Source organism: Trachemys scripta, chromosome 9 (assembly GCF_013100865.1).
Source record: "Trachemys scripta elegans isolate TJP31775 chromosome 9, CAS_Tse_1.0, whole genome shotgun sequence".
In the NCBI taxonomy this organism is placed as follows: Eukaryota; Metazoa; Chordata; order Testudines; family Emydidae; genus Trachemys; species Trachemys scripta.
The window spans coordinates 101,444,760-101,516,848 of record NC_048306.1 but is presented as its reverse complement, the minus strand read 5'-3'; the positions used below and the strand labels follow the sequence as shown (position 1 = coordinate 101,516,848).

Below are 72,089 nucleotides of genomic sequence, written 5' to 3'. Positions count from 1 at the left end.
CTTAAACCCCTTGCCAACAGATAGCAGCTAAACGGAAAGGAACCACTCATCTACTGGAATAAGGGTGCCCTTATGGGGGGGTATAGTACATGGGCTAAAATTCACACCTTCGCTTATACCAAAACCCCAACCCACTCTCACATAAACAGGGCCTAGCTTCCTTGGGTACCTTATAGGGCCAGATGTCCAATGAGACACAGTAGGGATGTGCCTAGGGACACCGATGTTCTAGGGGCACCTAAAAGTTCAAAGTGGGTTAAAAGTTAATAGACAAGCAGTTAAAAGTGTCCAGCCCACCTGGGGGTGCTGTGAGCCGTGGCCGGGCGGGGCAGCTGCTGAAGCCGCTGGGGGCATCCCAGTCCCTTCCCAATCTCAGCTGCCCTGCTGCCTCCACCCCGTTCCGGGGAGGGGCGGGGAGGGGCGTGCATGGCGCCGCATTCACTTGCATGGGCAGAGCTGGAGCGTGGCTGCCGGGCTGGGCTATGGGAGGGACGGAAGACACCCGGGGCCTGCTCACTGGGAGAAAAGGTACAGTCCCCCTCTTGCGCCTTGCCTGGGGTGGGTGCTAGGAGCGCCATGCATGGCGGAGGGTCTCATACCTTCCCAGGGAGGCTGTGGCCTGGCTGCCCCCACGGCCCACCCCACTCTGTAGGCAGGGTGTGGGGGGTAGCGTGCTGAAGATGCTGTGCCTAGGGGCGTGTAAGTTGTAAATATGGCCCTGGTTCCTTAGGACACCCCTGCCATAATCAGGGTAGCTTTGACTAATTGCAAACAGCAAACAGTTGGCACTCTCGCATGCAGATGAGAGGGAGAGGGGGAAATTGGGTCTTGAAAAAGCACAAGGACTTTGAATGGAGTGTATAAACTATAGCGTTCCTTTCTATGAAGATGTGAGAAGTTGCCCGTAAGATGGAGGGAAAAAATTGCATGACCAAAGAACATCCATATATTATCTTGGAGCTATGAAAAAGACAACTTGCCAAACAAATGAAAAATTGTCTCTTTTCCCCCAACGTTGAACAACTTGCCAAAATGGCCATGCAACCTACAAAACTCCAAAGCATCATAGTACATTTTATTGACTGGCCACACCCTAGAATTTCATGGATTTAACGTAGACCGAGTTCCTCTTTGTAAAAGCAGGTGCTGTGATATAATTCAAGTCTGAATTGATTGTCTTCCCCTAAAGGAACTCACTGGGCATTGTGGAATATTTATCAGCTCTTTGAGATTGCCTGAACCACAGCAGATTCCATGCTGAAAACCTGGATTTCTTTTTTTCAGATGGAGCATTTGCTTGGCAGAAAACGTATCTGTGGGTGCTCGTTGCCTATTGAACCACTATCTAAATTAGATCTGCTAACCTAGCTTTGCCACAGTCAGAATTAAATGCAGTGTTGGCACATGGAGCCAATTACCGGCGGGGATTTGTTGACTCTTTGCTAATGCTGGTCAGACTGCAAAAGCTGCAGAGGTTGGTTCATATTCTTACTGAATTATCTCATATTCATGGGTCTGCAGAAGCGAGTTGGAAATTACAGATGGGACTGAGCCACAACATTCAGATCCAGCCAAGCTTTCCTCAAGAGGGGAAGGGATTTTCATCAGGTTTTGGCACTAGGGCCAGCAATGCAATTTGGATCCTGACCCAAGCTTTCCAAAAGTTCAGGGATGTTAGGAGCTGGGGTTTGGGCCAATCTTTTCTATAACAACTCACAAGACCAGCCTCTCTCCTAAAACTTCATACTGTCTGCATCTGCTCAGACTATAAATGGCAAGAGAATAGCCAATCTTACAACATACAAAGTGCTGTGAGAATAGACTTCCTCAGTCACCAAAAAGAGAAAATATAACAGGTTACTTACTAGACAGAAGGGGTGGGGGGAGAGATGAGGAGCTGCTAGGTGCAAAATGTCTGCTTTAGAGGTATAGCTACTTAGGTCTCAGATTTAAAGGGCCAGCCCCAGAAAAGCATGCTGGAAAAAAAAGTTCCTATAAAAGAGAAATACTGCTAATAAGGGTTTGTTGGAACTAGGAAGTCATCAAGGAAGGGACTTGCTCATGTCGTGGGTGGAAACTAGCGAACAGGAGCAGCCAACAGGGGAGTTTTGCAAGGTAGTTCTCCAGGTGAAGGAGGAGCAACTTTGCATTGGTTTGTCATGCTGGGTGTCTTTGGAAGGCTCATGATGCACTGAGCATTGTTGTTATAGTAATGTTATAGGTTGTAATGTCATGTACACAGTTATGAGGCTGAAAATGTGTCCTCATGGCTTAAAGCAAGCTCAGGCAAAACTCTCCAGGAGCAGAGGGGCAGTTCACACCTCATCAGGGCATGTATGGGACAAACCCAGCCCAGCCTCACAGGAACAAAGGACACTGGCCTAGGCAGCAACAAAGGATCTGTTGGACTCTCAAGTGAGTCACCCAGCCCCCTTCCCTTGGTCAGTTTGGGACTACGACGAGGTAATGCTCACCTGACTCTGAAGGGGGGGGGCAAAGACAAGAGGGAAGAAACATGATAAAAGGGAGAGACGTTTGCCATGCTCTCTCTCTTCCACCTCCATCTACAGACATCACCACCAAGTGACTGAAGCGCTGATCAAAGGGGAGAGCCTGGCTGAAGGGCAACCAGTCAGCCTGTGGTGAGAAGCATCTAAGTTTGTAAGGACATTGAAAGTGTTAAGATCAGCTTAGAATGCGTTTTGCTTTTATTTCATTTGACCAAATCTGACTTGTTCTGCTTTGGCTTATAATCACTTAAAATCTATCTTTTGCAGTTAATAAATTTGTTTGTTTATTCTACCTGGAGCAGTGTGTTTGGTTTGAAGTGTGTAAGAGACTCCCCTTGGGATAACAGCCTGGTACATATCAATTTCTTCGTTAAATTGACAAACTCATATAAGCTGGCAGCGTCCAGCGGGCATAACTGGACACTGCAAGACGGAGGTTCCTAGGGTTGTGTCTGGGACTGGAGATATTGGCTAGTGTCATTCGGTTGCACAATCCAAGCAGCGGCTGGCCAAGAGTGCTCACTCACATAACTGGGAGCAGCTTACATGCCCGAGGCTGTGCGTGACCAGCCCAGGAGTGGGGGTTCTCACAGCAGAGCAAGGTAAGGCTGGCTCCCAGAGGCGAGGATTGGAATGACCTAGCAGATCACTGGTCCAGATAACACCAGGGAAACGTGACAGTTGTCTTGCAAGACAGTGTAACAAAGCCACCTGGTGATGCCTGCCATAACAGGAGAATCCCATTAATAACTCTCCCTATTCTCAAAGTATGGCCAAACCACTGGCATAAACAGTCTATGGTTATTAAGAGACAGATGCAAAATTATACTGGATTACCCTACGTTTCTTCAGACTTCACCGCACTATGGCCCATACAATAGGAAAATGAAAGAATCTTGGCTCAAGTGAGGGTATTTCCACCAGGGAGACCTCTGCTGTACAGTGAATCTTCAAACAAAAGCATGCCTATGTCATTGAAGCATCTCAAAATATTTTACGTATATTAATCAATTAAGCTTCAGCACCTTTATGAGGTAGGTCAATATTATTTTGGTGATGGGAAACACGAAGCACAGAGGAATGAAGTGAGCTCCCCAAAGTCACAGGGAAAAGTATTAGTGAAGCTGGGAAAGGTCCCAGGAGACATGGTCCATTGGTCCCTTGCTCTACTGCTCTAACAGACCTAGGACAGACAGCTCGCACCTTGGCTATCACTGAAGGGACAGAGTCGCACACACTGAAGCCAGGAGAAGCAGCAGGAAGAGTGGACTCAACACTGGCATTTCACTTCCTCTGAGTCTGGCATATTATAAACATGTTCCAGTCCCCTTTTCAAGTCACAGATTTCACAGACTAAACTGCATGTGCCTCATTGCAAACAAATCAAATAGCCAGGGGTGGTCAAAAACATTGCCATTTTTTTTTGTTTTTTTTGTAGACAAAAATTGCATTTTGGATTAAAAAGAGTTTTTTATATTATTATTATTTTACAAAATCTCTGTTTCAACAGAACATTTTCAGGTCTTCCTTGAAACACCTGTCAATTTTAACCACCTAAATGTTTTTTTTTTTTTTTGACAACTGAAAATCAAAACAGTTTTGCTTTTTCTTTGTTGAAAATGGAGCATTTTCTGGTTTCTGGATTGTTCAGTGAAAACCTGAAAAACGTAGTCATTTTTTTTTAAAATGATCTTTGTGGCAAATAAAATACATTTCTTGTGTAGCTTTGTGAACCTGCAATTTAAGTCTTACGCAGTGATTGAGGCAGGAGGGTCTAATGGTTCGGGCACTGAGCTGGGACTCATAAAACTTCAGTTTTGTTCCCTGCTACTAGGTGATGTTGGGCAAGTCACTTCCCCTCTCCAGGCCTCTGTTACTTCACCCACCCTTTGTCTATTTCGACTGGAAGCTCCTTGGGGCAGTGTATTCGTATGCACAGTCCCCAGCACAATGGGGCTCTGACTTCAAAGCCCCCAGATGGTAACTGTATAATAAATACATGGATTGAAATCTACTCAGTTCTGTTTGCTTCATGGACATTAGATTCTATAGTTAATATTTTTCTGCAAATTCTTCAAAAGTCTGTATTAGCAAATTAATTCTTGCTGCTTTGACGATCGTTAAATCCAGATCTTTGCAACTTCACGATTAGGCACATTCTGGCAGGTGAGAAAAAGGCAGAAGAGACGTGTTTAAACCACCATAGAGAGCTAGATTCAGCCAATCTCTGGCAGTGCAACAGGGCCATCACGTCCCCTGCTGGAGAGTTTCCTGGGGTGGGAGTCCCATCAGCCTGGCATAGGAGGTCTGTTTTGACCATGCCCCCTATCTGAATCTTCTTGTGGCTCCCTATCCGCTGTTGCATTCAATTGAAGTGTGATGGATGGCCACCACTTTAGTCATCACCAGGGCTTGAGCCAGGGACCTCCACTGCTAACAGAATGAGGAGTCTCTACAGGTTGGGGTGGACGGCCAGCCCCCAAGCGGGGAGCTGGAACTGGCCCGTAACCTCGGTGGATCAGGCACAGAGGGAGACACAAATCTCACGCTGACCAGAGGGTTACGCAAGCTCCTTCAAATCTCTGTGCCTCATCACTTATTCTCCTTGTCGAACGGCGTGTTACGTCCTCATCCCCTCTGCACTGCCACATTCCCACCTTGGTCACCTCTCTGTCAGCTTCTTGCACAGTCACCTCGGTGCCTTCCCCACGCAGCCCCCTAAGCAGGTTATGACTTCCCATGAGCTCGTCCACCGGGCCTGTAAACCAGCCACGTTCCAGCCTCTGGAAGAGCCCACCCCTGCCATGCTGCTATCAGTGAATTTGGCTGCCTTATAATGATTATTATAACAATACGCATGTTTCCCCTTCCCCTAACCTCTGTCTACTTGTCCTTCTGCCTGTCACTAGCTTCAGGGCTCCTTGATGCAGAGATTCTTCCTTCTTGTCTGCATGACTGTGCCTAGCTAGTCCTGGATTATAACCACAAAGACAGATGGGGTGAGGGATTATATCACACATGCTACTTGGCACTGGCCTATTGGTTTACATTTTCAATGTGCTGGCTATGCCTTAAGGCTGGGATGTTCAGAACAGCCAGATTTGACATTAATTGGGAATGGAGTCCCTAAATTCCATTGGTGCATTTAAAGAATCCCGGCCCAACTTATTAAGATAAGCAGTGCTATATTTTGGGTGCGTCTCCAAATCAATACATTATCCACAGTGTCTATATATTGATCTGTCTTAACACTGGCTCTACAATAATGCAGCAGGCAGATGTCTGTAGTTGTACAGAACAAAACCCACATCAATCATCCCCAAATCACTTTGATCCTATTTATTGATGTTATCTTTGTGAAATATGTTCCTTTTAACATTCAGCTCATAGAAGTTCAGAATAATGAGACCATTAAAATAACTGAGCACTGTCTGAGATCAATTAAAATAAATTGGAAGGAATAAGGACTTTAGGGGAAAAGTTGCGTCATCAGGGAATTCACACTTGGCTGTTTTCTCCCTCTGCTTAAATATATACAGCATGTATGTTACTACCGCCCCCACTCACAGTTATATACAGCCGAATGTCAGGGTTATTCAATCAACCAAAAAACAGGGTATTTATCTTTTAAAGTGGAAATAATATTGCACACATTTCAGTAGTCTTTCAACTTAGTCTATACTGGTCTCTATATGTTTCTATTTGTTTCTTCCAGTTCCAGTTGTAGGGCCAGTAGCTCCAGTAATTATGGCTCCAGTTCAGAAAAATATTTAACCACATGCATAAGTTCATCTTTATTTAGCCAAGCATGTGCTTAAAGTTAAGCATATGCTTAAGATTAGAATTTTCAAAGGGACCCACCAGATTTAGGCATCCAGCTCCCACTGAATTCTATTGGAATTTGGGCACCTAACTCCTTGGGCTCCTTAGATAAATTGCAGCCCAGTGCTTTGCTGAATAGCAATCGACAGCTCAAACAAGGTCTCTTGGCCCACCAGATCCACTGCTCTCTTCTAAAACCTAGCTGGTAACCAGAACTAAACTTCCAGTGGAAAAAAGGGGTCACTGAATTTCCTGGGGGAGGGAAAGTCTTCTGGAAACTTGTAGTTCCAGACAGCTAGTATGAGACACAGGCTGTGGGTGTGTAAGGAGTTAATAATCAGTGGGATGGGGTTCAGGGAGAAATGTAGCAGCAGGAGAGAAAGTATGGGAAGCAGAATCACAAGAAATTGAATGAACTAGATGTATGGGATGTCTGCCTTCATTTGGGAGGAGACGGGACTTGGCTTGTTTTTTACATTAGACATATATGGATAACTCTGGCATGATCTTTGGCGGACCTGAATGATGTTTTCATGTGAGGCTGAGCTAGTCTAAGGCCTGGTCCACACCTAAAACTTAGGTTGACCTTGCTCACACCACGAGAGAGTTAAGCCAACATAGGCCCTGGCACAGACACTCCTATGTCACGGAAAGACAATGATTATGGCACAAGGTGTATTGACTACACCTACAATTTTAATAGCTATCACCACACCGAAAGCTGGGCACAAGTTCTGCTATCTAAGATCAACTGTATCAGTTAACTTATCTCTAGATGATGAGATTAATTCTCACATCAGAAAGGCAGCTACTACATTCGGCCAGCCAACCAAATGCATGTGGGGTAACAGGAAACCAACATTAAATGCCAAGATATGGGTCTTCCAGAGGTGCTTTCTGAACATGCAGCTGTATAGTGGTGAGACCTGGACCATCCATATCAGGAAAGAGAGAAGGCTAAATACCTTCCACCCCTGCTGTCTTCACCGTATTCTAAATATCAAGTGGGAAACCAAAGTTCCTGACCCCGAAGTACTTGAGAAAGAAAAATCACCAAGTCTAATCACTATTCTCAAACACAGACATCTCTGTCGACTTGGTCATCTGCACAGGCTGGAGGATGGATGCATTCTAAAGGGTCTCCGGTATAGAGAGCTTGGGCCAGCCTAGACTCAGGTTGAAGGAGGTTTGCAAGAGGGGCTTGAAAACTTTCACACTTGACACCACAAGCTGGGCAGGTACAGCTGACAACAGGCCATACTGGAGGGCTGTGCTGTATCAGGGAGTCAAAAAGGTGACGAGAGAGGGCTGAGAGAGAGGCAAAGGAAGCGAGAAAAGAGGAAAGCTCAGAAGGCATCAAGTGCTAGTTGCGTGCTGGCTTCATCTGCTGGCCCTGCGCCTTAGGCCTGCATTAATCTGAGGCGGTTCAACAAGGACAAGTGCAGAGTCTTGCACTGGGGACAGAAAAATCCCATTCACTTCTACAGGCTGGGGACCGACTGGCTAAGCGGAAGTTCTGCAGAAAAGGACCTAGGGGTTACAGTGGACGAGAAGCTGGATATGAGTCAGCAGTGTGCCCTTGTTGCCAAGAAAGCCAACAGCATATTGGGCTGTATAAGTAGGGGCATTGCCAGCAGATCGAGGGAAGTGATTATTCCCTTCTATTCAGCACTGGTGAGGCCACATCTGGAGTATTGTGTCCAGTTTTGGGCCCCCAACTACAGAAAGGATGTGGACAAATTGGAGAGAGTCCAGTGGAGCACAACAAAAATTATTAGGGGGCTGGGGCACATGACTTATGAGGAGAGGCTGAGGGAACGGGGGTTATTTAGTCTGAAGAAAAGAAGAGTGAGGGGGGATTTGATAACAGCCTTCAACTACCTGAAGGGGGGTTCCAAAGAGGATGGAGCTTGGCTGTTCTCAGTGGTGGCAGATGACAGAACAAGGAGTAATGGTCTCAAGTTGCAGTGGGGGAGGTCTAGGTTGGATATTAGGAAAAACTATTTCACTAGGAGGGTGGTGAAGCACTGGAATGGGCTACCTGGGGAGGTGGTGGAATCTCCATCCTTGGAGCTTTTTAAGGTCAGGCTTGACAAAGCCCTGGCTGGGATGATTTAGTTGGTGTTGGTCCTGCTTTGAGCAGGGGGTTGGACTAGATGACCTCCTGAGGTCCCTTCCAACCCTAATCTTCTATGATTCTATGATTATCTGTGGCAAGGACTGTCACTCAAGAATTGGACTTTTTAGCTACTTGTGATGCTGCAGTATGACACAGTAACTGATCTGCTTTGGTGCTTACGCCGTTAAGACAGATGGTTGCCATCTCTATCTCAGGTTTAATTTAAAGGATTCCAACTCTGTTTGTTTTAATTTGGCTGGGAATACGGGATGCTTATTTGGTGTCTCCATCTACACATGAATGTCACCTGGCAGGAACTTGGATCCTGAGAAGTAGCATCTTAATCAATAGCTGTGTGCAAGCAGCAGTTCTCAAAGGCAGGGAAACATTCCTAGCTAGCATGCTGGTTAATTAAGGTAATTAATATATCTCTGAACATTAGGCGATGCATGGGCTGACCCTGGTGGCTGTCAGCAAAATATAATCTGGATAATTTCTAGCATATACATTGAATGTATTCTTCAAAAACAATTTCTAATTATGAAGGTCAATTAATTTTGGGGAAAACCCTGTTTTTGTCTTACTGGTACAATACATTTAATTACAATAACACCTAGTGGACAAACATTTTTGTAGAAAACTTTCTCTGTCTCCAGATAATCAGATTGCTTTTTGTTATTTTAAGTCCTGATTTAGTTGCATTACCTGATTGCGAACATGAGCATCATTTCCTGCGTTATATTTAGAGATAAGCTTGGCATTAAAAACACTTGCAAAGGTGCCAACAAAATACTCATATGCAAGTGGGTATCACAATCTGCCTGGTGCTCAAAAATGTGTGGCCAAGACACTCAATACCACAGGCAATTGACAAAAAATAAGTGGCTGGAACGGAAGTTGTTTTTTATCATCAGCTTTCGGCAGAATGACTAGGGAACAGAAGGCTGCGGAATGAAAAAAAAATCATTTTGCCGTGTTGGACTTTTTTCACCTCTTTGATACTCCAGGCATCCTTAAACTTGAAAATGGTATCTTGGATTCTAAATCTATCCTGAGCCAAATGTCCAGATCCAATGATCCCTGGCTCATTTCTGCTCAAAGGTGACAGACTCATACCCCAGGTATGACAATTAGCAGCCTCATTCTTACTGAATCAAATCTATCCTTGGCCCAACTCTGTTGACGTTGATGGAGTTCTAGCAAAGATGAGTGTGGCCAAATTTCTTTTACAGTGAGACATAGCCTAGCGATCCTGGGAGCTAGGAATTATTGACTTCCTGTCCCAGCTCGGACACTGACACCCTTTGTGATCCCAGCGAAGTCCCTGGTCCTTTTTTCTCAGTTTTCCCCATCTATACAATAGTGCTAATGGTTATCTACCACCCAGAGCTCTTGCATGAATTAATTAGATGATATTTGTAAAGTGTTTTGAAGACGAAAACCACTTTGTGCTGTAAGTGATGTTACACATACACAAGTTTGCAGCTGGAAGTATGTGTTCTTACAATCCATACTTGTGCATTATGGGATAAACAAGTGACAAATACTAGTGATAAACATGGAAAGAAAACAGTCCTGGTAAGAGTGCAAACTTTTACAGTCAGGTGAAAGGTGACTGAGGATAACAAGACACCACTGATAGTTAGTTTGGAAGTGAGATTCACAGGGGGCTTGTGTAATGTACACAGGCACACTTTATATGGGGGGAAGAGTACTTTGTGCTGGACATTGACTCCAAGGCCTGATCTATGCTGGGAGACAGATTCTTAGCTGGTGCACATTCATGTACCCCCACTGGAGAATCTGGCCTAGAGATTTCAGCCACTGGAGGACTGTGTTGGTGCAAAGACCTAGTGCAGACATGATTTACAACAATGCAATTTACCCCAATTCAGTGAAATCCTGGTGTAGACAAGGCTTGTAGCAGTGCTATAGCAGCCAGGAAATCCCCTTACACTGGGGTATTCTGCAGACTTAGAGCAACAGGGAATTGGGCCCTCTCCATAGGATGTCCTAGATTCATTCCGCCTAAAAGACCTTCCCTTTAGTCTTTTCCCTGCTTTTCTTCTCTTCTGTCCACGATGGGAATATAGCGCATAACTCTCCCCTGCCTTGGATCTGGTGTCATCACTTACCCCTGTGCAAAGTGGATGGAAGACACTACCGTTCTGATTGGGCAGCACAGATGAAAATGACGACACAGGGTGCCCGGCAGTGGTGAATCAAGCACTCTATCTTGCATGTATTCCCTATGTCTGGATCTTGCACTAGCTTTATCTGACAGGTCCCAGTCAGGTTCACTCCTCTGGGAAAGGCCATTCCACTAATGGGCTCTTTCCTTCCATTAAGGGATTATTTTTCTAAGAAAGTTTGTCTTATGTCCGACAAGTTCAAAGTAAAGTGAGGATCGCAGGGTCGGACTCTGATCACTGCAAACTTGGTTCCAAAAGACCGTATGCTCTTTCCCATTGTGGGACGCAGTTTTCATTTACCCTGAAATGGTACGTTCTGCCCTAACTCATCTGGGATTTAGGATTAGAAAGTGAAGTTTGAGCAGCCAGTCAAAACTGCTGAGCTCTGGAGAGAGAGGAGCAGCGTGAGACTTTGGATTCCCCTGAAGCGACACTACGCCAAGCCTTTGAAGTCTATTTCCTTTACTGAGCCATCCCACTTCTTTGTGGCATGCACGGTCCCTGTAGTGAAGATTTGCATCCCAGAAGGAAAGCCTTGAAAAGCAGCTGGTTCAGAGCTCTTGCATGTAGGAACCAGAAAGTTCACGGACTCCACTTCACTATTAGCTGTGTCTCACCAAGGCCTTTAACTTAGCACAAAGGAATTCCTAATGCACAATACCAATACTGGGGCTCCAATGAGTCTCAAGGCAGTATGTCAGCAGGAGGGAGGTTAATATGCCTGCAGCTTTCTCCCCGCCCCCGCCTTGCTCTGCCAATCTTATTCCCCGCTGAATGCGCAGTTTGTAGGGGTGGGGTCTCGTCTGTCCATGGGAAGCACAACAGAAACGAGGCGGCCTGCACTCAGCTGGCAGGCGGAGGAGCTGGACAGGGCACAGACCTGCTAAAAAGAATATTAGGCGAGCGAATTGTTTGTGCTGGGTGCTTCTCTGGCCTGGGCAGTTTGGAAACAAGTTTGCCTGGTTTTGCTTTCACGTGCTGTACAGACAGGACTTGCCGCAGTACCCAAAGCAAAGCCTGATCTGCCGTGTGGCCTCCGTCAAGCTATGATGGGTAAAACTTTAGAAAGCAGCTCGGTGACTTCGGAGCTGAAGTTCCACTGACTTTCAAAGAGGCTGAGAAAGCTAAATACCCATGGCCTAGCTGAGTGAGTGATGGGCTGAGACAGGGAGGAGGGGGTGAGAACAATCACAAATGTCTGATGCGGATAGACCCCCCGAGGAGGAGGAATGGTTTCGTACAGGGGGGCAAAGCTAGGATATGAAATTAGGAAACTGAAAATGTTCCTGAATACGAAGAAAAGTTTCCTGAGCAAGAGATCTATGCAAAGGGGGAGATATCACCCCAAGGAAACAAGGGGAGCCTCATTGATGGAGACCGAAAACCAACCAAAACCAACCCCTCAAGTACGGAGCTGTGGGAAACAAGCCTGCATTGACAGGGAGATGGTCTGGATGAGCCAGCATTGGCAGGTCTCTATGGTACAAATGCACACACCAGGATATTTGACTCTATGGCCTCCTCTTTGATAGAGGTCCAGGAATTGCTCTTCGTTGGAGTTCACTACACCACACGCAGCTGCAGTGGATCAGTTCTACCTTCCCTCTGGGTGGTGCCCGCTGAGTATCCCCAGTCTACAGAATACCAGCTTTTCATGATAAAGAGAAGAACGATAAGGACAATCCTATCCCCACGCAGTGCCGAGCCGGTCCCTACCCGAGACGGCTGGTCTAATGCTTTGGCCAGTTTTAAAACCCTGATCCAGAAGAAGCGTGTGCAGGCCCCAAAGTTCAGGATGTTTCGGTCTCAGCACATTTTTCCCAGCCAGCTCTGGTAGTTTTCATTAGGGCACGTAACATAACATGTTTGAATCACTGTCCCAGCCGTGGGGGCCTTTGGTTTGAGTTCAGATGGGGCAGGGACTTTCACTCCACGCACTGCAGTCTAACCATGGCTACCCGTTAGCGGCATTAGGGTGAGTGCTGAATGGATGTGCTGTCGAAGAAGCCCATGACAGTGAGGATAAGAGTTACTCGTATCAAAGATGTCGATGAGGCTTTTCTGAGGCTAACCCAGCCATACGTGTACTGCACACTGCATGCTAATGCGCCCGCCAGGAGCCAGGGCTGTAGTGAAAGGAGTAACTCGCATTCGTGCAGCGTATGAATGACACATTAACATCAGCGCTGGGTGGGGAGCAGGATGGACTACGTTAGAGAACACATGCCAAATACTGCTTGGAAAGGCCAACGTCTTCACAGGATTTCTGAAATGGGCATTGGTGAGGCCAGGTGCCTACCAGTACGGGGACCAGGGCAGCCCTGGTGAGACTCCTTAGAACGGTGAGCAGGGGGTTGGACTAGATACCTCCTGAGGTCTCTTCGAACCCTGATATTCTATGAACTCATCGAGTTGCTCCACAAATGCACCTCAAACAAAGAGAAATGCATTTGACAAGGAAACGAGAGCCAGTGGAAAGATAAGAAATGCTGCAAACACTCTGTGTAACATACCCACTGCCCAATGCCCAGGGGGAAGTCAGCACTACAGGGGTGTGTAACAATCTCCATCGCGCTGCCAGATGAGATGCCTGCAGCATCCATCTCTCCTCCTGGGATGAGGGAATCCCTGCAGATGCAGGAACAGCAGCCTCGGGTTCCGGTTCGAGTTCCCAGGATCAGTGTTCAGGCTGCTCTGTCGCTGGGTCTCGCAATGCGGCACACAACTCCATGGGCGCACCAGAGCGAAAGGGAAGAATGCCACGATGCGCTGCGATACACTACCAGGTAGCAGAAGTCATTCAACATGACTAGGTAGGACCTTCCCCCTCTCCCCTGGGGCTCCCGGCCTGCACCTCCTGCTAATTTCATAGATTCTTAGATTCTAGGACTGGAAGGGACCTCGAAAGGTCATCGGGTCCAGTCCCCTGCCCGCATGGCAGGGCCAAATACTGTCTAGACCATCCCAGATAGATATTTATCTAACCTACTCTTAAATATCTCCAGAGATGGAGATTCCACAACCTCCCTAGGCAATTTATTCCAGTGTTTAACCACCCTGACAGTTAGGAACTTTTTCCTAATGTCCAACCTAAACCTCCCTTGCTGCAGTTTAAGCCCATTGCTTCTTGTTCTATCCTTAGAGGCTAAGGTGAACAAGTTTTCTCCCTCCTCCTTATGACACCCTTTTAGATACCTGAAAACTTCTATCATGTCCCCTCTCAGTCTTCTCTTTTCCAAACTTGTCTATTTGGACAAGCTTCTTCCACCCAAGGGTACTAACGCATGTTCCAACCATTCACGTATTTAGCCTTGCAACGGTCTTTGGAGACAGGACAGTTTATTATCCCCATTTCATAGCGACGGAAACTAAGGCACAATGGGAGGCAGCTTGGGACAGAACCCAGCTCTCTTGGCTCTCAGTTCTGGGCCTGGGCCACCCACCATCCAGGGTATCTTCTCCATGGCGCTCCTCATGCAGGGAATAAGTAGTGATTTCTTTTCACCCTCCTCATTCAGCGGGCAGCCTTATTTACTGCACACCAAAACTCTGTACTGAATACAGCTTATTAAGTTCCTCCTGGGTGTTTCAATGGGGATCTCACCCCAGCATCTGATCGTTTCATAAACATTGAGACCAAAACGGCCCACTAATTTGGGATGTCCAATCTGAGACGTCTACGCCTTGATTTTTCCAGGTTTTTATAGCACGTTGTATAGCCAAAGCACAGCTCCTGTGGATTTCACTGCGTGCTCAGCACTTCTGCAAATCAGAGCCCAACGTCTCATGTCAGACACCCAGCCCTGGTCTACACTACAACCGTCTGTCGATATAACTGTGTGCATCACTCACACCGACTGAGCTCCCGGTGTAGACAGCGCTCTGTCGACATAGCTACCGTCCCTCGGGGAAGTAGAGTATCTACGCTGACAGGAGAAGCTTTCAGCTTCTTCACTAAGCAGGACAGCAGCACAACTGCACCGCTGCAGCACGGTCAGTGTCGATGGAACCCACGTGCCTAATTGGGAGATATCTCGTTAAGAGATCTATGGGGGGAGAGGAATGAGTGGAGTCTGGGTCATTGTTGCAGGGAGGTGGTGGAATCTCCATCCTTAGAGGTTTTTAAGGTCAGGCTTGACAAAGCCCTGGCTGGAATGATTTAGTTGGGGATTGGTGCTGCTTTGAGCAGGGGGTTGGACTAGATACCTGCTGAGGTCCCTTCCAACCCTGATCTTCTATGGTTCTATGATTCTATGAGAGGGTTTTCATTCCTTCCTATTGATCATCTTTGTCGCTCGCCTCTGGATCCTTTCCAGTTTCTCTAAATCCTTTCTATACATTGGTGACCAAAATTGGACATATGGAAGATTATGAGGCACTCAGATATGACATTAGTGGGGACCATATGTATATCTAACCCCTTCCTCTTCAAGCCGCTGCAGCTGCAGTTCTATGAGAGAGCCTTTCTGCATGAAACGGAAGTGCCATTCCAAATGGGGGAAGAGAGAAAAGGGCATGAAATGTGCTTAAAAGCTAAATAATTAACAAAAAGAATAGACAGGGCTGAACTATTCAAAACTGAAAATATTTATAAATTCTACTGAACGGTCACTTACCCAGTATTTAATCAATTCTCTTTAAAAATCTCCCATTCGGGTTCCGGTAGAGCCATTCGATATCACGGGTACTAATGCTCTGATATGGCAGGGGTAGGGCGAGAGGGACGGAATTTACCCCTGAGCTTCAGAAATAATAGTGGGAGCTGCAGCTTTTACACGAGTTTAAGGTCATTTTGTTCCATTTAGAATTATGGGAGAAAGTGTGGCCTAGTGGTTAGACCAGAGAGCTGGGAGTCAGCACTCGGCTATCCACCGTCTGCTGCCTTGGGCAGGTAATAATTTCCCTGTGGTCACATTGCCTCTGAACCAGCTACCAGCCCCCACGTTGTTCTGTTAAGGCAGTTTGTTAAAGTGGAAATGAGGCATAAATGATCAGCTAGCTGAAGCTCGGTGGTTATTGCCTCCTTGCTGTATTTGATTTCTCCAGGCAGATAAGCGGAGTCACAGAATAAGCTGGCGCTTTTGGCAAGACCTGTGTAGACCTTTCCCCAGCCTGTGGGATGTTGTCAGGAATGTTAGCCAGGATTTCCAGCATTTCTGCCCCTCTTTTAACATGACACAACAAGGCACCAGTGGTATAAATGGGCCCAGCCCCCCCAAAGCTAGTGGGAGTTTTACCTGCTTTCATTAGCCCCGAGAGAGCAATTCAAAACTATTAGGAACATAGGCGCGGGAACTAGGGGTGCAGGGGTTGCTGTGTCACTCCCAAGTTTTACGCGGGGCTCTACTCCTGGCCCGCACGCAGGACTCCACTGTCAGCTCCATGCCCAGGGCTCTGCTTGTGGTCCTGGGCCCACCACCAGCTCTGGCCCCAGCCCCGGCCCACTTACCCTAGTCCAAGTCCCCCCCACTCCTGGAGACACGGCTCTGCGCTTGGCCCCAGCTGTGGGGGTAGGGGGGACACGGACGGGGGCAGAGGGGGCTGGATTTCAGCACCCCACTATTAAAAGTGCTCCAGCACCACTGATTGGGAAGGTTGCTCATGTCAATTTATGCTGCCGCATCTTATGGTCATATGACAGACCTGGGTGCAATTCATTAGCCCAGGTCTCAGGAACTGCCAACACTCCCTAGACCTGGCTTCACTACGGTACCTTTGCCTTATAAATACCAGACAGAGAGCGGCACCTTCTGCATTCCGACGACAGGATGGCCTTTGCAGCAGAGCACGGATCCTTTGATAATTTCTCCTGTTACTATGTCTCTACCTCACTGCCCCTTGATAGTTATTTTTGATAAATGCCTTTGCATTTATGTAGCAGCAGGAGACTATTATCCTGTGACAATGGTCTGTTTTCATTGACATTATCTCGGAATTATTCTAATTTTATGTGGCTCAGATGAGTTCCACTTTAGAGGAGCTTGGATGGTACGCTCCGGAGAACAGCCGAAGTTACCAACAAAGTACTTTTTATACAAGTCAAGTAATGTAATCACACTAGCTTATAATATAATTTGGGTATTAGACCTGTCTGAATGGCTGCCTCTCCCCCAGACTATCAGGAGCTGAAAGTCATGTCATGTCTCTTTGGAAAAATAATTTCCCCTAGATTTTGAAGAAGGTCTAAGATTTTATCTAAGGCCTTGATTTAATTATGATTTGGGCATTCTTAAAATACCTATTCCTCAAACAGGCCCCTCAGGGATAAACTATTCGAACAGGTCACCAAGCATTAAAACAGATCATCTTCAAAATATGGCTGACATGGTATGTAAATGATACATAGGCACTGGGCTCTTCAGGGGCGAATTTCACCTGATCCAAGCAGTTTTCTTTCTTTTTCACCATTTTTAGTGGACTTATTTTTTTTATTGTCTATTGATTTTGTTAATTATTTGAAATATTAACGCATTTCATTAAATGATCGTGCTTTTCTTGACCTTTCAGAATTGATTTTTCTCCAACTGAAATGATCGAAACTCTGGACGAGGTCTGTCATTATGTCACACAAAGCAGAGAGCCATGGACCAAGCTTCATGTGATGTGAGATTCCTGTATTCAGAGCAGGTTATATGGCTCACGTCAGTACTTGCTGCTGCTCCTCTTGGCGGCTCCGGTACAAGAAAGGATCTTTTAAAAATGAGACTCTTTTTGAAAGCCGTGATAATGCTTTCTTCTCTTTGGAAATGCACACCGCTTCTCAGCAGTCGTTTATCACACACCAAGCCCATTAAATAATTCATCACAAATAATTTAGTGGGCAAAATGTGCCCTTTTTCCAGTCACAAATTGTCTGTGGGCAGATGACAATTTTCTCGGATTTGCTATTTGAAATGATTTGAATACTGTCCGTCAGTGATGATTGCCTGGGGACTCGTTAGTGAGCAGGCTGTTGCAAAGATTTGATATTTGAAATCTGAACTTTGAGCTGATTTGATGGGAACAAAAGTTTGAGATGTTTCTGTGCTTGATTGGATGAAAGTCAAGCTGAGAATCACGTTTTTGAGTCAAATACTTGGGATTATGAGTCTGAAAGTGTCTTTCTGCAAATATTCACTTCACATTAATTGTTGGAGTGAATGTATAGGCAAGTCATCGCATTTATTGTGATCCAAAAGCCACAACCATGATTGTGCCAGGCACTGCAGAGACACATTATGAAACAGTCCCTGCCCCAAAGAGCTTACAGTCTAAACAGACTAAGGGTGAGAGCGGAAACAGACACAGAGAGATGGAAGTGACTTCCCAAGGTCACACAGCAAGTCAGTGGAGGAGCTAGGAATAGACCCCAGGCATTCGATGCCCAGTTCAGTGATCTATCCAGTAGCCCAACTGCTAGATTGCAACAGCGTCAGAGCAGACAAGAGGAATTTGAAGACTGAACCGAATCCACCCGCGCACATTTGTGTAAACAGTCCAATGGGTGTGTCAGAATGTGTTTGTTCATCCGGCTCCGATCACGCGTACGATGGCAAAACTTGAAATTAAAGGTCTCTGTGGGCTAAACCCAGCTCATATTTGCATGATAAAGTTGAGAAGTGAAGAGATGTTCATTGGGACATGGTGGAGTTATGGGGTGGGAATTAATTCAGTGTAATTATTATTGTTATCCCTTGTCACCCAAGTGGATAGCCAAAATTCAGGGTCTTGTAAGTTGTCTCCATGAGGAGACACTGATGATGGAGTCTGGTACTTCTTCCATGCAATCCTGATTACTTACAAAGTCCTGTGCCCTTGAACAAAGCAGGAATCAAACAGCAGGAGACAGTTTCTTTGCTCATTAGTTCCAAGCCTCTTTCAGCCATCAATCTACCTAAAAAGCTGTCTCTATGGGCATTTTTCCTCAGGGCTACGCTCCCGGTGCTCGTTCTGGCTGTCTCCTTGGCTTGCTTCTGCTTCTCTCTCTAAACACACACAGCTCCATCAAACAATACTTAACCCCCCCCCTTTGTAGTCAGCCCACAGTGAAACCCCCCTGCCCACATCGCTCAACTGCCTGATCTGAGTTGCATGTGGCCTGTGGTTTGGGTGGTGGCTCCCATTGTTTCAGCCATCTCGTTCCATAAAGGAGCATCATTGTCTTCTGAATGAAGGGTGACTGTTCTGTCCACCAGCTCCAATGAGTTTTCACCCACCCCAATTCTATTATATTTGAGTATTTATCTTATGGGCATGCCCAGGGGCCAGGATAAGGCCCCTTTGCATTAGGTGCTGTATAGGTGGGGCCAAAATAGAGAAGTGACTCAGGAAAGGTAGAATAAGAAGAATAAAATCAAATCAATAATTTGGATCTAGATTTGCCATTTCCCCCTCTGATAATCATTTATATATAAGCTGGCATTTACTGTATATTTGTATACATAGTATATATATACACAGTAAATGCCAACTTTCCCCTTTTCCCCTCAAGCCACGACTAAGTGGCTGATTTCTTCTAGGCAGCAATGCAGAGGGGAGGAGAGATTTGAAAGAGGAAATCTCATGCCAAGGTCCCCACGCCACAATGGAATACTGACAAACATACAGCTGGATTCAGTCGGCTCACCTATGTGTGAGTACTGTTGAAATAGGCATTAGAATGATAAGAATGTGTTTAGAATGTATGGAATGCTTGTAGCTGCTACCTGCATTAATCTCACTTATAACATCTGTATCCCATAGCGTCAGGTATTGTCAGTCTCGGTAACCGTGTAAATCACCAGACAGGAGCGAGACATTAACTAGTGCAAAATGCTGGTCTCCAACAGGAGTTACGTCCTGCCTGACAAGGCAGACCCAGCGACTAGAGTGGAACATTAAAGAAGATAAAAAGTTTACTCTCCTGCCCCACCTGAAGATGAGTCTTGCAAGTGAATTCTTCCCATTGGCTGAGTCTGCAGCCCAAAGCAGAAGGGAGGAAGGGAATAAAAACCCCTAACAAGGAGGAACGGTATCTTTATGATATTTGGACTTGGAAGGGGGGGCGGGGCAAGGATTACTAGGTATAAGTAGAAGATCCCCAGAGCTTAGATTGAATTAGCCCTAAAGGACATATAGAGCTTGCTTATTGTCACATTGTACCTCAAAGTAGCACCCTGGAACCCCCCTATTCACCAGTGTCATATGATTATGAGATGTTTTGTACAATGCATGCCTTGTGCAGTATCATATTGAAAGTCTTGATCTGTTGAACCTTAATATCCTGTTGGATTGTATGTACTATCACTGTATATGAAGTATTGCTCTATGTGCTACTGCAATATGTTGTGAGGTTGGGAAACGCCCATGGCCAGTCTTTCAGGAGGGACAAAGAAAGCATCAATGGCCAGACAGGCATTAATGGCTCATCAAAAAGAATCCACTCTCCCAGTGACTCCTCCAAGAAGTCACATACGCACAGAGGGTGGCCCAACCCAGGTCACAGCAAGGATCTTTCTAGCACCTGGAAGAAAGTATAAAAGAGGGACAGTGTCATCATCACCTGGCCTCTCTCGTCCCCCATCTCAACACCTGGAAGTTCGTCTGGAAGACAAAGACTTGGAACTAGGGAGATTAGTCCCAGGCTGGAAGGGAGTCCAGTCTGTGTATTGAGGAACTGTGAGCTGCCTGTGACATCCTGCAGAGTGAGAGACTGCTTGAGTCACATCTTGCTTAGTCTGTTAAAGTTAGAATTTAGACTGCGTTTCTATTTTATTTCTTAGGTAACCAACTTTGATCTGTATCCCTGCTACTTACAATCACTTAAAGGCAATCTTTCTGCTTTCTTTTTTACCTAAAACAGTGTGTTTTTGGTTGAAGTGTTTGGGAAACCTCAGCTCAGATTACAACGGCTGGTGCGTGTCCACTTTCCTATGAAGAAGTGGCAAACTTATTAATGAGTTTGCACTGTTCAAGGGAACCTTGATCAGTGTAAGATGGAATATTTTTGAGGTGCGAGGCTGGAAGCTGGGGTGACTGGCTGGCGTGTGGCTCTCTGCGTGATTCTTGAGTGGCTCACGGAGTATTCACGCAAGTTAGCTGGGTGAGTGGCTCCATATGCTGATGGCTGAGTGATCACAGCACCTGGAGGGGGTTTGCTGCTTGTCACTGGCACAGCTTTGTGAGAGACACCCCAAGTTGGACAGTTAAGGGGGCGCAGCTGTTCCACAGATCCAGGTTGTACCCTGGAGATTCCGACACACTTATTATGGACGCTTCTATTACCTTTTGAAACATTAGATTGTAGCTCATTTGTGTACCTGTGTTTACCTGCTTTAACCTTGTAAATAATTCTTATTTCCTTTTCCTATTAATATAATTCTGTATATAGGTTATTATAGGATTGCCTACGAGCATTGTCTTTGGTGTGAGATCTAAAGTGCAATTGACCTGGGGTAAGCGACTTGTCCTTTGGGACTGGGAGTAACCTGAATATTGTTAAAAGCAACAGAGGGTCCTGTGGCACCTTTGAGACTAACAGAAGTATTGGGAGCATAAGCTTTCGTGGGTAAGAACCTCACTTCTTCAGATGCAAGTCATATTATTGTGATAATTGTTGTGATCCTTGACGTAAGGGACCATCTATCACAAAGGCAGGCTCGCCTCGGTGGCAAGATAGATCAGCCAGTCTGCAACTCCATATTAAGGCGGTTATAGTGTCTGAGGAATTTACACTTGAGAATTGGTTGGTGAAATGGAAGTATAGAACTCACAGCCAATTTGGGTGTTGTGCCCTGGTTCTTAACGGTCTGTCCGGGAGTTGGTATTCATGCTCTTCAGCCACCGCAGGACAGCTTGACACCAGTCTCCCTGTTTTGAAAACTAAAACGAATGAATAAGATCCCCTGAAACAGACAGCAGAGGGATATCTTTAAACCTTCAGGGAGTTAGCAAACTTCACTTCTCCGCTGCCTCGCTTAGGGCTGCTTCTAATTGTGATTTAAAGAAGGGTCGTATATTTCTTCAGCTGGAACGTATTTGAGGCACTTGCTCACTGATCTGATGGCAGAGCGGAATGGTAATGATAAGCTGTATATTAGCTAAAATGAGGCCTGGTGACATTGAAGACTGCAATGCTAGCAAGCTTTGTTATGCAAAAAAGGAAACACATTATGGACTCCTTTCCTTTCTAGTGCACTTAAACCATTAAAAAACTGGCTACTTCCAAACAGAAAATATTATTCTCTGAAGAACAGAAGAGTAGTGGGAAAATTCAGAGCAGGTGAGAGGAATGTGAAACACGGACACAAAAAGGAAAACAGCAAGAAGTGTATTAGTCGTCTCTTCCATAGCAAGGCATTTCTGCTGCAGTTCTAAGGAAGCAGCTGCGTAGTCATTGATCGGTGTCTCAACTGAGAATGTTTTATGCAACAGGAGCTGCTCACTGAACATCTGTTAATGGGCTAACACTCATAAAACCATCACTTATCTGGGTCTGTCAAGGAAGGGAATACACAAATGTGCAGTAAGCCCCTAGTTTAACTGGCTTATCAAAGCAGATATGCCAGGCATCTCAGGTTTGAAACAAGGTAATAGTTTGAACTGCAGAGAGAATGAAACTGTCACGAGAACTTTCCTTTCCTCTCCAATACACTGATGTTATGTGTATTGAGCAACAACAACTAAATCCTACCACAGGAACTCAAAGGGATATAAAAGGCACGGTGTATGTATTTTTAGGATATGAAAATTAGCTAAATCATAGACTGATATTGGAAATTTTCTTCTTAGATCTGCTATTCAATTAAAAGAAAAGTCTCTGGATAACAGGGTAGGAAAAGGTTGTTAGTGTTGGTGTCCTGGCCAGATTTGAGGTTGGGCAAATTTCATATTGCCTATTTCTCACGCAAACTAGATTCCGGGTAAAATTCTCAACTGCACCATTCATGTTCAATGACACAACAAGGTAACAAGATCCAGTGGTGGAGATGGAAGTTAGAAAAATTCAAACTTAAAATAAGGTGCCCATAGTTACTAGTTAGGGTAATTAAGTATTGGCGCCGATTATCCAGGGAAGAAGTATGATCTCCATCTCCTGGCGTCCTTAAATCTTAAATAAATACCAGCCTGATGTCAAAATCACGGAGTGAAATTCCCTGGCCTATATTATGCAGGAGGTCAGACCCGATCAGTGGTTCTCAAATGAATTTTGCAAACTCTGGGTGGCTGCAGTTCTGACAGTTAAAATGTTATACTAGTGACAATCTCGTCATGTGGTTATCTGGAAGTGTCATGTAAATAAAACAATGAATCGTTCCAGTATAAAGAATAAAGAATAACACATACTATTAACAATGCCAGAAAAGCAGCCCTCCTACACTGTTGTGAAATGCCACTGGGCACACCTTGGCTTGACCTGCTTTTGCAGGAAGTAGACCCGGTGGCTGTGGCTGGGAGCTTAAAGAAGGGCCTCCCTGGCCCTAAAAGTTGTGGTGGTCACACTTGAAATCCTTGGTAGCCTCAGGCAGCCACCATGGCCTCTTAGAGACTCTTGAGAATCACTGGACTAGATGATCGCAATAGAGGTCTGGAGATCTACGGGGCAGATCCTCAGCTGGTGTAAATTGTCACATCTCCATGGAATCTATTAAATGGAGACACAACATTATATGCAGATGACACACTAGAGGCATCATGGCCAACACAATCTCTGCCTCACCTTTGCTTCATGCATCTTTTGAAAAGGACAAGTGATGGACAAAAACCCGGTAGGACCTTGTATGAGAGATGCCAAAGAGCATACCAGCTCAGTACTGCCCTCTGGGAGCTCTCAGAAATGAAGGAAGTGTCCTCTCAAGGTACCGATGACCCTGCCAGAGTTCAAAGGTGAGTCAACAATACCCATGGTCAACTATCAAAGATGGCAGAGAGATACAACAATATCAAGATGCATGCTTGATCTTCCACCGTTGCCGTGGGTTCAGCTAACACAACCCAGGCTGTCTCCAATGTGTACCCTGGTCTGAAACTGTACTGACCAAAGCCAGAGAACTCTGGGGACACCAACACCTGGATTCTCCACTACACTGCACCTTGGGCAGTCATTAGTACGTGTGCAAAGTTGGCGTAAAATACTGCCATTCTGACTTAGCTGCACGTTGCACAGGTGTAAAGATTGCACCAGGTGGCAAAGTGGAGCTGGGGGACGGCTATTCTTAGTTGAGGTGTGTGGGGGCCTTCAGTCTAGGGGGCAAACAAGACCCCCCCCCCCAATAGAAGAATACAAAACAAACCTGCTGAGCGTCCTCTCCCTTCCCAGGGAGAATGGGGAGTCAAAGTCAGTTCAGCAGCAGCGTTTGCATATTTATAGGCACCATTTGCAATGACTGATATTACTCCACGTCGATCAGAAACTTTCAAAAAAGAAAAACAATCTCTTACCGCTCTGCAAGACCTTAACGGCAAGCCTTCCAACGGCGCACGACTCCTCAACTCCCAGCAAAATTTCACTTACGCTCCAGATTAATGAAGGGCTTATAAATGTTTTACATGCAATGGCCATTGTGCCCTGCTGAAAGCATCTATAGTATTTATTTACTTACATAAGATTGGCTCCTCTGGGCCCTGGGCCCAAAAACAACAATCATCATCTATGGAGGTGGCTTTGAACCAAGCCATCTTGATGAAGCATTTCTCACAGCCCCATTTACAGCTGCCTGTCAGCCAAAGCACCCAGCTACAAACAAAACCACCAGTATGAATTGCAAAAGCCACTCCAGCACATCGGAAGCCAGGCTTGGCAGAGAAATAGATACAAAGACATCTTTTGTGCTGCTGTCTTTGGGCTCCTTAGTGAAAAGTGAAGCTTGCAGGGTAATTTCAAGCAGTGTAACATACTCCTGAATAGCTATAGATAACACGGACAAGTCAAATTAAATGAACTCGCTAATATTAGCAACAAAGGCGTTCATGGCTGTGTTTGTTATGACTTGAGGCATCTGGGCGGAATATCTGATCCATTCCCGAATTGGACGAGTGGATAACAGATTCTTTTTTAAACTCTTCGATTCTGTTTCTGTTCTTATTAAAGCTCCTTGGGAAAAATACATTTTATTTTCCATGAAACTTTTAAAAGAAAATGTTTGTTTTATCATTTTAGTCAAAGTTATGTGCAGAATTTTTCTTTTCTTTTTTTTCTTCAAAAATAAATGTTTTTTTTTTCATTTTTCATTTTTCAAAAATCAAAACAAATTCAGGTTTTGGTTGTCAAAAAACCTGGAAAACTTTCATTTATGTGGGTTTTAGTTTTTCAAAAACAAAAGCCTGGATTTTTGAGAAAACTGGATATTTGCTCATAAAATTTTCTATTTGGTCCAAAAAGCCACTTCCCCTCAAAAAACAGTTTTGATGAAAAATTTGTAACCCACCCCCCATTCTTATACTACACACACCACCATGATCTCTAGGGTCTTGGAGTCAGACAGTGTTACTGGGACTTGAAGGGCCCGATCCTGGCAGGTGCTGCGCCCCAGTAAGGCTAGCACAATCAGGCCGGTGTGTTGTATGTGCAAGGATTAAGGGCAGTTGTGGTGGGGAGCAGACTGGAAGTTAGGGAGATGGCGCACAGCTCAGAGACCACCGCAGATCATTGCCAATGGGTCACAGTGCACAGACAAATGGATGCTGGCGAAATTGTTGAGCACAGATGATGAGCACCAGTTCCCACACCAGACAGCCTGCCCTCGACTGACACAGGAGGGGCAGATGTTAGCCCATGTTTCTGGTCACTAAATAAACACGAGTGGAAGACACCCGGGGGGCAGAGGAAGGAGGTGCCATTTTCCCAGGGCCCCTTTGCTGTGTGCAATCAAACTTGCAAAGAATCCACCCCACACCTAGACTCATAAACTTTAAGGCCAGAAGGGACCATCGTGATCATGTAGTCGGACCAGCACGTCTCAGGCCACAGACCCTTGCGCACCCACTCCTGAAATAGACCCATAACCTCCGGCTGAGTTACTGACGGCCTCAAATCATGGCTCCAGTTAGAGAATCCACCATTTATTCTAGTTCAAATCAGCAAGAGACCTATGCTCTGTGCTGCAGAAGAAGGTGAAAAACCTGACCTGGGGGGAAATTCCTTCCTGACCCCAAATATGGCACTCGGTTAGACCTGGAGCATGTGGGTGAGACCCACCAGCCTAGGGAAGAATTTGCTGTAGTAAGTCGGAGCCCTGCTGAGAGGCAGGGCCAGGGGGAGGGACCGTTATCCAACTCTCCATGGAATCCCCCTGCCTTGCTGAGTGACAGCAATACGAGATAACGTCGACAGTGTCACCCGGAAGGAGGCTGGATGTTACCCAGCGAGCTCTGGAGTGAGCACGGATACACAACTACACTAAATCACTGTGACACGCAGAGAGGAGCTTTAAATTACCTCCTCTCTCAAGGACACCAGGCTGTGCTCAGAGGTCAGACAAGCAACATCTGCCGGCTCTAAGCACACGGCGTCTCTTAAGCCGGATGAGGTTGGAGAGGCTGGTTGCTGGATCAAAGGGTGGGGTGGGGAAGGGGGGGAGAATACTTGCTGGGATTTGACAGGATTTTCTTCTTCATTTAGCCTATTTGCAGCTCTTCCCCCTCCCCCTTATTATTTAACTTAAAAGCAGCAGAGACTCCAGCAGCACAAATCCTTCGACTCTGGTGGAGGGGCGAGATGACGGCTGATCGTTTATTGCCTGAAAAGACATGAGTGAGGGAAGGAAGTCCCTAGGATGCTAACGGGCCCGGAGAGGCGGCTGCATGGGGGAACCACAGCTCACTGTGGGTTCTGCGTGCGTGTGGAAGGTCCGTGAGGTGGTTTGACACCCAACGCACCATCGCCACTAACTCCAGAGGCCGATAGAGCGCCATTAGCCCCAGCCCAGGGTAACTACACTAGGAAGCAACTGGGACTGAGATGCCAAATTCCCCCTTCCTTGCCTGGAGGGCAGGGAGGTTACTTGGCCTCTTTGTGGGGTGCAGCTCATTCCCATGGGTGCCCAGACCAGATGCCTCCTACTCTCTCCCCTCCCCCGCTCATTATATGAGCAGCCCCTGCTCTCCCCAAGAGGCAGTGACCACAGCTATCCCTTTTTGAGGGGAGGGATGGCTCAGTGGTTTGAGCACTGGCCTGCTAAACCCAGGCTTATGAGTTCAATCCTTGAGGGGCCCACTTGGGGATCTGGGGCAAAATCAGTACTTGGTCCTGCTAGTGAAGGCAGGGGGCTGGACTCAATGACCTTCAAGGTCCCTTCCAGTTCTAGGAGATGGGATATCTCCATTAATAATTATTATTATTACAGTCTGAGCAGCGCTTCCTCCGCAGGGCAGTGTCCCTGCCCAGGCTGGTAACGGCTAGCAGGGGCGGCCTAGCCAGGGCCGGCTCCAGGCACCAGCTTAACAAGCAGGTGCTTGGGGTGGCCAAGGGAGAGAGGCGGCACCGGCGGCAGGTCCCTCACTCCCTCTAGGAGCGAAGGACCTGCCGCTGAACTGCTGCCGCCGATCGCGGCTTTTTTTTGCTTGGGGCGACAGAAACGCTGGAGCCGGCCCTGGGCCTAGCCCATAATTATTGGCAAAGCAGATGCTTTCTTGGTTCCTGAACCAGTCCCCACTTCACCTGCTCAGTGTCCCGTATCCAGCTCGTTCCGGGTTAGCTCCCTGCCCGGCGTTCTCGCCCCTTTTCCTTGTTGGGTTTAAACGCTGAGGCAGCTTCATCAAGTACTGTACCTCCGTTGCCTAAGCAAGGCACACTTCAGCCCAGATCCAGGGCTGTGGCCGAGCCGAGCGTGGGGCGGCTATGGGGGGCTGGGTGCAGAGGGAGCTTTAAACTATCTTTAAGCACCTCCCCCACCCCCATCTCGGGTCTGTATGGCCACCCGGCTGACTCTTAGCACCTTCCCAGGCTGCTCTGCTTCACATCCGACTGCCTCTAAGGCCCCGGGGAAGAGAGGAAGGATGGCCCAATGGTTAGGGAACTAGCAAAGGCCAGGCCTACACTAAAAAGGTAGATTAGCCCAGCTGAAAAATCCACACCCCTGAGCAATGTAGTTAAGCCGACCTAACCCCCGGTGTAGGTCAACAGAAGAATTCTTCCGCCGAGCTCGCTACCGCCTCTCGGGGCAATGGGTTAAGTACCACGATGGGAGAATAATGAGTCTCTATGCCGAAGCACTGCACTGCTGTACTGGCTTAAGTGTAGACAGTCTAAGATGCGAGAGCCCTGGGTTTATGTCCTGGCTCTACCGCCGACTGCCTATGGGGTCTTGGACAAGTCTCGTAGGCTCCCAGTGCCCCTCTGGACAGTGGTGATAAGAGCACTGCTCCAGGGGCTGTTGCGAGAAAAGCATTAGGGATTATGAGACTCGGATAGTACAGTTTTGGGGAGATGTAAATTCCACAAAATAGGGGGCATCTCAGTACTTGGAGCTTGGTGGGGTGTAGATGTTCCCCATCATGCCCTTCTTCCTCTATCCACATCCCCTATGCCAGGGACTGGGGGGTGAGGGGGACCTAGGAGAGCCCTATGCCAGTAGGGAGCCCTATGGGTGTGCTTGTAAGTCTGCCACGTGTCACTCTGCGCTGTACGGCTTGAAAACTGCTTGATCTAGAGCGTATACTACAGGCTTCCTGGTGGGGTGGCTCTTCCCCCAGTGGCTTCAGCAGCACTAACAGAGCCATCCTTGATTCATAGATTTTAAAGCCAGAAGGCGCCTTTGTGATCATCTAGTCTGGCTTTCCACATCACATGTCACAGGCCATAGGACTTCCCTCAATTGATTCCTGCTGCAAGTCCCATAGCAGGGCTCAAACCAGAGCAGATCTCTTTGAAAAACATCCAATCTGGATTTTAAAATGGCCAGTGATGGAGAATGCAGTAAGTCCTTCTCTAACTTGGGTAAAAGTTCCCTGAATGGGAGACATTGGGCTTGTGATGCTGTAAGTTCTGCTGGCTTCAGCAGCTTCTTTGTCAAATGCACCTTGGAAAAGTGTTTGGGGTGGGGGAGGGAAACCAGGGTGGAGAAGTTTGAGTTTGCATTCGTGAAAGTGCCAGCTTCAAACATTTCAAACCGCCAGCTCTCAAACTTCTGCCTTGGTTTAAAACTGTCAGCGTGGCCTCGCTTGCAAAACTCTCAATGAAATATGCAAAGTAGGCTGAGTTTGAAGTTTCTGGCTTCAGCCAATTTTTTAATTACAGGAGAACAAGATTTTTGATCGGAACATATGGGAAGAGTGGAGGTTGGAACTCAGCTTTTAACAGAGAGGCGGTAGCCGCAAAGACTATACATGAGAAACCCCTTTCTTCTCTTTGCATTCATGTATTGTGAATTCATTTTACTGTGAACAAAAATCGTTAATTAAAAATTCTGAAACCAATACTCTTGTTTCCCTTTCTCCCTTTGCACTGGCTCTGCCATGGTAGCTCTGTTCCTGCAGTCTGCCTGGAATAAACTTGGAAGCTCCAACTCCCTTAGTGTATGAAAATCTTAGCCTCCATTGTCACTGTTTATCAATGCTGCAGGGCAGCTCCATTCTTCACACGCTGTGTCAGATCCCTGGAGATATTTAGTTTAATCTAGTGCAGATTTTACCAGCTATCCAAATTAGTTTTTAGCAGACATGCTGCACACTGCTTATTAGCCGCACAAACATGCATACACTCCTGTGTGTCCAAGTTCACGCAGAGGGGGTCAATTTCAATCTCTCCTCGTTAGGGACAGGAAGACTGGATGTGGAGGAAGTTTCTGGAGTTTTGGGTGTGTATCCGCTCCGTATACAGACAAACGTTCCATCAGAATGGCCTTAAATAAAAAATGCGGTTTGCTGTGATGTGCTGGAGCCTCTTTTGCGTTTGATTTTGTAAATATTCTAACAAATTAGCCGAACGGCAGGATTGTTCATGAAAATGCCACGTTCCAGTGAAGGTTAGAAAATTTTACAGTTTCTATAGCACCTGTCACTGCTGCTGTAGGAGGGTGCACTGATCACTGCCACGCCCCCTTATGGCTGGGCCTGGCATAGCAGCGCTTTCCAGTCTGGCGCCCCCTGCAGATAGCGGCTCTGGTCTTGCGGTGGTCTACCTCTTCTTGTGACTCAGCTCTGGCCAGGTCATAGAATCTCAGGGTTGGAAGGGACCTCAGGACGTATCTAGTCCCACCCGCTGCTCAAAGCAGGACCAATCCCCAGACAGATTTTTGCCCCAGATCCCTAACTGGCCCCCTCAAGGATTGAACTCACAACCCTGGGTTTAGCAGGCCAATGCTCTAACCACTGAGCTATCCCCTCCCATAGTTCATTCCTCAGCCTGTCCTTGCAGCTCAGTTGTCGGCCCCATGGTGGCCTCCATCGTCCTTGCAGCAGGCTTGCACGCCCCTTCCTCAGGACTGAGCCCAGTTCCCCCCAGCTGGATCTAATCAAGCCTGACACACCCTCCAGGTGGGCTCACTGAGCTCTCAGGTGCCTGTTAACCCTTTGTTCACCTGTGTGGGCTAGAGACCCCTCCACAGCTATCTGTTCCACAGAATGCGAATTTTGAGTTTGAAAACATGAGTAACACACAAGCAAACCTGATTCATCAAATCAGGGAACACAAACAATAACATGTGACCTATCTGCCCGATCTAAACCAACCAAGCCAGCTTGAATTTCAAACATAAGATTCTCACTATTAATTGCTCATGAATAAACTACAGACTAAGAATTCCTGGTAGAGCTTGTTCCAGAATGAATTGTGGGTAGCAAATACTTTAGCAACTATCCTGAGCTGTTATTCGGAGCCAAGTCACAGGCTGAACAAGAGACTAAATGTGTTGATTAAATTACCTGTTATGAATTATTTCCATGGTTCTGGTGCTTTTCCACAAGAAGAGCTCATTAATTATAATAAATACTTAAAATATTACATAGTTTGGCAATGTGAAAGACTATGAAGCACCTACTCACTAATGCAGAGAATCAGTCCCCGCTTTAGCGATTGCAATGCCCTCCTTCACAAGAGCCAAGTTCTGTTTCCGAGCTCTTGTTAGCACCTATGAAGTAAATTTTAAATGATTTAGAAGAAAGCCAGATTTTGCAAGAGTTTGCAGCTGCCTCCATTGAGGTAGGTGGAGGTTATTACATGGGGCGAGTGCTGGATAACATTTTAGTAGAAAGTAAACAGTTCTAGTGGAGAACCAACTAAATTATAGTTCAAAAGATGATATTAGGTTCACCTGTTAGGCCAATGCTGAATCGTTCTTGGGTATCATTTTATTGCTTTGTTCCATTTTGTTTTAAATGTCTCGTGGGATAGAGGCCATACAGTATGCAAAATCCTGGGGTTAGCTTTATTAGAACAACAATCGGCTCAAACCTTCTCCCCAGGCTTGGCGCCTCCTCAGGTTCCTCTTTTGGGACTGATCTGCCCATACCCAAGATCCTCTCTCCTCTAGTGAGTCACTCCTACCTCCATTGTATCCAGGTGGGCTAAAAATTCACCTGCTTCCGTGAGTCAGCAGAGTTCACTTTACCCTTTCCCAGTGGGATCAACATCTACTAAGAGGGTGGAATGTTTCAGGCAAACACAGCCAGCCTGAAACAGGCTTCCACCTTTTCCCTGTTTAAGTTAATGCTATAAAACATATAGATTCCACCCACCCCCTCGGCTGTTATATTTTTCCAGCAAGAAGAGGTGTATGGGGGATTTTTAAGCATCTGAGAGACGTCTTTGGTAATTGCTTCTTAATTACATCGCTGCATTTCTCCTTGGATGCATCCGACTGAAATCTGTATTCCGACCATCTGCCCCCACCTCTCGATGGCAGCTACTCAAATCAACTGTTCCTTCAGTTCTCATTCCTATTAGGTTAACAATCTCTGCATCGTAGCTTTGACAAAAAGCTTTTGAACTACAGCTTTTGTTTTAATGACAGAACAGCATATGCTGTCACTCCTCCGAGCGCTCTCCTAAGCAGGGATAATGCTCTCAACTTCTTTTTTAAGTGAAGCATTTTTCCACCAACGGCTCTCTGTGTCCCAGCACTCCCAATCTCATTATCTTTCAGTGGCTGTGAAGGCAAACAAGGCATGGAGGCTGGAATGATACAGTTGTAATGTAAAAGAGACAGTAACTAGCCCGTGACAGAAGTAGACATGAAAAACAGATTGAAAAATAAGCAGAGGAGGTTCCTGTCAGGTGCTTTGGAGCAGATAAAGAAAAATACACCAAGTGTATTCAGTCCAGACTCAGCATCCCTTTGCATTTGTGTTTAGACAGTACAATCAATGCCTTCATTATAGGACTCTCTGTATTTGTTGTAACAATTACTAGAGCTGCATAAGCATCTTGTCTGCCGTCTGGTGGATGGACACGAAGGTGCCCATATGGAAGGTGCTTTTCATATCCTTTCCACAGCCAAGGGTCAAACCAGGACCATGATGATCACAAATCTGTGTGGTATGTCTTCCTTGAGTGACTCATCCGTGAGAAGATAACAGCTTGCCACTGCTGCCAGCTAATGGAGTTACTCCTTTAACTCAAGTAGCAGAGGTCTGTGCTGTAGTAGAGGTCTGTGCTGTGGGGTGAAAGTCAGGGATGCAAACCCTGCTGATGACCTGTGGTGGAGGGAGGGGATGTTGTTAGAAGAGGTTTCTAGAATAGGAAGCTGATTGAAGGGATAAAATCAGTTGGAGCATTCTGGGGAGGAGTGTTGGGGGTGGGAAGGGGAATAAAGAAATTGCCACCCTCACCTCCTCATCTTAAAGGTTGGCACTGGCAACTTCTCATCCAGGTGTGCCAAAAGGAGCTTCTTCCTGACTGGGATGTGCACTTTTACATCTCTCTGCTGGGGAGGTCCTCTAGTTCTGAGAGCAACTGTAGTTCAAGATGGCTGCCGCTCCCAGTTGAGTCACACACACTGTGCTCTCACATACGATTTTTCTTGTTTTGCTGTTTCCCTTAAAAGTGCAATAAGATTTCCGATTAGCTCAGAGCAGTGCGAACCAACGAGGATCTATCAGTCAAATCATGCATTTGACAAAGTGTGCCAAATTTTGCAAAGAAATCATCTGATTTTAAAAAATCGCTATTTGCCCAGTGATAGCTATGAATACGGGCCCTGATCCATCAAAGCATTTGTGCAGGCTCTTAACTTTACACACATGTTTAAAGTCAACCACCTACTTAAATGCTTTTCTGGATCAGGGCTATGGTCTATACTGCATGCAGTCCTGGTCATGCCATCGCAAAAAAGAAATATTAGTATTGGAAAAACTAAGAGAAGGGCATCAAAAATGACTAGGGGTATGGAACAGCTTCCATTTGATGAGAGATTAAAAAGACTGGGATTGTTCAGCTTAGAAAGTGGGGGATAAGATCGCGGTCTATAAAATCATGACTGGTGTGGAGAAAGTGAATCAGGAAGTGGTATTTACCCATCACATAACACGAGAACCAGGGGCCATCCAATGAAATGAATAGGCAGCAGGTTTAAAATAAATATAGGGAAGCACTTCTTCACACAACACACAGTCAACCTGTGGAACTCAGTTGCCAGAGGATGTTGTGAAGGCCAAAAGTATAACTGAGTTCTAAAAAGAATTAGAGAAGTTAATAAAGGATAGGTCCATCAATGGCTGTTAGCCAAGATGATCATAGATGAACCCCATGCTCTGGATGTCCCTAAACCTCTGACTGCCAGAAGCCCTCTAATTGCCCGGTGCATTCCCTCTGAAGCATCCGGCACCAGTCACTGTTGGAAGACAGGATCCTGGGTTAGATGGAACATTGGTCTGGCCCAGTGTGGCCATTCTTATGTCAACTTGAATTGCATTTGACTTCCAAATTTAAGCAAAAACGAACAGTGACATTTTTGCACTATTTGTCCCACTCTAGACCCTAGATAACAATGAACTCCATACAGTTAAGGCAGGATTTTTAGAAGCTGTCAGTGGTGCCCTAAGTCTTCTCCCCTTGAAGTCAGTGGGAATTTTAACCAGTGATTCCAACGGGAGCAGATTTAGGCCAACGACGATAACGTTTCAAAATTCCACCCATTATATAGAGGCAAAAAGAGAAGGTGCCCGGAGCCTGGGATAGGGGATTTTCACTATTTCCTTTAAAAAACCCAAAGAAGCCAACAATCCTATCACATATTTCATATTTCATAGATTTGTGTTTAAATTGATGAGGACAAATCCACTAGAAGAATTTATCAATAGCATCGCTTTCCTTATTTATGCGGGACGTGCCCCCTTCCTCGGACTGGCAGCTGGCTCCACGCAGTTGATTTATTTTAGAAAAGGATTGAATAGTAGAAGAGTGAAGACAGATAGTTTGGAAGGCTTCCAAAGGCCTCCAAATGCCATGCTTGTTATTAGAAGAAAAGGAGAATCTGTAGGGCACTGGATGAGAAAGGACAAAGTCTTTTGGAAGGAAATGAATTACCTTCATCTGCTCTGACTACTGCCTGCAGCGTTGTCAGTGCCGCCCCATATGAAATAAATGAGTGGAAAACAAACTGGCCATGGTTTTAAGCAAGCTTAGACATGTGGGCAGCTGGAGTGGAGAAGGTCCAGATGTGCAGATGGATTAAGCAGAAATCAGTTCTCCTCCAACTCAGTTCTCCATGGGAAGATGCAGAAGTGACGTTCACATAATGGCAGGCCTTTATTCTCCGATCACAGCACCATTCATCATTCACCTTTCTAACATCATTACCTTTAATACCCTTTGCAAACACCAACTAAAACCACAATGGATATGAGTGTTTGATTCCCCATGGGAAAGAGTGCTCAATCCTCAAAGTAAAAGGGTTCTTGGGAACTATTAGGGACAGAAATAGCAGCCCTTACCATCTTCCTGTTACACCTTGCCAACCCCAAGTGTTCAGATATCATGTGTCAGGCTCCAAGAATTCATGACCTTGGCTTTAAAAAGTCAGACTGTAAAAGGGAATAGATTTGGGACCTTTTTATTGCCCTCCTGGCTTTGGAGTCTTGAGAGGTCACATTTTCAAGATTTTCTCTTCAACCACGAGAGATTCTGGATGGAAGATGTGATTCTCACATAGTCACCTGACTCCAGGAGCTGAGGCTTTAAGAAAAACACCAAATGCTGTGCGACGTGTGATCAAATCGCAAGATCTGGTGACACCGGATGTTGTGTCTCCCTGGAAGTGGAGTCTATGAAGGCGAGCATAGAATCCCCCATTCCTTCTGCTCCGTTCCAGGGTAACTGGATTCTCTCCTGGCCTGGTGTTCGTTCCTGCGGCTATAGGTGACATGGGTGAAGTGTGAACATTTTTAACCTGTCATTCTCTAGTTCTGCAAACCACTGCAGCGTCCTGCTTCTTCCACTGCCCCTCCAGGTTTTGTTTCAGAGGTGCTCCCCATTCCTTAGCAGGCGGTTGGGAGCTGTGGGAAGAAGGGTGCAGGTTGGCTGGACGTGGCTCTGGGAAGGCTGTCCCTGAATGGAAAGGGCAGTGCTTGCCTTTCAACGGGAAGCTGCTTTGCCTGCCAGGCAGAGGGCAGCCGCTTCCTCCCCTACAGGGGGATTCGGAGGGGCAGATATAAATCAGCCTCACTTGCCCCATTGAAGTCAACGCAGCTCTGCCCAGGAGGAGGCGCTGGTGGCCAGAGTCCGTTTCTTTTGCAGGGGCTCAGAAGGAAGTAGGAATCGACAGGCTGGAAAGTGCTCAGCTTGGGATGCTTTGAAGGACGTGACTGGTACTGGCAAGCTGCAGGAGGCAGAGAATTGCATCCCGTGCTCAGTGCAGACGCATCTGGCTGGCGAGCTAGAGAGAGACAGCACGTGTGTGTGTGTCCGTGCGCATGCACAAATCAAGTAACTTGCTCTGCGTCCCTTTCTCTCTAGGATTTGACTCCCTCAGCTTCCTCGCTCACTGGGCTCCAGAGTCACTTAACACTCAGCTCCATGGGTGCCATCTCAAAAATCTCATTTCAGAGCTTCTCAGCTGTTAGGCCCCAGAACACTGAAGAAGGCTGACAGTTCACTCCCCTTCACTAGGGGTGGATGTTGCTGTAGCCCTTTGTAGTGGCCAGGGAGGGTCCCTGGTGTGCGAAAGCCTGACACCATCTGGAGATATTGAGGGGATTTGGCCAGGCTGCTCATTTCAGGTTTTTTACAGCATGAAATTAAACAAAGTAAATAAACCACAGCCTGGTTGAAGCTTTGGCCTTCCCAAGGCAGCCGGAATTGGACTTTAACAGGACAGCATCGTAATCACATGAAGCCCCCAGCCCACGCTGAACTCTCTCCCACCCAGAAAAGAGGTGTTCGTACTTTGGCTGGATTTCAGGGCAGCAGTGGGAAATGTAACCCCCCTGGAGCAAATGTCTCCCTGCCCCTGCAACACACAAGTTATCCAGTGGAGCTGCCAGGCAAACCGTGGTGACAGAATGCGACACAGCAGTTGCTCTCTAGTGGCTGTAGCCCATAGATGATAGAAGCCCCAATGCTATCATAGCTAAAGAAGATTCTCCATTACCTCAAATGGTAAAGGCCCATGGCTTTGGGGCAGAAGGCCTTGAGTTCCTCCTCCGCTTGCCACATGTGTGGATATAGGATCTTCTGGGTGTCCTACAGGATGTTTGTCTACATCCCTTCACACACCATTCAAAACAAAGGGGTGCACTGGAACTACTAATCAATGGGACACAGTAATAGCAGGGTACAAAATATATTGGAAGGACAGAACAGGTTGTGCTGGTGGGGGAGTGGCACTATATGTGAAAGAAAGCGAAGAGTCCAATGAAGTAAAAATCTTAAATGTCCCATAGAATCTCTCTGGATAGTAATTCCATGCTCGAATAACAAGAATATCGCAGTAGGGATATATTACCGACCACCTGACCGGGATGGTGATAGTGACTGTGAAATGCACAGGGAGATTAGAAAGGCTATTTAAATAAAAAAACTACATAATAATGGAGGATGGTATCACCCAAGAGTTCTGAAGGAACTCAAATGTGAAATTGCAGAACTACTAACTGTAGTCTGTAACCTATCATTTAAATCAGCTTCTGTACCAAATGACTGGAGGAGAGCCAATGTGATGCCAATGTTTAAAAAGGGCTCCAGAGGTCTTCTTATGGATTGGTAACTGGTTAAAAGGATACTCCCAGCTGCTCAGGCATGCACCCCCTCTGGAGCACAAACCCAAAATTATACCGTTGTGCGCGGCACAGGGAACTGCACAGCGTAAGCTCATAAAATTAAGTACAAAAGATAGATTTTAAGTGATAGCAAACAGATCAAAGCAGATTACCTAGCAAATAACCAAAAACCGCAAACTAAGCGTAATGCACTGAATAGACTGGATATGAATAGCAGATTCTCACCCCAAGAGATGATACAAGCAGGCTGCAGTTTCTTAAGGGGCAAACTGCACTTGCTTTACAGGCTGGAATCCCCAGGTGTTTCATACACAGGCTAGAAATCCCTTTAGCCTGGGTCCAGCACTTCCCCCAGTTCAGTCTTTGTTCCTCAGTGTTTCCAGGAGTCTTCTTGTGTGGGACGTGAAGCGCACCAGATCATGTCACTCCCTGCCTTATATAGCTTTTGCATATGGCGGGAACCCTTCGTTCCGAAGCTTGGTTCCAGCCCAGCCTGTGCAAAAATACTGGCGTCCAAGATGGAGCCCAGAGACATGTGATCTGGTCACATGTCCTTGTAGTGTCATAGCAGCCAGTACTCGGAGGCTGTCTGTAGCATTCTCAGGAAGGCTCCCTGGGTGGGAGATGAGCTTCTCCTAAGGCCTGTTGTTTTTCCCTAATGGACCATTGCCCGGAATAGGCCCTTCCCCACCCACTATCTAAACTGACAGCATCTTGTCTAGTGGGCGTTACCCAGGTGTAACTACATCTGAAATACAGATACATAATCAATATTCATAACTTCAGATACAAAAAAGATACATGCACACAGATAGCATAATCTTGTTAAGCAAATCATAACCTTTCCAATGACACTTCACATGACCTAACTTGCATAAATTATAATTACCGGTATGTCATAATCATAGAATCATAGAATAGAATCATAGAATATCAGAATTGGAAGGGACCTCAAGAGGTCATCTAGTCCAACCCCCTGCTCAAAGCAGGACCAATTCCCAGCTAAATCATCCCAGCCAGGGCTTTGTCAAGCCGGGCCTTAAAAACCTCCAAGGAAGGAGACTCCACCACCTCCCTAGGTAACGCATTCCAGTGTTTCACCACCCTCCTAGTGAAATAGTTTATCCTGATATCCAACCTGGACCTCCCCCACTGCAACTTGAGACCATTGCTCCTTGTTCTGTCATCTGCCACCACTGAGAACAGCCGAGCTCCATCCTCTTTGGAACCCCCCTTCAGGTAGTTGAAGGCTGCTATCAAATCCCCCCTCATTCTTCTCTTCTGGAGACTAAACAATCCCAGTTCTCTCAGCCTCTCCTCATAAGTCATGTGCTCCAGACCCCTAATCATTTTTGTTGCCCTCCGCTGGACTCTTTCCAATTTTTCCACATCCTTCTTGTAGTGTGGGGCCCAAAACTGGACACAGTATTCCAGATGAGGCCTCACCAATGTCGAATAAAGGGGAACGATCACGTTCCTCGATCTGCTGGCAATGCCCCTACTTATACAGCCTAAAATGCCGTTAGCCTTCTTGGCAACAAGAGCACACTGTTGACTCATATCCAGCTTCTCGTCCACTGTGACCCCTAGGTCCTTTTCAGCAGAACTGCTACCTAGCCATTCGGTCCCTAGTCTGTAGCAGTGCATGGGATTCTTCCGTCCTAAGTGCAGGACTCTGCACTTGTCCTTGTTGAACCTCATCACGTTTTTTTCTGCCCAATCCTCTAATTTGTCTAGGTCCCTCTGTATCCGATCCCTACCCTCTAGTGTATCTACCACGCCTCCTAGTTTAGTGTCATCTGCAAACTTGCTGAGACTTGCTTCATATCACTGTGAAGATTATGGGGTGCCGTGTCACACACTCCTCCCCCACTTGCACCATTACAAAAAGCAGGACATTTTTTCAACTAGACACCTGGAGGTACAGCAAGTCCCCACTGGGTTATGTGACAATTTGTTAGGGTCTTGAAGCCCAAAGGAAATGATCCAGGGATGATGGATGAAGGTTGAAGCTGAGTTGTCACTCCACAGCCGAGGCATTAATCAACTGTCAGGATTGCTAAAGGGTCCGGCTGGGAAACCAAGAATTGGGGCCAGCCGACTGCAGTTGAAGCCCCCACCCCAACATCTGCTGAAGAAGGAATGCACTGTGGCACTCTGGGAATTCCCAGCACGATGAACAAGCAGCAATGAACAGTCCCTCAATCCCTGGGCAATCAGGCCACATGAAAGCCTCTTTCATTCGTTCAGGCCAGAGACACAAATTTATTCATGAGACCCACTCGGCTGTCGAAAGCCCATAACTAACCGCATCCTACACACTCTGTCTGGGCTTGTGCCAGAGCCCCCGAGCCAAGCAAGCTCAGGGCTTGCAGACAAAGATCCGTGGCTGGAAGTTGAAGTTAGACAAATTCACCCTGTCCCAAAGGTGCACCAAAGACCTCCAAGTGCTTTTCACAGGTAGGCAAGGATCGGTCTCCCCATTTCACGGATGAGCCAGATGAGGCACAGAGAGGTTAGGCTACTTGGCCAAGGTCACAGAGTGAGTCACTGGGATTTAACCAGGTGTTTGGATTCCCTGCCCAGCCCACTCCCGTGTCCTTTCTGGGAAGTATGGCCTTGTCTAAGGAGCTGTTGTTTTAAAGCAGCACAGTGAAACATCCATGAACCTGCCACTTTTCGGTCTTAGAGCAGAAATAAGGAAAGGTCAGAGTAACTTAAACACACAGCTGCGCTTTTACTGGTTATTAGGTGAGGGCAGGAGGACATCTTCCTCTGAGGCCCACTTAGCATCCACCCCGGGGCTAGCAGAGAGGGGCTACAGTTCCGAGGAAGGATGTGCACTCTCTGAAGCCAGCTCTTGCACCCTCAAATTTTGTTTCTGCATCCATAAAGGGCAGAAAGATCCCTTCCAGCCTGAATGAGCCTGATTCTGATCTCAAAACAAGCGTGAATCAGGCAAAACTCCAATGACGTCGGCTGAGCCTGTGACAAACTGTATTTGTGTATAAATCCCAATACGTAACTAAAAGCTGGTGTGAGATCAGAATCTGCCCGAAGCCTTAATTTAGCTGAAGATAACAACAGAACCGGAATGAACAAAAGCAACATTTCCCTGGGAGAGCACACTGTGTGCGCACCGTATTACTGGGAGTTATTGGTATTACAGTAGTGGCCAGGGACTAACCAAGATCTGGGCTCCATTGCGCTAGGCACTGTACATAATAACAGCCAGACCCTGCCTCGAAGAGTTTACACCCTAAATAGACACGAGAGACTCCGGGGGAGGGAGAGGGTGTAACACAAGCGGCGTGAGCAGAGTGCAAGTCTGCAAACAGCATGGTTGTGCCAAGATCTCTTTCGGTGGTGCTGTGTGGGAAGGAAGCTCCAGAGGGGTGAAATCATTTCTGAGTGGGGTTTTGTCAGGAGCAGATTAGCTAAATGGAAAGACTAGGGAAGGGAGGGAGGGACGGCAGCAAGGGCACAGGGAGGGAGGTCGAGGTGAAGAGATTGTGAGGGAGGCCAAGAGGATGAAGACAGAGCAAGCGGCCCATCAGCACAGAGGAGACAGTGTCCAGAGCCGCAGCTGGGGGGAAGGTCCCTTCTTAAGCTGCTCTGTCCATTGCCTGCAGTTTGTTTCCTTCGTCCCCCCAGCCTGCACATCTGCAGCAGGCTGCGCTGAGGTGAGCGCCGGCGGGCTGCCAGCACCATTGTCGCATCTCAAAGCCAAATCCCTGGCCACGCACCATGCCACAGCCAGACCTAGTTTCCATCCGAACTTTTAAGTCCGGTGGAGAATTACCCTCTGTAGTATACAAGACGCTAGCAAACTGTAGTCAAAATAAAGGCATTCAGGACCAGACTGTGCTCTGGGCACACCGGATTATTGACTGACGGCACTGGGTAAAGATTACAAAGCATCGTTTATTGGGGGGCAGAGGGGGAACCTCTCCAAAGGGAATAAAATTAACCAACACGATCTTTGCCATGTTGGATAGCTTGGTTTACATTGCCAGTGTCTCGTAAGGGTAAAACAGGGGCCTGTGGAGTAGGCTGACTGCGACGGTGGTGAAATGGGCAGACTGGCAGCATGAACAAAAAGATCATCTCAAGGGACCACTTCGTATAATTGCCAGTTTGATGTCCTGGGTGAGAAGGAGCCTGTGCTGCACAATTCGTGTCTGGATCCAGATTTCAAAATGAGCCCCAAATGTGGGTATTCTAAGCCGGGTGTCTGGTTCAGCCCATTGTAGAGACAGGAGCCAGTAACAGAATAGTGATTGATGTGGAACTAGGTCTGGGCTCCCATCATTCTTAATGTACCTTGGGGGTGTCTGGATTAGGGAATGGGGGCTTGGTTGTAGCTATTATAAAATATAAAGGAGATCTCTGTGAAATTCTGATCAAAATCCAGGTTTGGGTGGTGAATTTGCCCCAGGAGTTCAGGTCCAGGGATTTGATTCATGCCTATCTCTAGCTCCAGATTTTGTTCTGAAGATTTAACACATTTAATTTAATATCTATAGCTATGGACCCAATCCGGCTCCCTTTGATGTGAATGGGATTTTGGCTTCAGACTTCAGTGGGAGAATGGGAGCAGGACTCAATACCTACAGAATATGATATCTGCATCTTTGCACACACACTAATAACTAGAAAAAGCCAATTGAAAGCTGGGAGCTATATTGCGGCATCTTTAGGTTTCCCAACCCATCTGATATCCCCGGAGCTAGCAGAAGAAGCCTGACACTATCTCACTCTGGGATATTAAACTTCTGCACCAGATCAAGGGAGATTTGAAGCATCAGCTCACCACAGCTGAGCGGTTTAAGTCATAAACCTCTGCTGAGCAACTGCCCAGAAGGGGTGCTGTCAAAACAGGGGAAGATTAGCTTGCATTTGGCCGGGAGTAGCCTTTACTCAATACTCAGATATTTTCTGCTCTCAGACCCGCAGCTGACAAGAATGTTTCTTGTCCTTACAGTCTGGACCACGTGTGCAGCAGAGTGAATGAATTTAACAGACTTCCAGCAGCAATGGTCAAGCCCAGTAGCCAGACAAATGTCCAAACCCCTAAATGACCCAGAAGCCTGGATCATGGGAAGCTCTTTGCTGGAGGTCTTAGCATGAGCAGTGTCCAATGGAACGTGCAGCAAACTTGTAAAGTCACTTGCCCAGCACCTGACCTGACCAAATGTGCCATGGGGAAAGGGCGGATCCTTCCCAAGAGGCTGCATTGTGCTCTTCAGAAACGACTTCAGCCCGATGGCATAAACACCACGGGCCGTCCCACACCCATACCCCATAGGGGGAGGCCAAGAAGATTTATGTAGGATCCCTACCATTTTGTGCCCCCTACAGAAGACTCCATGCTGACCACCTATCCAGCCACCTCTATGCGGCGCACAAACTCACTGGTTTTTCCACCAACAGATGAAGGCTGGGATTTGACCCTGAAAGTGCAGTAATTACTAATCACCCTTTCTGAGCCATGGGGTGCATTTTGTATCTGTGACCCAGGCCTCTAAAAACCCTCTCCTACGTCCAGCTCGCTAGCCTGCAGCCATACCACCCTGGAGCTCGATGCTGGCAGAGCTCAGAAGCTAACCACGCTCAGGCTTGCTCTATGATTGGATGGGAAAGAAAACCCAGGCTGCAGAATTTAGTGGGTGGGTGGCTGAGTAGACTCCGCTCTGTCTGCTAAGTCATTACAGAATCAATGCCCCATCATGGTGCTAGAGGGAACGCTGTAGTGCTAACAGCTACATTTTCCAGGAATGCGTAAAAAAGGATAAAGGACCTAGCTACCACTGATCAGTACCTATGTCCATGCTACTTCTTTCTTTATGGTGTGGTCCACAATCTGCTAGGCACTTCCCAGAATGCAGGTGCTGGGACAAAAGCCCCTAAAAATTACCCCAATTTCAAATGGTTACAGAATTCATTGGCACTTTCTGAACTAAGCTGTTCTGCACATGAATTCAAGATTAGTTAGATCTCAAGATTTATTACAGAAGTTAAAATAAGAAGAGATTAACCTCCACACACTCATTTGTAAAGTGTTTTTTGGATCTCTGAAGATGAAAGTGGCTGTAGAAATGCAGGATGATAATGTCGTGTTTTTTTTAACAAGACTTTAACACGTAGCTGAAAACACTGTGCTCTTGACAGTTAGATTGGAAAAAAATTCAGAGGAGGAGGAGGGTAATTTAGAGAAAATGTCAGAGAAATACTTTATGATCACTTGCTAGCATGTACTGTGATTGGCTGCTAAATAAGGCTCCCACCCAGCAAAAAAACACACACACAACTCACATGAAGAGTCGCACTGAACTTGAGCCTTGGGGCCCCTCACCGGAGATAAAGCGAGGCAGATAATGTACGTACCATTTGTGAACTGGAAAAGGAAATCAGGGCGCACAGTCGCCCCTCTGCAAAACCATGTGTGCAGGGGGGAAAGTGGCAGCTGGGGTCAGGCTTTCCCGCTCCAATGGAACAGAGCACAGGGCCCACCCACAATCCCACAAATCAGACTCTGAAGGATGAGCAGTAGACCAGGGCCATCTGCTCCGAGGCCTTGTGTCTCTGAGTCCCTGGTGCTCCTCACCATGGTAGCTGAGCTCTCCACAAACAGCAATGAAGTTAGTCTCAGAACACCCTGGTGAGGCAGAGAAGCATCATTATCATCATTCTACAGCTGTGCCATCAATTCGCTTAGATAGCCATATCTGGCTCTTTCAAACACTCCTTCGAAGTCAGTCCCTCTAGCTCTCTGACAATACAGGTGGTTGCTCTTTTCTGAACTCCCTCCAGTATGTTAACATCTTTCTGGGAACGAGGTGACCAGTTTCGTGTAACTCAAGCAAGGTAGCCGGCTTCCCTAGCATGGGCTGTCCCAGATCCAGGGTGACAGGTTGTGTGGATTGCTAAAAGTTCTGCTGAAATATCCCCTCATGAGAGTGGCCTGTATTTAGAAACCAGCTGCTCTGTGGCTGTACAGAAATGGATTCCCTAAACCTCTGTTAATTTTATTTATATTGTTATTTGTTCATATATAAATTTACTTGGCACTCAGCCCTGGAGAGCTCTGGGTGCCTCACATCATAAAACACCATATCAGCAAAATCATCAATAGGGGAAGAACTACCCACATGGGCACCAGACAAGCTGCCGCTATTAACTTCCTCGTCCGTGCCAGAGCAAACCCCTAGCATAGCCACGCCGTATTAGCGTGGTTTGGATTTAGCTGCACCTCCAAGTTTGTTCATGATCGTATTATCTCAGGCTGCTTTTACTATGTTCCCCTCACTGGAAGAAATAGATAAGAAAAGCTGAGGCAGTGATAAAAAGAGTGACACCAAGGACATGACTTAAAAGAGAGATAAAAGAAGGCATCTGACTGCAGTATTTTATCGGTGAATACATCCGGGAGACACAATTACTTTCAAATAGGAGAATTTCATTGCTGAGATAGGGGCCGATCTCGCTAGCTGCCAAGCGCCTTCTAGAAGGTGCTAAGGTCCAGATCCACAAAGGGAGGCAGGCTTGTGATGGATATCTTCCCTGCCTGCCGGACTGGGGCAGCAATGCACACCCCGGAGGTAGAAAGTTAGGCACTAGGGAACAGTGAAAAATTTAGGCACTGAGTGAGTTTAGCCACCAACAGGGGCTAGGCAGCATTAGAACATAAGAACGGCCACACTGGGTCAGACCCAAGGTCCATCTAGCCCAGTGTCCTGTCTTCCAACAGTGGCCAATGCCAGGTGCCCCAGAGGGAATGAACAGAACAGGGAATCATTAAGCGATCCATCCCCTGTCGCCCATTCCCAGCTTCTGGCAAACAGAGGCTAGGGCCGCTGAGCAGGTTTCATGGACTGCAGCACCTAATTCGGGGATTCAGGCAAAGTATCATTGTGGATCTAGGCCTAATTGCCTTCAATTCCCCTTGTTTTAGCCCCTGTCAGGATCGGGCCCCCGTGGATTGCTGCAGACTCATGGTGTAAGAAACTGCAGCAGAATAACGTCACCCATCAGTCAGAATTAAAATTCTTGTTACAAACTCTCGGTCTATAAATGCCAAAGCCAATTTGGAGCTTAGGGGGAAGAGAATCAATCAATCTCTCTCTCATTCTCTGGCCAAAAACATAAAGTAAAAGACAAAAGCCAAACTCAGGGAGCAGCAGAAAACAATCTTAATGAGAAAATGACTCGGGTGTGTTTACTAATAAAAGAATGAGCAACTTCAGGAGTCCTTCGTGACCCACTGCGTTTGTATTCCGTGCTGATTTACATGCTGCACATCTGAGAGACGAGGGTGGGGGAGGGAATATCTTTTATTGGACTGACTTCTGTGGGTAAGAGAGACAAGCTTGTGTCTCTCACCAACAGAAGTTGGTCTAATAAAAGATATTCCCTCCCCCTCTTTGTCTCTCTAATATCCTGGGACTGACACAGACACTGCTACACTGCATATCTGGCTTTTACCCTGAAATTAAGTCCCCAAAGTTGTAGGGAACCACAGGCTACTATATACGGGGTGAAATTCATGTGGCCAAGGCAGCACTTAAGTGCCATTTAAGCCTTGAAATCAATCACATGATGGCTCCCTGCACAGGGATGAATTTCACACTGACTGAACTATGCCAGGCTGAATATCTGTACTGGATTCTTCAGACATTATCTTTTCCCTTCCTTCTTACACATTTTTCTGCACGTATCTCATTGCTGATTTGACAGTTTTATAGGCCACACCAGCATTTCCCTGCTGCCCCCATCAGTTTCCGAGGACAGCATTTAGGCTTTCATTAATAAATAATATACATAAATCTATTTAAAAATACTAATTTCCTAGCTAGAGCTGCTGGGAACATTTTGGACAAAACGATTTCCTGTCAAACATGCTGTTCGACTGAAGCCAAACTGTTTTATGGAGATGTGTCGATTTCAGTGAAGTTTTCTCCAGGAACGCCCAGAAGGGACCCGCCGGTCCCGGAGAGAGAATGAGACCCACATTGAAAACCTGCCTTTTCCGTATGAAAACGGACATGTCGGCACGATTCTGTTTTGTAAAAACATTCACGTTTTTGCTTTCGCTCTAATCCTGTTACAACAAAGCGTAACACAGGTTGGAGCCCGTTAGTGAGACGCCCTCAGCTGGGCAGCATGGATAGCTTTGGCACCAGGCACATGATAGAGCAACACTGTGGCCATGCTGAGTCCCAGGACACGGCTGATTACGGACAGGAAAGGATTACTAAGCATGGTGCTGAAATAATACATAGCACATACACGCCAAGCCCCTTTCGTGCAGGGATCTCATAGAATATCAGGGTTGGAAGGGACCTCAGGAGGTCATCTAGTCTAAACCCCTGCTCAAAGGGGGGCCAATCCCCCGTTCCCAAATGGCCCCCTCAAGGATTGAACTCACAACCCTGGGTTTAGCAGGCCAATGCTCAAACCACTGAGCTATCCCTCAAAGGACTTTACGTGACTCCCCAGTGGAGTCGGTGAGTATGATTATTCCAAATGTGGAGCTGAGGAAAGGAGGCTTAGGAAAGGGTTATGTTGCGTGTGCTCAGAGCCTCTGGAAATCGAGGTTACCTGGGGAGTCTGTAGCCACAAGCCGTCACTCGTCCCCATACATAGCTCTCCTCACACTGCTCCTAAGCCAGGTTGAGTTGCATGGTAAAGGCAAGACTCTGCCAATAGCTTGGAATGCTCCTGGCTGCCGGACTCTCTCAACATACAGTGATTCTCATTAACCCGCCAGCTGGTCATTTTGACAGGGGAGAACACCACCATGTCGGGTAGCCACCTGCGACCCACAGACCTCCTGATGCCAACCGGCCGAGGGCACAAGGGTGCAGAAGGGTTAGAGAGATCCCTGGGTCTGGTATTTATGTACTAGCTCACCAAACTGTGTTCTGCAAGGTCTATACTGAAGGCTGGTGTCACACGGGTTATCATAATCTTTGAGAAATGTCTGTGCGGATAATAGGTAAGAAGGCACAGATATATATTGGGAATTCTGTTTCTAAGGCCTTGTAGCTAAAGGCAGGTCACCCAGAGGTACACGCCATGCGGCATGTTCCAGCAGACAGGAGGTGGGAGACTTATCTCTCTGGCTGACCATTGTGTGTCTGACCATGGAAGTCTAGCTGCATACTGAGTCAAATGCAAATCAAGAGTTGCGCGCCTTCAGGAGAAGACATTAACAGGAGGAGATGAACCATGAGGTGGGTGTCCCTGTTTGCAGATGAAGAACAAAGGCCTGGTCTAATATATCTAGGGGTGCAGAGAGATATCCTGGTTAGGGTGACCAGACAGCAAGCGTGAAAAATTGGACAGGGGGCAGGTGGGTGGGTGGGTGGGGGGTAATAGGAGCCTATATAAGAAAAAGACCCAAAAATCGGGACATCTGGTCACCCTAGCCCTGGTATCCTTCCTCTGGGGAGACAAGCTGCCCGTGGGGTTGATCTTATGAAAGGGGGGTCTGAGCCAGCCTGGTTGAGAAACACTGAGAAGCACCTGATTAGAGGGGCGGGCAGCTAGCTAGATATGTTTAGGCCCTAGAATGCGTGTTATGATTCTGTTCTATATGTAACCCTTTGTTGCCAATATTTCTGTTTGCTGTCATAGGAATCTCGGTTCACTAAACTCAGGTTTGCTTTATAAACAAGGCTAAGTGCTGCATGTCACGCGAAGCTGGAGCCAAAGGTGTAATGAGCGAGCTGGGGTGTATTGTCCCTTTGGGGACAGCGGGTCGGGCAACTCTGTGAGTGCCCAGTGCATGAGGGGCTGGACACCTAAGGGGGACACTCAGAGGACTGGGGGGGGGGGGTTCTGTGCCTCTCACTAACTGCAGAGGGACAGTGCAGCCTGTGTTGCCTGAGAGGGGACAGCGTGTGCTCTGTGTGACTGGAGATGCCAGGGAGCTGACCCTTGGCAGGCACAGATCAGGCTCCCTCACGCTAAGGGCAGGTGGTAGTGAGGTGCCTCCCAACCCGGGGAACCCCCGGGAAACGCCACGCAACCCCCACACCAAGGTTAAGATGGAAAACACTGATTAACCTGCAGCCAGCTGGCAACATGACATGGACCTAGATGCATAGCAATCTAAGGCTGGAAGGAACCATCAGATCTTCTAGTCTGATCGCCTTCCAAGCACAAGCCAGAGAATTTCACCCAAATACCACAGTCCTGAGTCCTAAACTAAAGTGTTTCAGTCCTCAGGAGACTGCCACCCGAGCGACTGAGGTACTCTGAGTTAATTCTGAGTGCTGCTGCCAGGAAGACTGTGAGGAGCAATAGATGGATGAACCTTGTAATCTCGATCCAGAAGGATTTCGATCAGGGTATATAACTGCGCGTTCTCCGTGTCGACAGATATAAAGAATGAAACAGAAGCGGATGAGAAGAGATACAGTTTTCTATTATGTTCTTTTACATAACTCCTTTTTCATGTGCGTCATCGAGATTATTTCTGGGTCTTCTAATCATACACATTTCTTGTTTATTGCACATATGTTATGGAGTCCAGATGAGCGAAAGATCCTATAGAAAAGTGAGACAGTTTAAATGCTCCATCTTGCAGAGAAGCATAAAGAAACCATACTTTAAACCATACTTCTGTTTTTATAAAACATTCTGGGCCATATCCTCGCTTCCTGAGATCAACTCATAGGACACTTTGTTAGGCATCGCCACCTGGATTTGAAGCCAAAGTATTCCCAAGACAACATACTCTTGGGTGGTGGGGGCATCATGAATGTCCGAGCATGCCTGTGAGCTAGGTAAGTATTATTATTGTCATTTTTCAGATCAGGTGGTCTGGGGCAGACCGAAGTTAAGTGACTTGCCCAGGAATGTGCAGAAAATTAGTGGCAGACTTGGAAACAGAACCCAGGAGTCCGGCTAATATGGCCCCTGTTCACCAACAGAGGGGGACAGAGAGCCCCTTCCCTCTCAAGCATCTGCCCCTTTGGAATTCTGGGTAAATAGCTTATGCCCAGGAAGCAGCTCTGTGGCCATTCTTCCCACTTCACCCACAGATGGCAGCAGAGAGCTCCTTATGCGCTATAGCTTCAGAGATAATCGGGTTCTCCTGGTCTGGCTGCCAGGGTGAATCTGCAGGACAGCTCTGCATCTCTACAGGGTCCAAACCCTGTGCCTGTGTCACATCAGGTTTTAGGGAGAGCTTTTGATGTGGCTGAAAGGGGGCAGCACAACAGGCGGCTGTTCAGGGTTTTCAGCTCATGCCCTAACTTCACATCACTAGAAAGATTTGGAAGAGGAACCAAAGAAAGAACCACTCAGAAGCCAGGAACTGGCAGACAGAGCTATGTTAGAGTTACACAAAATCCCATTTGGATACCATTGACAGGGGCGGCTCTAGCTTTTTTGCCGCCCCAAGCACGGCACTCAGGCAGCCTTTGGCGGCCTGCCTGCGGGAGGTCCCCGGTCCCACAGATTCGGCGTACCTGCCGCCGAATTGCCGCTGAATCCGCGGGACCGGCGGACCTCCCACAGGCATGCCGCCGAAGGCTGCCTGACTGCCGCCCTCGCAGGGACCAGCAGGCTGCCCCCTGTGGCTCACTGCCCCAGGCACGTGCTTGGAGCGCTGGTGCCTGGAGCCGCCGCTGACCATTGAGCCGTCTGGGTGCTCATCCCATGGCCCCATGTAAATCTGGGAGCCCGCTCCGCATTAATATGCCCACTTTCATTTTAAAGGGTAGCATAAAAAGTGACTGGAGCTGCTAGGGAAAAAAGCCACCGAGGCCTGGGGGCTTCTCTTTCCTTAACCGTGCAAGGCATTGACATTGCATCAGGGCTGGATTAGGCAAAGCAGAGGGAGTGGGATTTTTTCTTTAGTTAGTAATGATGTTTGCAGGAAGGTGGTAGGAGTTAAGCACTGTAATAAAAGATGCTTCAAAAATGCAGACACCATCTTGACATCACAATAAAAAAAAAACCCACAAAAAAAGTTGGAAAGAGCCTGGGTAGTTAAAGATTTTAAATCTGAAAGCTGAGAGACAGTAAATCCAGCCGAACAATAGACCTTATTTGCTGAAAAGGGGGACATGTTCCAACAGACACGTATATACCCCATACGGCTGCTCCTTCGCTTAAACTGAGACTGCAGCAATTTCAGCCAAGTTGACTCCGTATTGTTTCTACATATTCTGCACATCGCGTTATAGGGCGGGATGGGATCAAACCAACCTTCTGGATCCAAACTTTTGGAAATGTAGAAGCCAAACCCTACTATTTGGATTATTCTCTAATTTATTTCTGCGGGTGGGGAATATTTTTTGTTGCTTTCCTTTATATCAGCAGTCGCCGGAATGCTGATGATTTATGTTATATAGATGATGGTAGGACCCAGAAGGCCCCAAACAAGACCAGGACCGCGTGGTGCGAGGCTCTGTACAAACACAAACACACTCAGAGACATTTTCACCGCAAAGATCTTATAGGCTAAGGAAGACAAGTGACTTTTGAAGGTGAAAATATGGTGCTGGTTGGATTTGTGTGTGTGGCACATCCAGAGACTGCCCCTAGAGGGCACGTCTCCTGTCGTGGGAAGTACCTTGGAGAAGCAGTTGAAATGTTGTATCTCCCCTCGGCGAGAGAGGAAAACCGTGTACCAGCAACACTAGATGCTCTGTTGGTGAACTGAGCTGGGGCCAACATTATTATTCCAGGGACTCCTGTGCTAACCTACCAAGAGAAACAATCTGCAAAAGGTGCACAGACAAATGCCTTTTCAAAAGTTCTCATTATGAATCAGTCAAGTTGGTGCCAGCTCTCCCTATCTACCCTTCAGCCATCGCTAACTGGCTGGTGCCTCAGAGGCATCACTGGAGAATAGGGGCTTGAGGAAGGATGCTATAGAAGAGAGTGGCCTTATAGATCAATTTAGGGCACATGGGAAGTCTGGGGCACCGGGCGTGGTTGTAGGAAAAGCAGACAAATGGACAGGAGAAGCTGGCATTTGGATAGCTTTAGGAATGAGGTTGGCTATGGGTTTGCTAGGGTTACCCAGTGGCAAAGTTCTTTGTACAATTAGCTGGTGAAACATTCATCAGAGAATTAATGCAGAATCCGGATGAACATTCTTGCGAGGCTGTGACTGTGTCTGAGGAAGTGGCAGTGGGGGGTGGGGTGGGGGGGGGTGGGCGCGGGGGGAGTCTGGCCAGGAAATGTGAGGCTGACTTACTGCTGGTGGCTCAGTAATTGGTATTTATTGCTCGGAACGTGTTGCTAACACATAGGTTGAAGCCTGATATTTCCATCACTTGTTACTTCGCTCCTCAACTTTGCAGCGATGTCATGTGCCTTGTGCTTGGCAATTACCTTCCCGAGCCAGGATTTTAATGCATGTACAGTGCGCTTTAATGGCCTGATTTGTTTTCGCTTTTATAATTTTATGGTGACAAATTGGCTCCTAGAATTTTGGATGAAATTATGGCTCTCCTTATCCTGTGGCCCTTATTCCTTTACAGATCCACTGCTAAGACCAATCTCCCTGAGTCTGCCAGGGCTACACAGTCCTGGCATGAGTAGGTGACTTTGCCTGGCCTCTCACCGCAGTGGCAAACTGCAGCCCCTTGCTCAGGGACAAACTGCAGTCCTTTGGCTGGCCCTTCCCTCGGCAGCCAGTGGGGCAAAGAGCGGGAGCCCATGCCCACCCGCTACTCTGGGCCCTGACCCAGGGACCCCATAGCTGGCAGCCGCTCACAACTCCTTCCCCTCTGCCGCTACCTGCTTTCCCTGGGCCACTTCCCCATAGCCCCAGTACCTCCTCAGCCCCCGTATCAAGGCCACAGTCTGGGAGCCAGCCAGGCTGGAGCTCCGCTTACTCGCTCCCCTGTCCAGCACTGCTCTGTCCCAGGTACTTCTCTCTACAGGGCACCCATCCTTCTCCCTCAAGCTCCAGGGAGAGACTGCACTCTTCTCTGCCCTGCAGCCCTTCTTATAGGGCCCAGCCTGGCCCTGATTGGCTGGGTTCTGCGCAGCCACACCAAGGGCTGCTATTAACCCTTTGCCAGCCAGTGAGGGGCAGCAGCCCTGTCATAGAACCCAATAACCTCACATCTAGAATTCCATTTTTTTTTCAGCTCTAGAGTCCCAGAAGGGTGTAAATTGTCCAGCACTGATAAATCAACAATGTCACAGCTTTGTCACATGGCCTGTTCTGTTAACAGTGTTGTCAGAAAAGGACAGGGAATGAAAGCAACTGAATTTGAAGGCACAGCCAGCCAGAGTGTACAACATGCAAGAAGACAGCTTGGATTCTATAGGAACAAGAGCAAAAATACCAGATGCTGGCTTTACTGAAACCAGTCAGGACCAGGCACCGTAAATAAACCCATTTAAATGTACAACTAGACATAGTAACAGTCAGTGCTACACAGAGGTCCAGCTGTGTCTTTGAGACTAGCTACTGTCTGGGGTTCCCAACCCCAGTGGGTTGTGAACAGGTGTTGGGGGGCAGGTCATGACCACCTGAGCCTTCCTGAATTGCTCCGCGCAAGGCAGGGGTCCCTTCCTACATGGAAGATGGGCAATCCTGATATGGAAAAGATAGAGAAGCATTGTTCAGAGGTAGGTACAAGAACCCCCATAATAGGCTGCTGGCATAACACAGAGGGGAAGTTTCTTCCTATGCCTTGTCAGTTGGTGGTTGGTTTGTGTCCTAAAGCAGGAGAGCTTATATCTTTTTCTGTCTGTCAGCATACCCATGGAGTGTAACTGGAGGTTTTCATTATCCACATCAACATCCCTACTCTCATTTGGAACCATGCTAAGCTCTTTGTCTACTGTTACATACCATAGATCTATAGGTAGATACAGATTTCAGATGTGGAGATGGACATATATTGTAATTCAATAGCTCTGGCTTCTATGTGTCATATACCCTATACTGGTCAATGTGTCATGTGCCCTATACTGGTCACACCTAAAAGGGAGTATCCTTTAACTCAACGAGTTCTCCACTAGAAACAGGGAAGGGCAGATTTAATATTCCAAGGAAAAACAAGAGAAAGAGCCTCCCCCATGTTGCCCACTCTCCAGACCTTCTTTATACATCATAAAAAAACAAAAAAGGCACAAACCCATTTTTTCCTATTTGCTGCTTACCTTTGATGTTTTAAGACCTCTTTCTAACCATGTTTGTCTCAGAGGAGGATTTTGTTTTCATAGAAATCTTCACTTAGGAACTATAAAAATAGTTCAGAAAAAATGTTTATTGCATGTTAAAACAGCAAAGAGGTCTTTCTAAAAATCATTGATATAGGTGCTTACTGTGTTTATTCTGTCTTTGGCCCATAAATTCATTTGTAAGCAAATGACTTGTCAAAGCACAGCAGATTTCTGATCTCTGGGAGTTGTCCTTAGTTGTGAGAGGAGTAATTGCTTTGGGTAAATCATTTCATCTCTGATGGAGGAGAATCTGTTACAGTCAGGGGAGGTTGTCTCCCCATCTGGGTATAGTTAATGGGTACTCCTGGTTAATACTAGCTGGTTTTGGCATTGCTTTCAGTTTTACTTGACATGAATGAGACAGTCAGAATAATTCTTATCTTAGTAGAAATAATGTGCCTCTATCTGTGTTACATAAAAGGTCTGACAGTCACTCATTTAACTACTCTCATGCAAAGTGCCAATTGTTGATGGAAAAAAAATCTTTGAGGGCATCTTGTTATGTCCCATCAATTTGGAATCATTTCCTACTATATGACTTCCAGGGCTGGATTCAGTTTTCGTTTAACTTTCCAAGGGGAAGGGAACTGTCCAGTACTTCCTTAGGGAAACTATTCTACAGTCTAATGAATCTCGCTGCCGGGGTGTTTTTCATTACGTTCAGCCTGAATTTTCTTTTTCTTAATTTCATTCCATTGCTCCCAGCCTAACTCCTCCCGTTGTGTGGTGCACTGACTTCAGATAGCTGCAAACTCACACCAGCAGCCACCCCATCCCCAAAGTAGTTTTCAACTAGCTAAGCTGGGTGTGGCATTTTCAAAATCCTTAAATAACTTCAGATCAGAAGTCCCATTAAAAGTCAATCATGCTATACATTACTATACCCTACGGACAGTCACTGGGACCTGTGCTCATAAGCCACTTTGGGTCTGTCTACACTGCAATTAGACACTTGCGACTGGCCAGCGCCAGCTGACTCGGGCTTGCAGGGCTTGGGCTGTGGGACTGTTTAATTGCAGTGTAGATGTTTGAGTTCGGGCTGGAGCCCGAGCCCTGGGACTCCCAACTCGCAGGGAAGATCCCAGGCTCCAGTCTGAGCCCGAACATCTACACCACAATTCAACAGCCCCTTGGCCTGAGCCCAAGTCAGCTGGCACGGGCCAGCCGCGGGGTTTTCATTGCCGTGTGGACATGCCCTTCGAGGCTTTGGGATATCCCACCCTAGCTCTTTTAATCCTTCCCCACAAATGCCTCCAGCCCCCTGATCATTTCTGTGGCTCTTCTCGAAACTCCATCAGTGTCTTTCAGGCAAAGGTAGCACTCAGAGTGCTGTTATACTTTTCCAGAAGTAGACATTTAACACATTAGAAGTAGAGCTGAACAGAGACACTGGAGCAGAACACTTCTGAACTTGGACAGTGTTTGAAAGCCAAACCTGGCTCAGAAGAAATTTATGAAAGGCCCCTATCTTTCCAATGGGTCAAACCAAAACCCCTGCACTTTGGCGTGGGGGCAGGGGGTGAACTCTGCAGCTGGAGTCCCTCTGGCCTGAGCCCATCTCGGGAATCATTCATCAAAAGGGGGAGTGGATTCAAAACGCAGGGCCTGATCTGAAGCCTTGTTGAAATCAGTGGGAGTCTGTGTGCTAACTTCAATGGGCTTTTGGAAACGGTCCATAATGAGAAACATTCCCGTCCCCTAGATCCATTCCACACTCTCCGGTGGGACACGGCGCCTCTCGCTCCCAGGTCCCTGGTGCAATCACACACATGCGGGGGGGGGGCGTGGGGGAGGAATGGGCGGGGGGGGGGGGGGGGGGGCGGGGGGAGAGGGTTGGCTATTTGGGAGCGTATCACACTCTCCCGCCCTGCTCCGTTACATTGCTGTGACTGCCAGTGTAAAACCAGCACGACAGAGGAGATTTAGGACCCCGGATGGCCCAACCATCTCATACGCTGCAGCCATTAAATAGGTTCACGGGAGTTCCCTGCTTGCTGATAAATGGCTCATCTGGGTGTTGTTGCTGTGCCTTTCCCTGAGTCCCTTTCCCGTGGCAGGGGATCAATGAATTTCACAAGGCGAGCTGGAAAGCAATGAAACCACCTTTGCCCAATTCCCCATCTGGATACCTGCACCCACCTACGCTAGAGATGGTGACACATTAATTGCTCGGAGAACACAACAACACAAGGCAATTAACACTTTTTATGTGCTTTATGGCTGCTGTGGAGGCTGTTTTCAGGGGAAATTATAACTTGTAGCCTCATGACTAGCATGAAACAAACTGCTGTCATCGCTGCATATATATCTTTCAGGTCTGGATAACAGCCTGTTCCTGGGCTGTCTCTAAAAGGGAATCTGCCTGTCTGATGGGGAGGCCCTGGTTTGGATGGAGGGGAATATTACAGGATCAGACATGATCCACTTCCTAGCAAAACTAAGGATTTAAAGCAAACCAGAAAACTTTCAGCGATTTACCAGTTCAAAGCAGGAGCGGTGCAGCTCATGGTTAAGGCACTGGACTGGAACTCAGGAGACATGGGTCCACTTCATGGCTCTGTCACAGAATCCCTGCATGACCTTGGGCAAGTCAGTTAATTTCTCTGGGCCTCAGTTCCCCATCTTTAAAGTGAGGGAATCCACACTCCCTTTCTCCCTACTTGTCTGTTCAGATTGCAAGGTCTTTGGGGCAGGGCCCATGCCTTGCCACGTGCACAGTGTGAGAGATGGGCCATGGGCAGTCAGGCCTAGTGGGCAAGGTGAGAGCTGGGCCGCTGATCCAAACTAAGGACTGGAGCCAGAGCTAGGCTGAGGGAGCTGGAGCCAGGAGCAGGATGAGGGAGCAGGAGCTAGGCAGACCCGGGACTAGGAGCAAGGCTGGAGCAGGACAGGAACAAGGAGAGGCATAGCAGGCATAGGGAGAATCACAGCTATAGAGGGCAAATGTGTTGAGCAGCAAGAAAGCTGGAATTAAAAGACAGCCAGCTGCACTTCCTGACCAGTCAGTGGGGCAGTCAATCAGGCAGCCTGCTGCCGGCCAGCTGGGCTTGCTGGGTTGCCAGGAGACTGACTCTGCTGCAGGCCCTGATCCCTGGCACCCGGGGAGGTCCTGATCCTGGCCTCTAGGCACCAGTGCAGTGCGAATCACAAATAAAGCCGCCTATTGGGAAGGACAATGCTCCTGAGAGTGAAACGGTCTCAGCTATCCAATCCAGAGATCAAAACTCCACAAGCCATACATTTTATAAAAGTCTATAAACAGGGACCTTAAGACACAGCTCCGGGCCATAGCTTGGATTAGTTTTAGACGAAACACCTGATTGGCAATGCAGCAAAACTGCAGGCATGACATGGCCCCATGTAATTAATCCCATAGTAAATAACTGATTCTATGAATCAACCTTTCCTCCTTCCCATCATACAACCCCCGGCCTATTGCTATTTGCTTCCTTCCCCTCCTTCTTTGTCCTTCTATTATCCATTTACAGCCCAGTATCATAGCACAAAATGGGGAGTAGTGTTTGTGTGAATACAAGCACTGCTCTCACCTTGACCCAGGTACATCGTGGTGCCAACGGGCAGAGAGCACAGAGGGTGCCGATAGGTTTACAGGGATCCCCTGGGTTAGCTATATGCATAACAATTCACCAAAGGGTGGCATGTGAGGTTTCTGCTGAGAGCCAGTAACTTGCTGCTCATCACAATCATTGTGAAATGTACGTACGGATAATACTTAAGGAGTTATGTGTCTGTACTGAAACTAAGGCAGGTAACCAGGAGGTTCGTGTCTTGGACAGGTTCCTCTGAAGCAGGAGGTAACAGACTCTCCTCTTTTTGGGCATTGTGCGTCTTGCAATGGATGCCTGTTTGCATACTGAGAGGAAGTGTACAGGGAGAAATAAACGGCATGATGGGATCCCGTTTATGAGTAAAGACAGTGGATTGCTGGCGTATATCTGGGGTGCAGAGATGCCCTGGGATCTGTCACCGAGGAGGCAATCTGACAGTGGGAATTGTCTCGTGAATGGAAGATCACAGCCAAGCCTGGCTGTAAAATGCTGAAGGACTTTGGGTGAGCATTGCTCTCTTACACAGGAAAGTCTCCAGTTAAGTAAGTCTAGGATCTAGTATGTGTGGTAGGATTTTATTTTATAGCTAACCTTTCGCTTCCAATACTTCTACTTGCTGCCATTTGAACCTCGGCGCCTCGTTAACTAAGCGTATATTTGATTTCACTGTACACCTCTCTAACGGCTGTGTATTAAGCTGAGGGGGAACTGGGAAGTTGGACTGTACAGCTTCTCTGGAAGCAGGGAATCTGTGAATTCTGCAAGTGTCCAGTAGCACAGGGGCTGGGCACTCCAGGGAGAGGCTCGCAGGGCTCAGGGGTTGGTATGTGCCTGTCGCTAACTGCAGAGAGACAGCACGGTCTGCGTAGCCCGAGAGGGCAGGGCTTGTGTAGCCCGTGGCCCGCAAAGTCAGGGACCTGATCCCCGGCAGGCCCGGACAAGGCTCCCTCACGCTCAGGGCAGGTGATAACGATATCCCTCACAACGCTGGGTACCCCGGGAAGTGTCACACTTGCTTTGCGGAGTCAGAAGCTCTTGTTATTCTATGCCTTTGGGCTTCATCTAACTCGAATAATAATGACTGAGGGAGAGGAGACTTGGTCTAAGGTTGACACAGGACTTGGAACATCTGGGTTCTATCCCCAGCTCTGTGTAAACTTCACCAGGCTGTGCCTCAACTTTCCCAGCTGTCAAATGGACAGACGGATACCTACAGACCCGACTTGACCTGTTGCTGTGGGGCTGGACTCCAGGGTGTTTGTAAAGCATTCTCGGCCTTGGGTGGAAGATGCTTTGCAGGCCACTTTATTTGGATTGTGTGTGTGGAGCAGCTGTCCTTGTGTTACTGCGGATGTAGGACTACTCCTTGCTTAGCATCCTCACTCTGGGAAAATTCACTTCAGATTCCAAATGGCAAAACTTGTGTAATTATAACAAGGTTCGAAAGTCTAGAACTCCTGTGGTTCCAGGGAATGATTCACTTCTAGAAGCTGTGGGGTTCGAAGCGTTAAATTCTAAAATAAAAGCTGTTCCGTGCCAGGCATGCTAGATTAAGGTTTTTATGCTTGTGTCATCTTTAACTTAATGGGGCAATGCTTTTATTTGCACATCCTCCTAGGAGTCTGCAGTTCGCTAAGCAAAACATGATTTAGAAGGGAAAGCCTGTGAGCTTCCTAAGCAAAGCAGTTAGCATACAAATAGGAATCTATTGAATATATCCCTGTACCAGGAAGACACGGTGACTGGGGGGAGGGGATGGTCTCTTTTACAGTTTGCCATTTCTATTTTTCTTTTTTAAATAAAAAATACTGCTCCAGGCTTGCCAAGATTTACAAGGCTCACTTGAAAAGGTTTTAGTTCAACCACAAAAAATCATCTTTGAAAGCTAAAATTGAATCATTTCCAATCTGAGAACCCCCTGCAGGACATTAAGAAACAATGGGCAGGTCACTCGCTTAAGATAAATCTTGCACTCTCTGTGGCAGCAGAGTTGCATTTGTTTTCCTATCAGGAATCGTGGCCTTTTGGAGGGACATATCGATTTCAGACAGATTTGAGAGAGAATAATGGCTGACTAAATATACCAGTGAGGGCAGAACCCAAGGACACAGTCCCCTTAAGGGAAGGGAAGCAATTGGGTTTGAGTGAGTGCAGCCTTAAGCCGGGGGACAAAATTCATCCTAGTTCAGAAAGCCAATATAGGGCACCAGGGCTCAGAGACAAACAGGCCCATTGAGTGGGTAGTGTTTGAGGATCTGGGCCTAAAAAGTCTTGCAGTAAGATTGCATGGGGAAGCCAGGATAGCGGGCGGCTGCTTTGTACAGATCCATTAGCCCGGTTTTCCCATGCAGAAGTGGTAGGGCAGAAGCCCGTAAGTGGCGGTAGAGGTTGAAGGGTGGGGGGTTGAGTTGCATCCTGAAGCCTACCTGCAGACTGGGGAATGACTCACTATCCACCCTCTGCCCAGCCTGGGCCCTGCGCCCTGGGGCTCTTCCCCCAGAGAGTTGCATCAAAGGAGCATTTTCCTGGAAACAGACTCATGGTTCCATGGCTGTGAGAAGCTCTGAAGTTAACCATACAGGAGCTTGGGGGATTGCAAGCTTCTCATCGCTTCTCCTTTTACCAACAGATTTTTTTGCCCGGAGTTTTTAAGTGAAGAGAAACAACAAAAGAAAATACAACATTTCTCCCAGACACACAGTAAGTAGGGCAACCTAGGTAACCTCAGGGGTATTTCGGGAAGGAGAGGAAGAAGAAATTTAACAAGCACCAAGCCTGGAAAGATGCACTGAATCCTGATTTGTAAACAGCTGTTAGTTCTTTATCAGAAACGAAGGAAACTGATTGGGGGTTTTGCACAGGGTTTAACCATGCAGCCCAGTCATCCTTGTTTGAAATGCAGAGGCATTGGCCACATACACCAGAAGACCCAGTATTGTTAGAATATGTTTACATATTCAGTGTGTTTTGGCAATTCTAGCAGTACTGGGGCCGAGTTTGTGTACCAGACACTGACTTGCGGGCAAGCATCTGCTTTTGACAGAACCTGACTATTGCTCACAGCATAACTTTTGCTGACTTTGATTCAGGCCTCAGGCCTTGCACCAGGCCCATGCTTCAGGATCTTTCTTTCTACTACAACAGGTAGTATATAGATTGTGTTGATGTGGCCCACATAACACAGAGACCTGCATATGCAGCCCACAATGGTAAATAGGTTGAGAACCACTGGAATAGAGTGATGCAAAATCTCCAGACCTCCTGCATGTATTAACCTGGGAAACGGGATTTGTTCTGGCTCCAGTTACAAGACAAATGAGGCCGAGAAAACCCGCTGGTGTGTGTGACCCTTGAGCTAACACAGAGGCTGGCGATGGGCATGTGGATCTCAAATGCTGGGAGCTGGTCAAAACGTTCTCATCAAAATATTTTTCCAGGCAAGAATGGCTTTTTAAAAAAACAGAAATGTTCATGGAAGATTTTCTGTTTCTGTGAACAATTATTAGTGTGGATTATTGGTTTCCAAAATCTGAAATATTGTCAGTTTTCACTTTTTTTTATGAAAACCTGAAAAAAATTGGAGGAAATTTTCAGCAAAAGTGATTTTTTTTTTCTTTTTCATCTAAATTCTTTTGCAGAGGACTAAACATCATTTCTCGACCAGTTCTACCCCTCCCTCTGTCATGGCCATGAATGGAAAGCATGTTTTCTAATCCTTTAATCATTCTCAGGGGACTTCTTTGAACCCTCTTCAATTTGTCAACATCCTTCTTGAATTGTGGGCACCAGGACTGGACACAGGATTCCAGCAGCGATCGCATCAGAGCCAAATATAGAGATAAAATAAGCTCTTTTCACTGTGCGTTAATTGTCTGGAGGGGAAGGCTGCATGGCCCGGGCAGTCTAACCCACCCTCCAGGGAGTTTGTAATTGGAGCTCACTATCTTCTCGATACTGAGAATCGGACAGCTAAAACAGTTTTCAAACTTTTCGAAAATATCAGCAAAAATCTTCTGGCCAAAGATTTGTGCTGTTTCCCTTCCAGCATGTGTGGAGTGAGGGGGAATGTTTGACAGTTCAACGTTTCATTAAACATTTCCTGCAAAGGTTTTAAAATCTTCTTGCAAAAACTTGTCTGCGTTTCTTGCCCGGCTTCATTAATACGATCGAAGTGTTGTTAGGAGGCGGAGATTGGAAATGGTGCTTCTCAGTTTAGGGGGAAAGAGACATGCTCTGGGGTACGAAGGTGTTAATACCGGAGGTCTCAGGACATCTGGAATCGATGCTGTCAGTGCCAGTGTGGGGTTATCTAGTACAGGGAAAGCACTGGCCTCTCCTGTAACCACACAGGCCTCTCTGCTCCTGGCACCCGCCTGCGCCACCACAAAGAGAATGCAAGTTCCTACCCATGTCCTGTGACGCAGGGGATATGGGAATGGAGTCACCACCCCATACACAACCCCATTCAGCCCTCCATTTCCCTCCTTCCGGCTTTCCCCCAGGAGAAGCCAATCCAAACCCTGCCTGCTAACGAGCTGTAGAATATTCCTCGGGGTTGTTTTTCTGTGAGACAAAGCAAAGCAACCAAGAGTTAGGGAGGCGATCTCTGCAGCTCAGGGGAAACATTCCAAAGATTAAATCAATGCTCTTCCCTCAGCTGAGCTTAGCACACAGCAAGTGCTACTTCACTCCCTGGCTGCCACACACAGGTCTTTGCAGGCTGGCCACCGCCCATTCTGGCTTTCACTTGGGTGCTTCTGGCCCTGTGGAAGAGCAAGGACCCTTGTCCAAGCCCCGATCCGCAGCACAGTGAATGGCAGGAAATTCTCAGAGGGTGCGTAATTCTGCAGGGAGTCAGAAGGAATTGGGAAGATGGACAATGACAAAGCCCCGAGCCTGGCAGAAGCATAACCCAGAGCTAGATGTGCAAGGCAGGGCAGGAGTGGTGACTCGTGGTTTAGTGCAAGGAACAGGCGTAGGAAAGGACACCCTTGCACATTCTGTGTGTGCGCCTTGCACTTTTGCTGGTATGGGAGCCTGGAATGATTAAGGCAGGACTGTGCATGCCTGGCTCTTGCATGGTGCCAGAACTTGGAGGGCAGGTACAAGGAATTTATCCCGTTCAAGAGCCAGACACAGCTGAAGTCCTTCCTCTGTACTGTGCTGCGAGCACAAGCCACCCCCCAGGGAGCAAGGCGGAGGCTGGGTCATGGTCCCACATCCCCTCTACCGGCTAGCAGAGCCGGCCAGGATCAGCGACGGGAGCATGCTCCAGCACGCTAAGGGACGGTGCACTCGGCTCCCAGAAACTCCAGTAGGAACTGTTCCTCCGGGGGCACCTGGAGAGTCCGTGTGCTTTGTGTGTGAGTAGTAAATGAGAATCAACGGCACTTGGCACATAGAAAACAGCCGTTAGCACTTACGCAATAGTTATAGAGCATGTCTAGGAAGCCTGTCTCTGGAAGATCTCAAAGCATTTTACAACCCTTCCCCTGTGAAGTGGATAAGTGTTCTATTACACATATATAGACCCCATTTTACAGGTGGGCAAACTGAGGCAAAAAGGACTCAACCGAGGTCATGCAACAAATGAGTGTCAAACTTGGATAGCAAATGCTGGGGAGCTGCTCCTCGGTCCCCTTGTCCAACTACCAGGCCACCCTGCTTCTCTGCCTCCATTGGCAGCACCAGAGTCCAAGGAGGGACAGGGAGATGGGGGGAGGAACAGTTGGAGCAGATTGGGAAGCAGAGCCACAAACTTATGTGCTGTAACTGATCCTGCCCGTCTGCATCTCTGCCCCCCCCCCCCGCCATGCCCCACACAGGTATGCTCCAGTAATGCCAGCCCCTCCCCGCCAGTCCCTGGCAGCCTTCAGTAACACTCCCGGGCTCCAGGCCCAGTCCTCAGTCACTACACCCAGCCAAGGAACCATGTCTACTTTGTCAAACCTGGACTCTGAGCTGTTGAATGGGAGTTTACTGACTGAGGCATCTACAATGGGAGCTGAGCTGTTAGCACCAGTCCCCAGCAGGGCTTAATTTGTGCCATGGCTTGCCAGGACTGAGCCCCGGCACCGCTGGGCCTGGCAGTTCAGAGCCCCGGCACCTCCGGGCCTGGCGGTTCAGAGCCCGGCATCTCTGGGCCTGGCGGTTCAGAGCCCCGGCACCTCTGGGCCTGGCGGTTCAGAGCCCCGGCACCTCTGGGCCTGGCGGTTCAGAGCCCTGGCACCTCTGGCCTTGCTGCATCAGTTATGAAAGTTAAAAAAATGGCTTGAGCCGGGCACCTCTTTCATACCTTTTAAGCACTGGTCCCCAACCCCACCGCCTAGCCTCTCCTGGCCCTTGTGGGTTCAGAAGGAGTGGGGAATACGCTGGTAATTGCAGCTCTCGAGTAGTGAAGATAAGATCTCAGCTTTGGAGTCACCGCCCCATGCCAGCAGTCTGCGTGGATCACCAGCACGTCCTCATTTAAAAAAGGTTTAATACAACTTTTCATATTTGAGATGTTAGGCTCTCTCGGTGATGGCACTCGCTAGGTCTCGGCTGTATGCAAACAGACTTGGAAGAGATTTGCAAGTTTGAAAACAGCGCATGTTCTAGGGTGCCTGTGTCAGGAATCGCTTCTTCAAACAACTTCAAACTTTCTCCATAAACTCTACCCGGGCTCGGACCTGCCCTGCCATGTTTCAAACCAACCTGACTTTTTGTTTTGTTTTTTTTGTGTTGATTTTGGAGGTGCTGCAAAATTCAGCTTTAAGGAGAAACTGCTGCCATCCTAACCATGGAAGGGGAAAGTGCCAATCCCCAATCACAGGACAAAACAAAGCTCAGTTCTGAATATCACTATACTCTGGAAAATGTTCAGATCCTGCCCCGGGGCTTGTCTGGGTTTATACTTTTAGTAAGAAAACCTGTGGTGTAAGTAACGGATGAATCTTTGTTCTGTGGACTTCTCCTTTAAATCTCTAAGGAGCTGCAGGCATCGGCCATGTTGTGTTCATAGGAGAATGCAGCAAGTTGTAGAGGAGATAAGCACACTGTGCTCTCTCACTCATCCTTTTGTTCTGTCTTGGGTTTGTTGTTTCTCTTGATCTAAAATAAAAGGACAACATGCTCTTTGCATACAGGAAAAAAACCCCTAATGATAGAACCCAGATCCAAGGCAAGAATTTCCTTAGAAGTTTGGGAAATTAGTTAGTTGTGCTCATGGCTTGGTTGTTCGTTTTTTTCTGTTTGTTTGTTTATGATTACAACAGCTGTGGTAATTTTTCATGTATATTTCTCTCCCCCCTTCCCTCCCACAGACTAGCCTTTATAGAAGGTGTCTGTACTCCACTATGGCTCGTTACCTGTATTTCACAAGAGTAAGGGAGTTCTGGAACACAGTCCTTGTCAAAAGAAAAGAAAAAGAATGAAAGGGTCATTTAAATAAACAAGGACGCATTGGTTTTTTAAATGATGGCTGCTTGTTTTCTGAGCCAGGGTGATGCGCAGAACCTGCATGTTATGCAAAAATTATAAATGCATGTTGGGTTGGCAGGCCCAATAGCCGTCCCTGGGGCAAACAAACCAAAACACGTCGAGCAGGAGGTAGCAGACTAGGGGCCCAATTCAAGCCTTCCTAGTAGTCAATCCCAATGAGAATGTTAAAGGTTGACAGAGAAAAGGGTGTCCCAGTGGCTTGGGCATTAGCCTGGGAGCTGGATTAATTTCTCTGCTCCACCTCAGCCTTCTGGTGTGACCTTGGGCAAGCTCGTTAGCCCCTCTTTGCCTCAGTTTCCCCTCTGTGCAATGGGGATAATAGCATCTGCAGTCACTTTCTATTGTATGTATCTGACACGAAAAGCGTATGCCTTGCCTGCTGGAGTGAAATATTTGGTTAAAACAATGCAGAGGAAGGATCCCTTTCCTCGGCACGGTCGCTGACAGAGGGCCTGTTGTGGGCACAATCCTTGCAGTGCTAAATGCTAAATAGACGGAGCTTCTTAAGTCTCACTATCACGCAGGTTTTCCAGACTTCGGATCATTCTTCTAGCTCTTTTCTGAACCTTTTCCAGTTTTTCAACATCTCTTTTGAAGTGTAGACACCAGAATTGGACACTGTATTGCAGTAATGGTCCCACGAATGCCATATACAGAGGTACCGCCACCTCTCTACTCCTACATGATATTCCTCTGCTTGTACATCCAAGGACTGCCTTTGCCCTCTTAGCTCCAGCATCCCACTGGGAGATCATGTTCAGTTGGGTGTTTACCCTGAGCCCTCAGTCCTTTCCAGTGTCTCTGCATTCCAGGATATCGTCTCCCATCTTGTGAGCGGGACCTACATTCTTTCTTCCTAGATGTGCATTTGGCGACATGAAAATGCATGTTGTTCAAATGAGCCCACCTCACCAAGTTGCTCTGTGTGACTGACCTGTCCCCATCATTATTATTATTATTAAACTGCTCATCTTGGACATAGACAACTGACACATCCGTGAGCATCCCTGGTTGTCTGCTTGGATGCTGGGTCATAGGCAATCTGGTCTAGTGGTAGGAGCAGGAGCCTAATGATTGGAGACAGAGGTCAGATCTGGAGTCAGAGGCCGAATGCCAGAACCAAGGGTCGAGACAGAGTCAGAGCCAGGAATTGGCGCTAAGGGCCAGAACCGGCATCCGGAAAGGCAGGAGCAGGGCTGGTTCCGAGGCAGGTGCGGCTGGGACAGGACTGGAACAAGGCTGGGTGCAGGGCAGGGCGTAGGCTGGAGCAGGGCTTGGAGTGAGGCAAGCACAGGGTGGCAGAGAATCTACAGGTGTGTGCGCTGAGCAGCCAGCGAGCTACTGCTGCTGGTGGTCTGAAGACCGGCCTGCTGGCTTCCTCGGCCCGTCAGGCAGGGCATCCCAGCGAACAGCCCAACGGAGCTGGGAGGCTGTCAGGAGACTGAGTAGATGCAGCGGCAGGGCCAAACTCCTGACAGTTTCCAGCTCGCCCCATCCAAACCCGGAGTGTCCGAAACGAGCTAGTTTGTCCATGTGGGAGGGATGGTCTGATCCAAGCCTTCACTTTCCGTCTTCTTTTCCTTTTTTGATATGAACCTCTTCTCTACTCGATGCGCCAGTGAGCAGCCACGCCAAGTGCTCTGTACACAGCCCAAGTACGTCTAAGAGCCGCTTTAATTTACCAACCCTCCTTTTCAATCGGGTGGTCGCTTTTCGATATCCCGCTGGGTGGCGGCGCGTTCGTTCTAGCAGCGAATTCCTCATTTTCCTCTGGCTCCACATTCTGGTGTGGCTGACACCATATCTTCCCTGGGCACTCAGGGCCAAGTGACACCTGCCATGCACAGAATAAAATGGAACATGAAGTTTTCAGGTGGAAAAAAGCGTGTGATAGAATATTTGCTGCTGACTTTGCTCCAGGCCTTCCTGTCTCGCTCAGGATCAGCCCCGGAAGTGAGATCCAACCTAAATCTAAACACCCTTTGGAGTTGTCCAATTCCCAAACCTGGATCCAAATTTTGAAAACAGGCTCCTATCATTATAACTGAGCTAACCCAAAACCTCACACCAGGACTTGTCCTTGGATTTGGGGGTATGAAGTGCTGTGAAGAGTTAATGGGAGAAACTGGGATTTTCCTCAATACCATCAGTGGATGCTCCCCATACAGGTACAAGTTAAACACAACAGGCCAAATTCATCCCAAGGGTAACTCCACTGATTTCCATGGAGTTACACCACAGATTAATATGATCCAGGAAATTAATTAGCATTTACTGATCACGAAGCACCAAACAAGCTGTCGATGAATGTAAAACAACATGCTGATTGACATTGGTCTCACACTGATGTAAATCAAGAGGATTTCCACTGAAAACCAGGCTTCAGGGTCTCCTCCCCACAGCTTAAAATCCAGAGCAGATTAGCCCACTCAGACGCCGAATACACTAGGTGACAGGATCAACTGGAGGTGGTAAATAAACATCGTGCCGTTTCTGAACTGCTTCATGGAACAAGACTGTTGGAAGGAGCAGAGACAGTTGTTTGACAAATGGAACGCGAGAGGCAGTGTCCAGCATAAAGGAAGACATGGAAGAGGCTGCCAGGCCATGACTGAGAGAAGAATTAAAGGGGACAGTTTGGGACATGTGCTGAAGATGATAAAGACTCAAGATGATAACGTTCAGATGTGTGATTTCAGGCTTAACGCAGGAGCTGCTCAAGTCCACATGGTTTCACCTTTCTCTGAGGCCCTTAAAGCCCACTGACGTCAGTGGGAACCTTTCAAAACTATTTGAATTGCAGTAACACCGAGGAGTCTTAGTCATGGCCCAGGACCCCACTGCGCTAGGTTCTGTACAAACACAGAACAAAAAGAGGATCCTTGCTCCACGGGAGCTCAGCCTAAATAGAAGACAAATGACAGCAGGTGGATGCAGACAGACGGATGGGAGTCCAAGTAGACAATATTGGTCAGTATAATAGGCTGTGGTCTTGACCTTGGGGGGGCTTTGGATCTGACCCCAAATGCCCGAGCAGCTAGTTCAGACCAGAGAAGTGGTAATTTACTGTCTAAAGCCATCAGGAAAAGTTTCTTTCTTGGAAAAAAAAGTTGAAAAAGTGACTAGGAACTGAAGTGGAAGAAGTTAATCGGGTGTAGAAAGAAAGTATATTAACATTTGTATTTGAGAGACAGGTGAGTCTCGCCTGTACATTTTCCTTTACATCAAGAGATTAGAGCAAATAATGAAAAACGGGAAAAGACCCTGTTATCACGAGGCACTAGATGATGCACCTTACTCTCTACATCAGAAACACCCACCACTGGGGCTTGATATCGGCACATCCCAAAGAGGAAACTGAAATGTGCTTTTTACACAATCAAAATGTCGACATTGTCAATTTTTTTTGTTTTTGAAAAAAAATAAACTAAACAAACAAAAACCCAGCAACCAAACCCCTCACTTTTCTTCATTTACCCTCCAATTTTTTATTGAAAACATTATCTAAATGGTTATTTACAATTTTTGTTCACTAAAAGCTGGTGTTTCATTAAACAAATTCAATAATCATTTCAATCACATTTTTGATAAAAATTTCAGATAAAATACAGCTAAAAATCGTGGGTTAAGGAACAACTAAAACTAGCTCCATTGAGAACACTTTGAAATAAAGACAATTCCAAATTTCACATTTTTTCCTTGGAAATAGCTTTTCATTTATCGACCACCAGTTAGTTCTATATGATGGGCAGGTTATAAATGCCTAAATGGAATCAACACGCAGGTGCCATCTAGAGGGCACTTTATGCATTACAGGTACACTCGATTGACAGACTTTGTTTGAATGGGAAATTTTTACCAGTTATACTAGTAAGCTATACATGTATAATAATGCCAATAAAAAACACCAGGTGTAAACTCTTATTCCAGTATAACATAGGTTTTTTCCAGCTTAGTTTAAATCCACTTCCAAGCAACATAACCCGTATAACTATGTAACTGGTTTAAATTCACATCTTAGGTTATATTGAAAAAAACCTTTCCTGTATACACAAGGTCTAAAACAGAATTGCTCAGGTGTAAATAAGTGGAGAATGTGGCCCGGCAGAGACAACGGGAACTCACCAATAAACAGCCCTATAGCACCAATAAGTTCTTGCTGGCGATTCCCGTTAAAACTGGAAGATAAATCCACTAAAGAAAGCTCCCCTAACTGGAACATGGGCAAATTTGTCACTGCATCCTTAAAGTCTCAGGACCACAAATAGAGGCGAGGCCTTACAAAGCCATCCAGGCAAAATGAATCAATATTCAATTTCGCAAAGATAATGCATCAGAACCCCCCTCCCCCCCCCACACACACTTATCAGAAACGTGGACAAATACACTGATTACAGATCTGAAGCCAAACTTTAGATGCCACAACCAGCTGCTCCAGCAGCTGTTGGATTTAACACAACTGCAGGTGGACAATTGATCGCAGGCAGCTAGCCACACTACAATGTGATGTCAGGTGCTTCTAGTCTTCAGTGGAGAGGGGTCTTTGCTACCTGGGACCAGCTCGAACGTCGCCGCAGTGGATACATTGCAGTGTTCAGTGTCTGTCCTCTAACCCCCACCACAGAGTCTCCGAAAGTTCCTTACATGCAGCCTATTGCCTTGGGTTAAGCGTGCAGACCAGGTTTGTTCCCAGGTACCTTCAGTCCCAGCACATCTCCAACCCTGACATTACCGTGTCACACTGACAGCTGAATACCAACGGCCCCTGCAGACAGGCATGAAGCACAATCAGTCCCACTGGGAACTTGCAGTCCCATTATTTTAATTCACTGAAGAAGGCAGAACCAGCTACTAAAGTGCTGTCTCTTTAAAGGGACTCAGACAAGCTAAAAATCATGGGTCAGATTCGCGAAGTTAGTTGAACCCATGTGTACATGCCTCACTTAAACCCACAAGTGCTATGTCTTGCATGCAAATCAGGGATATGGCCAGGTACGTCTAAGTGACCTTATGCCCAAGCAAATGCTTGATTTGAACTGGCACATCTCAGTGGTTTTTTTAATGTCCATCTTGTATAAAATGTCATTATCCACGTCCTTTACCATTAAGCATCTTCGATTGCTAAACCTGAAAGATTTTTTTAAATTGTTCACATTTCACTCCATTCAGATAAGGAATCGTGACTGATGTGGTTTAATCTATTTGATCCTAAAGTGCACTAGTTAGAGTATTGTTCTGTTTGGATTTTAAACAGTGCAGATTAAAGTATTCAGAACATTGAACCTACTATTTGCTTTGGTTGGGTCTTTTATTTTAATGTCAGGGTTTTTCAAAATAAATTCTTCTATTAACATAAAAGCCCAGGTACCAGTGTGATAGGTGCATGATAGATTAACACAGAATTAGTTCCTTTAACCCTCCATTTTAAAAAGAAAAGAAGATATATCTTTGTTGAAAACTATCTGGCAGCGTCTCTTGAGAGATAGTGCCAGTCATGTATCTAGTCAAGTTAGTACCCGCCTCAGCACCTCTGCCAGTTTGTGAGATTTAACTAACAAACAAATCAGCTCTCTCTTTGGTTGCTGCTTGAAAGACCCAAACAGACAGGAGAAACTGACTAGAGTGAAACTGATTATGCAGCTTGTGCTGTCAAATGATAAAAGAAAAATAAACTGGAAAAAACAGAGCAAAATAATTGTTTCTCTAATCTGTCTCAGTGACAGCAAGCTTTAGGTTTTACTTGTAACAATAGCAGGTGAAACAAACTTTAAAAGGGAAGTGTGATTTCAAGTTGTCAGTGCCCCTTTAAATTGAAAGAAGAACACACAATTTTATTTTGCTCTGCACCAACACGAATACGTTAGGAAAAGGTAGGCAAATGATCAAGAACACAAAGAAACCTGGGAAAGCTGATTGATGAGGGACAAATCAAGGGAGATGTTCAGAGGACACACGTGTTTGCACTTTGTTTTGGGATAGCTGTCGGGATTATTTTTGTATGTGCTCGGCTGGTGGCTACATTAACAAGCACCATCAAATGCAAAATAGCTCCTTCCACTCAGCACTACCCCAGCCGTAAAATCCACTCTCTCATCTGTCCAAAATGCCTTTCTTCTGCACCATCATCTACAGAAGCCAGTCACATTAAAAAAAAAAAAAAAGAGGTCAGAGGCAGAGGAATGAGAGAGAGGCTGGGAGAGAATGAAATTGAAGCTTCCCCTAGAGCTAGTTAATCAAATGAATTAGGATTTCCAATTTATGAAGCCATTAGAGCAAAAGCAAGCCTTGGCACCCAGGCATATCTGGAGGTTACATAACAAATGTCATTTGTACAGCAGATGACTCAGCAAGAGGATTTCCCAAGACACTTTCCTAGGAAAGACTCTGTTCCCGAGCGACAGCATTTTAGCTGCGAAAGGAATTCTTATGAATTACATCCTGTCCGTCCAATTTAAGGCTGCGCATCACATCAAGGGATGTGCTAGATTCAACCAGGGAGAAAGAAAAGGAAAATCCCGAGTTACAGTTAGCACAGTTACCTGCATCTGCCTCCCCTCGGCTCCGTACAGTGCCAGAGAGTGTGGGCTCTAGTGCTGGGCAGAGCTAGGACTCCTAGGGTTTATTCTCACCTCTGCAACTGACTTGCTAAAACCTCGGGCAAGTCTCTTAGCTACCCTGCAATTGAGTTAATTAATGATTGTGCAGTGCTGTGAGATCCTCAGATGAAAGGTACTTCCTGTATGTGCAAAGTATTAGCCTTGTTACCCTGTACTTTATGATGGCCTGTCTTGCTAGAGCATGAAGTCTACAGCATCTACTGTCGTGGCGTGCTGGGTTACAACCTGCTGACCCCACACATGGGGAAATGTGAAATCAAGCTGCGTGAAAACGAAGAAAATAAATTGACCACGTGTAACGGGGAATAATATTCTCACAACACAGCTGGTGGACGTGTGCATCACCGCCCTGCCCTGCCCTCGGTGTCATGGCACGAGTTCTATAGACTGCCCACAGCTATTGGGAAGTCTCCTGTGTCCCACGTGACAAGGATCTGTGCTTTCTTAGCAGGAGGATCTGAGTTTTATCCCCACCGCCGCTGTAAATGATTGCACATGGTGCAAAGCTGTAGGGGATCAGCCCCTGTGTGTTTCCCTATCCTTATTGTTCCGTACGGTATTCTGCACGCCCACCTTTGCACTATGCAATGAAAGACTAATGCTGCATAGCTTAACAAATGTGTAACAAACCCGTTCAGAGCCCTTCACAATCCAGGCTAACTCTTATCAGCTGGGCACCCACGCATAGGTCATGACCAGACTTTTCAATGGTCTTATGCCGTGATTTTTTTTTTTTTAAATTGAACAGTGTGTGTTTGGGAGACATTTGCTTTTCCAGCTGGCATCAAGGATTAAAAAGAAAATCTTTATCTAGTAAGAAGAGGCTGCACTGCTGTGTTTTCATTTGGTGCTGGTTGAAGTCTTCAGTTGCTTTGGTGTGGTTTGGGAAGTTCACTAAAAGGCAGTAAAAGCCCGATCCTGTAGCAAGTGTTACCTGAGGATGGGGTAAGGATGCCAGGGTCAGACCCAGAATTCAGGGACTGAGAAGCTATAGACCAACCATTGCATCACCCAGTTTGTGGCAGCTGCATAGAACCATGGGAAAGACATATGAAAAAGGTCTCTTTTCCATCCCCACTACCAGAGCAGGATGGCTTTAAGTTCTGAGCAAATTCAGCCCATCCAGTTGCATAGGGCTTTCAGTAATTATCATCAGAGATTATTTCATCTTCTAATAGATCTTGCACCAAGAAGTGATTTGGAATTTTTCGATGAAATATTTTTTTCAGAAAATGCTGATCCGTTGAAACCAAAACAGTTTGTAGAAAGGATCAGTTTTGATGAACTTCTCATTTTAAAATGGAAGAAAAAAAGTTTTGAAATTTTCAAAACTTCACATTTTGACATTTTGGAAATGAAAAAGTTCCGGGGTTTGAGTCAAAATGACTTTTCATTTAGATATTTAAGTTAATTTAAGGTAAAATATGTAAAGACACTTTAAAAGGTCAAAATCTAAATACAAT

General features: G+C 46.9%; 1 long non-coding RNA gene across 1 annotated transcript; it reads left to right on the top strand.

Annotated features, from left to right (window-relative positions):
- Positions 1-17,143: 17,143 nt before the first annotated feature.
- On the top strand, positions 17,144-60,420 carry LOC117883250. The gene is made up of 4 exons (XR_004647218.1): positions 17,144-17,246; positions 19,142-19,254; positions 59,157-59,227; positions 60,166-60,420. It is a non-coding gene; the product is annotated as an uncharacterized LOC117883250 (long non-coding RNA).
- Positions 60,421-72,089: the final 11,669 nt, after the last annotated feature.